Below are 70578 nucleotides of genomic sequence, written 5' to 3'. Positions count from 1 at the left end.
GTAGGAAATAGAGACAGAGCAACGGGTCGAACAAGATGAATGGTAATTTCACAAATAGCATAGTCTGTACTTACACGAAAACTCCAAAGAGCAAAACTCGTATTCCAATCTCCAACGCCAGAGCGCGCATATTTTTCCTTCGATCCGGGGGTGACATTTTCATATTTTAGGCAATCTGAATGTAGTCCAAACAACAGTTCAACTGTCAAATAAGACAGTGTAGATCTGCTCTCCCACTTTTAATCCGACTCGATAATCACTTCGATGCAAGATGCCACGGGGAACATTCCTTTTCACCGCCCGAGTATACCCAGTCTGGCTAGTGTCAGAGCAATCTCAAACATTGTTTCAATTGGTTTCACTCAGGTACTCTATCCAGCACTTAGATCTCCTCTTGCCAGCAAATATATTTCTTCGATCAAAAGTGATGCGTTGGAGGAAAGCAAACGACTGAAATATATCTGAGTGGCACTCCCAAAGCGTTCGCAGCAAGTCAAAGAGAGAGGATGCAGTCAAGCTCAAAGTAAATGTGGAGTTTTGCCTGAACGTGCCGTTTTGCTTCTTCTTCCTCTCTCTCTCGCTCTCTCTCTCTCTCTCAGGGGGAATGCAGGGAGAGAGAAAGAGGGAGACCGAGACATATGCAACAGATGTAGAAATTCGAGATATTTATCAATCTTTAAAGAATTCTTAATTATTCAAATGGTCCTAACTTTCTTCATGTAAGTAGCCTTCTTGATATCTTCACGGGACTCCGGTTGTTTGTTTTACCATCAAAAATTCTCGTTGTGATTTACAAATCACTCTCTGGCCTAGCCTACTATAGTTGATGAAGATTTAAATAAAATGTTTGATTGACACCTGTATTTTACTAAAATAATAGGCCTATATCAACAAACCAAGAATTGTTATAGTCTTGATGTCATACATTGCTCTTCTAATTCATTTCTGAACGATGAACCATAACATTCAGGCTATCACACCTGGTGAAAGCATTAGCTTATTGTTTGAGTGCTCTGTGAGAGGTATAAGCCCTCTCTCTTCATCCCCTCTCTTCCTGTGCTGTGTGTCATTAGCCTGGCAGACAGCACCTGCCCCCCAGGACTGCAATCCACTACCCGCAACCTTTTCATTACTGTAATCAAGAAGCCATTCACTGCAGTGCATATTGCATATTGGTACAGTCTTTCAACATGTAATTATCACTCACTCACATGATCAGTTTACTGCTCTGGTCTCTCTCTTGTGAGTTAGGCTACTTCTACTGTCTAGTCTGGTGGAAGTAGTTTGTCTTGCCATAAGACAGGGGAAGAGAGGAAGCTGACAGACAGATTATAGGCTATTTCCAGTTTATGGTGGACCTAGACATGGCTAATAGCACAGGTCCCTGAATAACTCTGGCTGTTGGTCATAGATGATCAGGCATGAGTGTGGCAAAGTTGTAAGGCAGCAGTTCTCCCATAAATCAGATGGCCTTCTGAATATTTCAGACCTAAAGCCCATAAAAGAACCAGCCTGCTCACTGCCTGCTCTCGCTGGATGATGGGAGGCCTGAGCAGAATATGAGAAGGGCCCTTAGGGGTTCATTTTAAGACACATGTACGCATGCACACACGCACGCACGCACACACACACACATACACGCACGCACGCACGCACGCACACACACACACACACACGGAAACGCACACGCACGCATGCATTGCGAAAGTGCAGAATTATCATGATGTTAATAATTCTGTTTGTGTCTGGAGCAGAATTGGTGCTGGGTGTTTCAGTCGTGTGTTTGTGAATCTGTATGCACATTCAGGTGTGTATTTGTGCATGTGTATACCTGAAATGCATGAACACATCTGCACACATACGCCCACATCATATTTGTACACATACAGACACGCACACACGCACAAACACAAACGCACACACACACACACACACACACACACACACACACACACACACCACACACACACACACCACACACACACACACACACACACACACACACACACACACACACACACACACACACACACACACACACACACACACACACACACCACACACACACACACACACACACACACACAAACACAGACACACACACACACTTGTCTTATCTTTTTCAGCTCACTAATGAGGACAAAACAACTGTGAATTCACATCAAATGCAGAAAAGGGAAAATTCACATCAAAGCTGAGCAACTCCAGAACTCATGGCTTCTAAACAAAGTGGAAAAAGCACGATTTGCAGAAAGACTGTCCGTCAGTGTTTCCCTTTTTCTGCAATCAGAACTCAGTGACAAAAAAAGGTTTGTTCCTGCGTAGCAACAATTTTTACCCCGTAGGCTTAGTAAAAATCTTGCCATTTTCTTGGATTGTATTTGAATTCTAATGAACAAGTTAGTTGTATGGTGAAGGGTATAACTTTTTAAAGCTTTGAACTACAGCTCAATTACTGTACAACCCTCTCTATCTTATTACGACACCTGGAGACATCCATCCATGCCTTCATCAGCTGGATGAATTGCTGTAGCTCCCTACATTTTGGTTTGACCCACTCCACAGCAAGACTACAACAAAATGCAGCTGCCAGATTACTAATTTAGCCCTTTTCACGTGATGTCAGACAAAGCGTTGCTGGGTATCCTCAGAAGCTTCTTCTTCTTCTTCTGTAGTATTCGGCGGCTGGACATGCCGGAGGATGCCCAGCAACGCTTCGTCTGACATCACGTGAAAAGGGCTAATTGGAACTCAACTGCACTGGTTACCTGTGACATACCAAAGAGACAAAAATATTATTTGTCTTTACAGTAAAGCCCTCAATGGATTAGCACCACAATATACTATCTGTGATTTCTTCAGTCCTAAATACTGCACCAGCTTTTTAACGCATGACCTCCTCCCATCATTTTATTCCCTAAATCCATCATAATTAAGTCCATCATCAATTTGTTAAGTCTTCATATCAAGTCATATTGTATTGTTATATTTGGAAAGCATTTTTGGTCAACCCTGTTGCATTAAACGTGTTATAAAAATAAACTGACTTGACATGACGGGGTAGCTAAATGAACGGTTAAGGAATCAAACTTCTACTTTAAAATGACTTCACTATACGTCTGAAGTCTAGACATTCTATCTCCTTCTACATATTCCTAAAACAACACCTACTTAGGTCTTTGTTAGGCTAAGCTCCATTAAAGCATCTCATTTATTTATGTCCAGAGCCTCTCCATATCAGACTGGTGTATCCTGATTTATTCAGCACTATCCAAACGACTGTTATGTATAATTCACTCAGCTTGTTCAAACACAGAGGAGGGAGAAAGCCTGAACGTCAACTTTCATACTGTCTATGAGATGAATGTGCCTGCCTGCCAAGAAAGGTCTAAACTGACAGGCCAGTCAACATTCTAAAAAGACAAAGAAACACCTTCTAAACCACACCTGTCAATCTGCAGACCTGGAATGATAGAAGCACTTGCACTGTTTTCATGCAAATAAAAAAAGAATAGGTGGTACTATAGTCAATTTTGCCAAGTAATAATTGGAAAAACCTTGAAGTCAACAGAAAAATGCCAGAACTGAGCTGATGTCACTTAGACAGGCACCTGAACTGATCACAACTGTCTGAATTATATTCCCCGTTATCAACTATGGGAAGACTTTCTTCCTTGTTTACATTATGAGATTACAAGTATTATGATGATAACACATGTTGCACAGTATCTGAGATATTCTGAGGGGAACTGGTATTTCAAGAGTAAGTGAGTATTCTTGTGTGATATCAGCTATGTCGGCCTATATCTTTGTGTTGAACCTGGTGTGATTATGTCCTCAAAATGTCTGGCACTAAGTATGACACTGAATTGAAATCTCAAGAAATCTGAAACCAAACACCTGGGGTTACGGGAAGTGAGCTTGTGCTTTTACACCTGTACTGATCTCTTGTTTGCAACATGTCATTTAGTGACACTGCCCCTTAATTCCATCAGCTTTACTTTGAAGCTCTTCTGACAGCCACTTGTAAGTAATATAACATTGCGTTTGAGGTATGTCAACAGAATAATCTTAAGTAGGAGGACAATCTGAAAAATCGTTAGATGAAGGATGTCTCAAGCATTTAGTAGCACAAATGCCCCCCCAAAAGAACTATAACACATACCAATCATCATGTGCTGGTATACTGTAGTCTGATTCAACAGAATGACCGGAGTTGTAAAAAGGTACCAGTGTGCCACCTGCAGAAAAGACTGTGCCACTACAAGCACCTCTAACACCACAGGTCCTTGGAGTTGTTTGACTCAGGCATACATTGCAGGACAGCCTTGGATACTGTATGTGTGAGAAAACATTTGGTCATACCACTTTGTGGAGTCTGAAATTTGTATTTTGTCCTTCATAACAGTAATCCTGAATATATTCATGGCATATTTAGAATACACCCCCCCCCCCCCCCCCCATATGAATAAATTCAAGTGACTAAAATGCCCCAGAATGTGAGCTTTTGATTTAACATAGGCCTACTGATTATGAAAGACGTTTTTTTTTTTCATTCTATTTTATATTTTAAAAAAACATTCTGTCATCATTTTGCACTGTTTAATTTCCATTTCATTTGTAGACCTGTATCTTTACATTTACTTGATTTGCATGATACCTTGTCTAAACCATGCCATTAGGAACCAACCACAATGAAAGACTGAAAAGTGGCATCACCAGACATTTGTTTTTCTAAGCAAATATTAATTGTCAAGTTTGTGTGTCTAACCTCACAGTGAACACATAGCCTATTAGAAATTTTGTTTTACCTTGACTGTAAGGCAGAAATCACTCCAGAAAAATAATCACAATTATTAAAATAAAATAATCAGTAGGCTGTAGCTTAACAATTATGCCATGACTACCTCTGATGGTTCACAAACAATCTGATTGACATTTAAACATGCCATTGGTTGTCTAGCCTAGTTCACCTTAGCCTGGAAAAATCCAATTCCAAACTTCACAAACTTGGTATTTGTCAGGGTTCCATTTTTAAAGCAAATGTTCCTGTTTGTTTTAATTTTTTATTGATAGGCTACCTTGTCAACACATTTTTTTTTTTAAGAATGATCTATGGTGTATGCCAAGAAGGCCTAATGGTTTAGTGACAAAACTGTGCTGACAGACTTTGACGAAATTTGAGAAAGATTCTTGAAAGATAGTCTTTGAACTAATGACCCTCATTCAAGCGTTACTCAAAAGACTAATCTTTCAAGAATCTTTCCCAAATCTTGTCAAAGTCTGTCAGTGTAAATAGGCTGTTAACACCCTGAAATAAGATCTAGTTGGGCGGGGCCAGGCTAGTATATGGTTTACAGGGCGTGTGTAGCCTGTGGCAGACTAATTAAAGAGGACGGAGCCAGCTATTCCATTGAATCCCTGGGTGCGGATTGATGAGGTTGGAACCAGAGCTTGAATATTTCGGCGGACCTACGAACTCAAAGTTAGGAACCTAACACATGGGAGCTGTCTGTCTACATTAGCTATAGCTAGCGATCCTTGGACCCTCACCAACAGGGTGCCTAGCCTAGGCATAGATCTCTGCCCTCACTCATTTTGCCGTCACTTTGGCGACCGTCTCTGGTTTCAGGCAAGCAGACTCGTTTCCAAACAATTGAAGTTCAGCAAGTTCAACGTGAAGGCCGCTGTGCTCTATTTTGAAACAATAAAGAAAACTCAATAACAAGGTAAGTTTGTTAGAAAGTATGTATAAAAAAAATAGACAATTAGATTAGATTCACGTTTTGGGCATAGTCTTAAAAACGTATTTCCAGGTAGTCTATGCGTATAATGCGGGTTTCAGAATATTTACATTAAAGTATATTTTTTTTCTTAAACTTTGTGGTCACAAGTAGGCTAGAGGGAGTAGGAGGCTATATTATATTACAGTAGCACCTACCACTTCTCAAATGAGATCACCGCGCAAGGCAGGATGGGAACACCCAGGCTAGTCTATATTATAGTATTCGGTTTTTTTTCTTGTTTGGTGTACTGATATCAATGAATGAAAGAAAACCTCTTCAATTATTGTCAAGAGAACATAGGCTACATAATTATGGTCATGCAGCTTATTAACAACAGTTCGCAAAGTATTCAAGTACATTTCAGTGTTTTTTGAAACCCTTGAATGGGTTAGTCATGCTGAAAGCTCTGAAAAAATACAGGAGCTTTTGAGACAGGAGACAGCTTTTGACATTTGGAAAACATAATCCATACTACATGTATGTAGGCTACAAAAAAATTGAACCCTGTAAATTTTTTAATTGTGACATCAAACCAAAATCTTATTTTGTGAGCACAGATAGGCTATATGCTTCAAACTTGGCTTTGTGTGGTCTTATGTATCAGTGTTGAAGCCTAGCCATTAAAAGCCACGGTAAGATTGCAGTGATATAATTCAGTTTATTCTGCTTATCATATAGGTTTACCAGCCTGTTACCAGTGACTGCATCAAAGGGAATTTGTGGGGCAAGCACACATCCACGTATTGGACTACAGATGGCCGACTTGGCCATCCTATCAGTGAAACATCCTCATAAAACTGAGCTTGTGGATTTTGGCCTGGGCAACAAACCATCGAAGCCTGTCATAAAAACTGAATTTGATGGGTTGAAAGTAGCATCTGCCGAGGTCAAATTAGAAGAGGACTGGTTTGGAAACGTTATCCGCTCTATGCCCTCTTTAGACACCGAAGACACATTGATGGACTTAAAGTGTGAGATTTTTAAATCAGAGACTGATGTGTTTGAAAATGATATTGATAAAATGGAAGATGTCCCACCACCAGAGAGTGGTGAAAAAGCAGATCGTGTGCCAAACACTACTCACAAAAGGAGCAAGAAAGCATGCAAAGCAAGAGAAAAGGCCAGAAAAATATTTGAGTGTGATCAATGTGGTCTTTGCTTTGGGAGAAAAGATCAGTTCATAGTGCACACGTACTTTCATACAGGTGACAAGCCATACAGCTGTCCAGTCTGTCAGAAAAGCTTCTCGCGGGAAGATGGCCTGACTGTACACATGAGGATCCACTCAGGACAAAGGCCATACAAATGTGACCAGTGTGACAAGACCTTTAGAACAAGTGGACACCAAAGAGAACATCAGTTCACTCATGCAGGGATCAAGCCATATGCCTGCAGCTACTGTGACCGGAGTTTTGCTCATGCCAATGATCTTGTCAAACACCAGAGGATGCACACAGGGGAGAGGCCGTATCCCTGTTCGAAATGCGGAATGAACTTCCGGCGTCTAGAGACCTTACAGAAGCATGTTTTCAGAAAACATGAACGTGAAACATCACTGACTTGTTCAAGTTGTGATAAGGTCTACCAGAGAAAAGGGAATTTGGAAAAGCACATTAGGTCTCATTGCAAGAAGAAACAATGCTGAAGAAAGCAGCTTGCATAAATGTGTTAAGATGAACATTCTTGTTAATTAATTCAAATAATTGAATAGCAACATTTCAGATTTCTTTGTTTAAATAGCGGTTCTATCTTCATTAGCTGATACTGTTAAGTGTGAATGTGGCAGTTGTGAAAGACATTCTGGCTGATTGAGTTATCTAAGTGAAATGAAAAGATTGTCTGGCCTGTTATCTCCAAACAATCACAGCTATTATCACCTGTAAATCTAGGCTATCTATCACTTTCCATTCAATGTATCCACTATGTGTATGGAATAAGTCTCATGCAACAGCCTTTTCTTTGAGGGGAAGAACACGTCTTAAAATAAAATCTCATGATGCAATCATGTAATGTTATGTGGTCTTTGTTTACAAACACTGCCCTTATCTTAATTTTGACATTTTCGTTGATCTTAGACATGTTGACGCATTATTATTACAATACAGGCAGCATTTGCTAACCAGAAATTATTTTTTAAAACTTTCCTAACAGAACAATCCGAGAACTCTGAGGTAGCCTAGCTTAGAGGGCCATACCAGGAATAATAATAAAAAATCATAATTCTGAGAAACTTGCAATTGCGAGAAATAAAGTCAAAATTGTGAGGGGGGGTGGGGAAGTCTGAACTGTGAGGGGAAAAGTCAGAATTGTAAGAAAGAAACGCGCAATTCTGGAAAAAAAACATTTTGAGAAATAAACTCACAATTTAGTCTAGATTTTTTATTTAGTGGTGGAAATGGGCTTCCATATATATCCCTTTTTCCCTTTAGCGTAATAAATAAACTTCTAATACCCATTAATGTTCCACACCGCTAACAGTTGGTGGCCCTAATGCACGCACCAGTATGTTAGTATGCCAACCTTCAATAAAATAAAAGGAGAGGAGCATAAAGGTGGACCATACAGGCTAGTGAAGGGAGAGTTCCACAGTGCAATGATGTGACTGACTGAAGATGTGACGGAGGAAATCATATGGAAATCAAAATATAGGCAAATGTGTAGGCTACGTAATTGGTAGTTAACGAGGCTGGAAGTGCACAAAGGCTTATATTAGCGAGAACCTTTGTGCACTTCATGTGGCCATGAAGATGTGAAATATGCATCCTTATTTACCTTTAAAAATGATAATGTATTTTATATAGGCTACTAGGCTACAAGCTGTTGCCACATGTTACAGTGTTCTATGACTGCTGCGTTTGATCTCTCTTTTAGGTAGCTTGCCTCATACCTACTAGCCTTAACTTTTTTGTCTAGTAACATATTCTGATATATACAGTGATTGATTTTTTTATTTTTTATTTTTTATTTTATCAGGGAACACTAACGCTGAATGAATCTACCTGATGACCAATCACTACCAGGCAGAATTAAAGTCGAGTTTGATGAAGTTGTTCTAGACTCATCTCCAGCGCCATGTCGGGGAAGCCCAAAGCTGAGGATAAAGTCTGAACAGGTCAAAGTTGAAGAGGATTGGACTGAAACCATGACGTGCTCTACACAGACATCTCTAAACACAGACTCTGCGCAGGACACTAATCCAACACTAAGAGATGAGGGTCAACCAAAACCAAGTAGAACATTTGAGTGTTAACAATGTGGACACATCTTTGGGCGGAAAGATAACTTCCTTGTCCACACATACATTCACACAGGTGAAAAGCCACACAGTTGTTCAGTTTGTAAGAAAAGCTTCTCACGAGCTGATGGTCTAGCTGTGCATATGAGGTTTCATACAGGAGAAAGGCCATACAAATGTGATGAGTGTGGAAAGGACTTCACCACGACTGGACATCTTAGACAACATCAGCTCAGCCATTCAGGGACTAAACCATATGATTGTAAACATTGTGATAAAAGCTTTGGGACTCCCAGAGATCTTGCCAGACACATGAAAATGCATACAGGAGAGAGGCCATACCCCTGTTTAGAATGTGGGATGGCTTTTAGGCGCCCTGACACCTTACTGAAGCATGTTTCCAGGAAACATGAACGCAAAGAATCTTTCCTTTGCTCTAACTGCACAAAGGTCTTCAAGACTGAAAGGCTTCTGGAAAGGCATGTGAGATCTCATTGTAATAAGAACAAACAAGGAAAGAAATAAGCACATCTTGAAGATGCTATTGTGAAAGGATGTGCATGTTAAGTGTAGTTACACTGGGCAAGTGAGAGCCTTGTGTTATAATAAAAACTGATCAGGCTCTAGTTTAAACAACAACAACAAAAAATGCTAAAATTTGTTATAAAACCCACTAGTTTTTTTGTATGACTGCTTTGCACCCAATTAAAATGATTTATATTGTTTTTACACGTCTAATTGTTTTTGTCAACATTGCATGAATTATTAAGCTAGATTCCCTCTTGATACAGGTTGAAACATGTAACCTCTGGCAGATTTAGTGAGTCATAACCATCTACTGAAGGAAGGAGGTTGCATTAATGTATTTAATCAAATTAAATAATTTTGTAGCAACATTTCAGATCAGTGCTCTGCTTTGGAATTTAAGTTAGACTTTGTACAAAAACAGTTTTAGAGTTCTGTGTATGATTTATTCTGAAACCTTATTTGTGACCATTCAAAGCGAAATCAGTCATTTTGCGCACAACGTTATTTTGAGAAAATCAACAATAACAAACTTCCGGGTTAAAATGTTGAATTTCACGTTTTTGCATAATTTGACTGTATACAGTCTACAGTTTCATATCGTGAACGCATTTCACGGAAATACATACGTTTTGACTGTTAAACCCGGCGAAGATTCAACACATTTGCTGTCATCCCGTTGTGCACGCGCCGCTTAAAAAGGTGATTTCTCCTCTTCTGGCATATCGTGACAGGAAAACCATGTCAACTTTGGATGCGGTTATCTTAGCGATAGTTTGTGTAATACCCTCGATATACATATCGTTGGAAAGCTTAGTTTATGGCCGTTCACGTGAGCACAATAACTTAATTTAATATAGGCTATTTTACCAAAACGACTGGTTACGCTTTACAGGGTCACATTTAGCAAAAATAGGCCAATAGGTAGGCTATGTTTTAAATAAGCACAGTATTTCTGTGAATTTAACTTAGCACTTCCATGGAGATTCACTTTCTTTCACACAATCTTGACCAAATGTGAACTTAAGTTGAACTTGCTTAGGTTTGCCTTCATTCCCCAACTGATACTGAAAAGTGTGAATGTAGCCTACAACAGTTATCAAGACATTCTGCCTGATTGAGCCTTCTTTGTGAAACGAGATTGTCTGGTCTATCATTTCCACACAATCACAGCTAACATTTGTTAACTTGGCTATCTCTTCCCACTCAATGTTCACCATCGAACAGGATATGGCCTACATAGGCCTGTGTGTGGAGTCACTTGTGGGCAACAGCATTCTCCTTGAGGGGAACAATTTTTTTTTTTTCTTTTTAAATCACAAAATGATAATAATGCAATCACAAATTGTTTATGTGGTCTTTGAAATACCCGGTTGGGAGTTTATTCAAGGGGCATTTCTGCTGCTAATGCAGTTTGGACTTATTTATGACAGGTCTTCACCACCAGCACCAAACCTGTCACGTGATGACAATCTCCTTTGGGGCCCACAAAGGGCCAGGGAGTGATTTTTAGAGGTGAATTTTTATTTTTAGAGGTTCTTTAGTGTACTTGCAATAGTACTGAGTTGCTTCAACACTTTTGACTTTGCAAGGGAACACAAAAACATTGCGAAGGAATCCAAAACTATTGCAATGGGGCTTGAAGAAATAAATTCTGACCTCAATAATACACGTCCCTTGGGGGGCTCCATACCCCACTGGAGAGTTAGGCTGCAAAAAAACTTCAGAAGTTCCGTCAGTTTTAAACAGAGGTTGCAAGCAGTGTAGGAGGGGAATATGCAATCCCTGAATTAAAACTGATAAAACGGCAAAATAATCAATGATGATTTGGCTGTGTATGAATTAACTGTTATATGGTTGGCTTTATTATGGGTAGAATAGAATCATTATGATCTGATTCCAGCTCAGCTTTAATAAGTATACAGAATATACGTTCAGAATCAGGCAAGATAGTGTGTATGATGCACTTGGCAAGTAGGTCATAAAAAAAATCAGGAACGAAAAACTTTTTTGGGTGAGTAATGTGGATTGAAGTTGCAGACGAGTAGCCTACGTAAAATATGCAATCATGTACAATATAAACCAGAAATAAATTAAAAGCATGATTAAAGCCAAGATTTTGGATGAAAATATAGGCAGACAATTTACAGTAAAAGAGTGTTGAGCAGGAGTATAGAGTGGGCATACAGGGTTGACCCATGATGAGGCATGCAAGTTAGGCTACTGTGTCAATAAACGATAGAACATGTTAAAGAACATCACCCTTATACCATCAATAAAGACAAACTAAGGACAACTAAAGGATGTAAAAAATAAGACTGAACATAAAAGGAATTCTGGGGAACAATGCTAGAAGAATATTGTAGACCTATTGATTTAAAAGGGATGTATTCAGACCCGCACTCCTATGCAGAAGGTGGCAGTAAAGCACCAAAAGCCATTGGCCATGCACGAAGAATAAGTATTGATACATCGCTTCAAAACATATCTCAGAGTTTCTACGTGTCTTCTTTTACTGTCTGTGGTCGCTGTATACGTGAACATTTATGCAGGTACAACCATTGTGCTTGCCAAAATGGTTGATGTTACCGATTTCCCGTCTATTGAGAGGAAGGCCTACAGTTAGCAGTTAATTTGTGAGAGGGCATGAAGGTGGACGTCGAGACGGCGGAAACAGCACGGGCAAGTGAAGCGAGTCGTGGAGATAGCTGGTTGATTTCGGAAGATCCACGTTTCATTGTTGTGACTGATTGAACATGCAATGGAGGACACATGTGCGTAGCCCACTGGAAGCGAGTGAACGGCAAGCGCACTGATCCGTTAGCAAAAAAATCAGTTTATCGAAAAATAAACAAGACAGTCCCAACGCTTCAGTTGCATTATGGCTCGTAGCTTATGTGACCTATGACTGAGATCAAGCTTTCACTGTGCCCAACACAGATTGAAACGTAGCCTATCTTCTGTGAGTGTCCACATTAGACCATTAAAGTGCAAATCTCAAACATTCACACAGATCAGATGATGGCCATTCATGCAGTTGCCACTTCACCAATTCTGGGCATGCACTAGCCGTTCAACAGGAGAACTCTGTTGTTGGAGAAAACGTTGAGATGGTGAAAACAAAATCTTCTTTCCTTTCTTGGACTGACGATGAAGTCAAATTGTTACTGAAAGTAACATTGGACTACAAAGTGACTATGGCGGCAAAAGGTATGGAATGGGAGTCATCCTGCAGCAAATACTGGGACATTTTGCATAGTTTCCTTGAGAATTACCCCACATGTGAGACTGGCGATTCAATGGGAAAGGAGTTCCCTCACAAAAAGCAGGAGATCACTAAAGGTAGCCTATGTCTTCTGTTCGTTATACTGTTTAATTGTTCCAGGGGATCAGTGAGCGCATGAATTTGAGTTGAAAGGAGAAAATATCTTCCTATCTTAATGACAGGTCCCCCCACCCACTCTGTGGCCATCTTGGTAACTCTCTTGGACAGTTATACGGGCAGCTATTTTCTTACTCAGAGTCAATTAGTGAGGGCCATAAAGTAAAGTTCGGCAGTAATAATGTTTGAGGAAAAGTTATACATCATATTTTGTCTTAGATTTTTAAAGTAGTCTGTATATGAGTAGGCCTACCTACACTGTATAACATTGAAATAAATGGTCTCGGTTTTTAATAATTGTTATTTAAACAATGTTTAGCCTATTCATTTAGGCACTAGCGTAACATTTTAAACTTACTAATATCACCATGAAACTTTCCCAGTGATTTATATAAACACAAGTAATTGTTGTATTGCAAGTTTTCCGAAATGTTATGTTTAGATGCAAATGATGCATTATCTATGTAAATAATACACTACGTTTGCAGGTGTTGCGCTTCTCTGTTTATCACAATAATGTCTTCCCTTATCATAGCTGATTGGGCTGACATTCTTCTTTTTTCAACCGTCTCTCTGGCTACACACAACAGTTCATTCACCTTCTCCTTCTCCTTCATTTCACAAGAATTCTACCCATGACAGAGCGTCCTCAACTGCACTCTTATTCTGAGACAGGAAATAATTAAATGCCATCCACCCAGTTTATGTATAAGACAGACCAAGGGTGTATCACAGCAAATGGCAGCATCAAAGAATGGAGTGTGAAATCCCCCCTGTGAGATTGCATGCTACAGCATCTAAATCCTTTCTACCAACCTAAAGTGCTGACCTCATGGCCCAACCCTTATGGTCCTGCAGGGGCAGCTATGGGTACACTTCATGCATAGTGGGGACTATTGGTCTGCTTCGGGGCTCAAACAAAGGGCCATGCACTGTCAAAGTAGGCTTTCACACTGACTTGTGGAGGTTATCACTTCAGCATGCAAAGTATCAGGTGTACCCCAAAAACGTAATGGTAGTGTTGCAGCATCCTGGAAGAGCATCTCTGTTGAACATATATATTGAAGCGCAAGATGGAATTTGTGCCCTTTGCCCACATTTATAACCTGCTTCGGTAGCCGGCTCTGTGCTTTCAGCTTCACGCCTGTGACTGGTGCCCAGTATGTGCGTCACGTCTGGTCTCAGTCCCTCGTGTCAAGTGTGCTCAATGTGGACAATGGGAGCCTGTCAGCTCACTCTGACCGCTCTGTGTTGTCAGCCTCATGCCAACACCTGCCTACTACCACGTTGCTGCAGTTCTGCTTCAGATGTGTCTAAGACAGCCTAGATTTGAACTGTACAACTCACCTCTGGCTTGTTTTTGTCTTGGCCTGGACTTCATAAATTGATTAAAAATGGTTTTGGGCAGCCATTTTTTCTAACTTTGTGTTTAAGTTAATGTATGGAGCAGCAACAAAAGCCAATGTGTTCTTCTTTTAGTACTAGGTTCTGGGAAAAGAGTCATGCACGTTAGTTTGTATGAGGTGCTTGACTGTGGCATGTTTTGTATTCACAGATCAACTGACATCAAAGTTAAAGAACATACGGAACAAGTATAGGCAGGCAGTCAAGACTGGTCAAAAGAGAAGCCATGGGCGAGTTATCCTGCTGTTTTTTGAGCTTTGTGAATCCATTTGGGAAGAATCACAAGGGAGGCATGACATCTCTGGGGAGACTGAGACTGTCGACACAAAGCCAGATATAAGCCTACCCGCCGCCAGCTCCGCTGCAACAGGCGAAGAGTCGCTGACCGATGAGACCATCGAGGATTGCCGTCAACAACTCAACGGTTCGTTGGGAGCCTACCGAAGGAGCAAGTTGAAGAGGCGGCCCTCCTCGGATGTTGCAATGGAGGACCTCAGAATTAAGAGGCGGCTCCTTCATCAGCTTGAGGCAACGCACGACGAGTTTGTTAGCAGCATAGGCCGGTTGTCATCCTCGGTGGACCGCCTGAACTCTAACATCGAGCTCCTGGTGCAGCACATTGTGGGTTCAAACACAGGTACAAGCACAGGTACAGGCAGTTTATTTCTCAGTTGATTTTATGTTAATTCTACAGATAATCTGCACACAGTGAATGTGATTTATCCATTCCTCAAAAACAATGAACTTTTTTTTGTCTCAATCAGGGAACAGTAACACAGAAGATTTCGGACACTCTACGGCTGGCTCAGTGAACGTACCTGTTGACCAACCGTCACTGCCATGCAGAATTAAAGATGAGTTTGTCGAGGTTGCTCTAGACTCCTCTCCAGGACCATGCCCGGGAAGCCCAAAGCTGAGGATAAAGTCTGAACAGGTTGAAGAGGATAGTACTGAAACCATGATGTGCTCTACACAAACACAGATGACATTTTGAGCCACCAGAACTGTGAGACTAAAATCTGAGACATTTGATAGATTTGTCACCAGCTATCCAGGTGTTTAATCAACATTCTCTGCAAAAGAATAGACAAAACCTAAAATCAAACATGGATTATCTTCACCACAGAAATGTTGACTCTGCAGGACACTAACCCAACACCCAAAACTAAGTAGACCATTTGAATGTAAACAATATGGACTCATCTCTGAGAGGAAAAAAATGAAGCATATCCTTGTCATCATTGTGATAAGCTTTGGACATTCCAATGATCTTGCCAGATCTCATTGTAATAAGAACAAACACTGAAAGAATGTTAAAGTTAAGATGTTGTCGAGTCCAAGGGGTGTGTGTTAAGTTTAGCTGAGCTGGACAAGGGCCTTGTGACGTAATTAAAGTGGCCTTTGCTGAAGGAGATGCCTGATCAGACTCTAGTTTCTTTTTTACATTTCTTGTCTCAGGAAAACAGTAGTTAAGCATTTTGGGTTTGAATGGGTTAGAAAACACTGCTGGGGAGTTTTTTGTATCGCTGCTTTACTTCATCAAATTAAAATATATATTTTTTTTCAGTCATAACATTGTCATTACTGTAACATAGTAAGTAAGTAAGTAAGTAACATGTAACATAAGTAACATTGTGCATACATAAGATTCCTTTAATAATGCAATATCTATGCAATAATGCAATCAAATCGTTTTTGCAGACTTCATGAGACACAGCACTGGAAGAATCCTCCATAGAAGTGTGTGGGGTTAGTTTGCAGTGCCAAAATGGCAGTTGTCTACATATATCCCACCTCTCCTGTTGTGTAACCAACTACATTGTTGGAAACATGATTCATGTCCTCTTCCAAAACAGCTGCCTGAAGCAGTTGCCAAGATGACTGCTGATTGGTGAGACTTGCCTAAGGACCTTGGTTTTAGTGATCCGATAGGGGGATTCAACTTGATGTAGCGGTCTTAAGACGACTGCAGACATGATCATTTCTGAGATTCTGATACGTTTTCAACCATGACCTATGTACAATTTCGGTTTAAAAACGTATTAGAAATAATCATGTTTGCAGTCGTCTTAAAACAGCTACATCAAGTCCAATCCCCCTATAATGATCTACTTTGGACATGTTGCTTCGCTGCACTGAGCTGTGGACCAACCAATCAGTGCATAACACATTTCATTATTAATGACCATGAATGGGGAAACAGCTATTTCACACGATTGCTTTAGATAGATAGATACATTATAGATCCGGGACATTTTGGAAATGGTGTGTATGGCATTCCCTTGGGCAATTTCTTTAGCCCAACCAATGTTATATCCTATCCATGTACAGTACAGTATAAAATACCCGATTATAAATTCTATCCCATTTGAAAAAGAAGAGGGGAAAAAAAAGTGCTGCCAAAATGTGTGCTGTTTGCATCCCTAACAATTAAAATAAGACAATCACCAATCCTTGAAGAAAGCAGTCTTTTTAATGGGACGGTAACTGATTAAGAAAGCCATTTTTCTTTTATGTTCGCAAACATACACAAAAGTGGAGGGTGATCTTAATTTCACAGGTGTATTAAATATCAGCAGACAAGGTGCAAAGTCAGTGTTTCTTATGCAATGAGAACGTCTGGCATTCCCTCTCTTCAGATCCACTGATGTCTGCCCGAGATGGACTTACAACAACCTGCTACATTTGGGAGGTAAAAAGAGTTGAACATGCAATCTATTTGCTATCAACACAAACGATACATTATTTAAATTAGGACAAATATGGCAGTGATACCCAAAAGAAGACAAACAGGTCCTCTATCAAGGAGAGCTGGCAAAAAGTCAACATTCTCATGTGTACTGCCAACCAGATCTCCAAGGTTTTACAGTGGCTGGTCAAAGCTGACATGTCGGGAGAAGGACATCCAAGTCCTTCACAAATCAATCATAACTAATTTCAGGATAGAACATCCAAATGGATGTGGGTAAAACACTCTCTGTAGAACTCGGTCTCCATTGAAAAGATCTTCTAAGACTCCACTGCTCCACTGCATATGAAGTAAGGCATTGGTCATTTCCTCATCAGTGGCCATTCAGAAACAAAGTGCAGATGTCAGTATTTTAATGGATGGAGAGGTGCTGCTTTGTTTACCTAAACTCACCCAAAAGTGGATGTGCATGCATTTACACCAGACAGCACAACTTCTACTGTACATATATATACAGAAGTCAAGAATGCTCTGAGAAGTCCATTGGTATAAAATGTGCACGATGATCAATAAAAAAGATGGATTTTTTTTCTCACAAAAAACAGACAGCCACTCTTTAAATGGTACATCTTTTTGGTTCATGAAGAAAATACAATTAAACCTAAAGTACTATACATTTTTTAAACATATGAACAGAATGACAATGTGCAATTTCTTTAGCCTTTAAATGCAAGCATGATGCGCTCAGTTACGTTGTAAGGCAGGACACATGGTAGCAAGAGAAACAAAACATGAAAAAAACAAAAACAAAGCTTACTTAAGCCTTAATATAATACCTGACCTTAAGACTGAGTCTCCCACCCAGTGGAACTAAGCACTGACCATGCTTACACTGTCGCTCACTTACTAGCACACACGCTCTCATACACACGTATGTCCACATCTTATACTCACAACAGATATCGAAGCGATCAACTCAAGTCCAATTTACTGTGGGGCACAGAAGTGAATATAAAGTCTTTTCATATGCTTGATGTTTTCACCTACCTCTGGTTTCATAATTAATCTAAGAGCAGAATTAACACGTTAAAGGTTGACAGAAGGGTTAAAATCTATTGCTCTTAAAATCACGACCCAGAGGAAGAGGGGTGCTGCTTGACACATTTTCATCAGGTCCTCCAGCAGGTAAGACACCGTCTTGTCTTGACATGCCATTTTGTCTTCAGTGCCCCACATCCCCGTGCTGGTGCCAGTGAACATGCTGGGGGGGGGGGGGGGGGGGGGGACTTAGGCGGTGGGGCTAACTAACAGGAGCCAATAGCATGTGCAAAAAAACTCACATTCAAAAAAGGGACTGGTCAGGGGTCTGACCCCTCCTGTTACTTCTCTCACACCTCGTCAAAGACGTGATGCATACAGACATTTTTTTACTAAGCTAAAGGCCTCAGCACGCTTCCCCTTTGGTGCACAGTGCCAGAATCTATGCATGGTTTTGTGTCACTGGGTTCAAGTCACTTTCAATGGCCGCGTTTCCCAGATTTACTAAGAAGCTCTTAAGTGCTAAGAACTTCTTAGGAGCGCTATCAGAACGCTCTAACAATGCTCCTAAGAAGTTCTTAGCAGTTAAGAGCTTCTTAACGAATCTGGGAAACCCAGCCCTTATCTGTTGTAATTCCACATGTTATGAACAGATGCGTGGACTCCTGAATTTTTTTAATCAGTGTGACGCAATGTCAAATGGAGCACGTCTATGATTCTAGTACTGCACTGGTGAGTTCCGTAAAATCATTCACTCCAGTCTATTGACACCTTATAAATAAACTGTGTTTGAAAACTAAAAGTTGCAATGGAGCTATACACATAGCAAGTTGAAGGCACACACACACCCATCCACACAACATAAATACGTATGCAGCAGAGTAAAAGAGTAACCATAAAATGGTTTAAAAACACTGTCTTGGACATCCAGGAAAAAAAAACGGCCGAGTCCTCTCATATGATCAGACTAAGCAGTTCTGTTGACACTGCTACAGCATTGTCTGTGTAGCAAGTGCCAGTCTAGGTAGCCTGTGCGCAGTTCGGAAAGCCTTGGGTCTGACAACACAACGGAGTCTTAAAATATGGACAACGCTGAATTGGTGTGATTACTGTACTAAAGAGAAGGCTGTTTCAGTTACTAAAGTGTCAATAAAAAGACTTCCAAAACTCTTCACCAATAATTAAAATCACAAACCCCTCTTTTTGGCCAGTTTTTCCTTTCCAATCAGCTGAATGTATTTTTTTTTCCTGATGAAAAAAATCAATTTGTTCAGTAATATATTTTTTGTATCTTAATGGATATGGTAAACAAAACCAGGAAGTGTCTTGCTTAATGCAGGGTGTCAGGAACTATGCCAGTAACTGCATAACTCTTACAACCATGCCTGTGTCAGCCACAGTCACACTGAAAACTCATTCATTAACGTCACAGATGTAGGTGCAGAGAACAGACCAGACCAGAACAGAACAGAACTTAAATAGCATACGCATAAACAACTATTGAGGAACACCATATGGTTTAGAGTGATGAATGAGCCGAGAGGGAGAGAGAGCTACAGTACTCAGGGTTCTGCACCGCTCCACGGTCCGATACGATTTACCTCCTGGTGCAGTGGACCTCAGGACAGTTCCTGCAACGGGTCGCTTCAGTAGCTCTCCTCTCCCAGCTGGGGGAGTGGAGGTGGGGTCCGGCCAGGGGTCGATGAGTGTGGACTAGTGTTGTCCAATGGGTGTCTGTGGACAGGTGGTGTCCGAGCGTTGGGAGGGGCCTGCGTTTTTTGTCCTCTGAGAGGTTTTGACTGGAGTCCAGTGTTCGTTATGTCTCCGGCGTCCTGACCCTGCGCCTGTCCGCCGCCGCCGCTCCCGGGCACAGGGTTACGGCGAGGTGGAGGCGGCCGCGTGGAACTTGACAAAAGCGATGGCGGCCAGCTCCTTGCAGAACTCCTCCAGCACGATGACCCCCTCCAGCAGAGTCACATGATCAATGCTATGGGAGACACAAAGGAGCACATGTATTCACTTGCACCGATGTTACCGTTCTTGTACCGTAATTTCCCGACTATTAGCTGAGGTCTATATACATTGATTTTGCTAAATTTCTTCAGCTATGAGGTCAATACAGGGGGGCAGTTAATATGGTGTTAATATGGTTTTGTCTCTTTTAACTTGCATAAAACACAGACCTGCGGCTTATACACAATGCGGCTTATATGCAGGAAATTACTATAGTTATATCACATCTAGTTACCACTAAATGTTTGATAGTTTTACAAGTGTAGTATAGTGAACACATGCAACTGAATGTGTAGGAGAGCGTGGATATTGTCTACATCGACACGGACTGAAACTTACGCCAACCCCTCGGGTTCCATTCCCAGCAATCTCTTCCTGACCAGTAAGAGCTTGGGCGTGAAATCTGGGATGCGCTGAATTCGCAGCATAAGGTCCCCAACCACCTGATCAAGACAAGTTATGTTAATCACTCAGGTGACATCAAATGTCAATTACCTGCATTCTAACCACTCCACATGAGCATTTCATTTTTACAGAGCATTACGTCACCCAACTGAGAAACAGCTGAGAAAAGACAAAACTCTGCCTTTCAAGGTGTCACTACAGTGTTTTCCCAGAGAACTGAATTGTATTTGTGGTGGTAGGTGAAGGGGTTTGAACAAATATTCTATGTCGGAGTCAAGAAAATGAATAGCCAATAGTTATACTTGCTTTGCACGAGAAGTCTAGCTTGACAAGTAGCTGTAACGTGTGCTAACCTTGACAACCCAACAGTATTCTAACATAAGCGCAGGGATACATATGGATTCCTATATGCTTGCACATAACGTCAATGTATGGGAAACACTGCACTACATGTTTAGCAACTCTTGTCTCACTCAAAGGCATGTGGAGCACGAGCAGACTCTAAGGACACGCTTCAATGGAGGGGTGTGCTCTGAGCACAGACGCACCCTGACGATGACGGCGAAGAGGGACCTGCAGCCGGGGGCCAGGTTGATGTACGGGTCCAGCAGGTACTCGTGCAGGTGTGGGTGGGGCAGCAGAGCCAGCTTGGACAGCACCGACGTCACCTGCAGGTTCACGTCGTACGGCTGGACAGGGCAGAGAGATAGACATTGGAGGCATCATCTAAAACTGAGCAGCAGCTGTCAGGGCTCATTTGGGAGCTTCCTGGGGCAAGAACAGATATGGATCGCAAATTCTCTACACATATTTTAAGAATGATCTGTGTTATATTGGTCACATCATAATCATGTCACCCAAATTAAATTCAGCACCTGGTCTAAGATCCGACCCATCCTGTCGAAGAGGACCTTGAGGAAGTGGCCCTCGAAGAAGGGGCTGTCCAGGTTGCACTTCTCAAAGGGCTTGGGCTGTCCTCGCCAGTCCCAGCGCTGGCACACTCCACAGTAGTCCCGGAACTGTGGACAACAGGCCAGTTAGACACAGAACCACAGGTGGGACATCCCGGGTTCAGAGAGTAAAAGTCCTGCCAAGTATTTGATCCAGCCATTTAGGAAACCAGCTAAATCCTAATTAGCAGCCAGGTAGATCAGATAATTAGTGATATCACCAGTGTTAAATGCACGGGTAGAAATAATACATGGCAGGACTTTCACTTTCTGGACCCGGGATGTCCACCTCTGCACAGAACCACCTGTATCCAATTCACCACATACAGGCAGGCAGCGAGGCAGGCAGAGAGACAGGCAGATGAAGGGGTAATAAACTGATATCGGACAAAAAAGGACTCAGCGAATCACCTGTCTGTGTGCGTCCCTCAGGTAGGTGTCATAGCCAGTGCCTTCTACCTGATTGGAGGATTTGGCCTCATCCGGGACCAAACAGAGAAAACTACAGCAGGAAGACACAAATCAATGTCAAGTGTCATGTAACAATTTCAAATAACAAGGCAGCACAAACTGAAACAGCTGGGTAAAAAAAAGATGTTCTACCTGTTTACTATCTTGTGCACCTCAGTCTTCCCATCAGGCTTTACATGGTCAGAATGTTGAGGCGGCGAGCAGCTCAGCCAATCAGGGCTGGAGAGTCTGTTATCTGGTGAGAGATCTGAGAACAGTGGGTCTTCCTCCAGATCTCTGCAGAGAAAAATTTACACATTACATCACTGATAACTGCAGCGGTGCCATTCTTACGGGTGGAAGAATGTATTTTTCACAACATTGTCTTAATTGGAATACTTGGGTCATTCTCAGCAATAATCACTGCATACCATATTACCATGTTGTATGCCAGTATTATACTTTGGAATCTATCATCAATGTATGAGACAAATTAGACAAGCCAACAACTTATTGTCCGGCGAGAGACTTCAAGCTGATCTGTTAAACTGCCAGGTGTGAAGGCAAAAGGCTAAAACTCTGGAGCTGGCCTGTCTTACACAGAGTCGTGCGGCTGTCCGTTCTCCAGCGGCTCGCGCTCCTCCTGGGGCTTGAGCTCGGCGTAGTTGCGCTCCTCCAGGCTGCGCAGCACCAGGTTCAGCAGGATGTGCTGGCTGGGCTTCTGCAGCAGCTGCTCGAACAGCCGCAGGGTCATGATGCTAATCTGCAACACACACACCGGCGACAGTATTACCCTCAACACTTGGAGACAGTAGAGGTGTGTGTGTGTGAGAGAAAAGAATGTGTGTGTGTGTGTGTGTGTGTGTGTGTGTGTGTATGATAGGACAAACCAGCCAATCATGAATCAGGTAAGTCCATGGTCACACACACAGAGAACAACTACAGGGCTGATAGACAGGAAGACAGGAAATGATCTGTGCCTGAAATGATCAAATACATTCAAAGACAATATAGAGAATAGCCTTTCTTGACATTGTACAGGGCCGAGCTCAAGCCTGAATTCAGGCACCACGCCTGAACTGTATCAGGCCTTCAACTGTGGGAGGAATAGGTGAAGGGTGGTGGGTGTGGCGGCTGGATCACAAACCTCGTCTGACAGGTGGTCGCAGTGCTCGATGAGTCTGTGCCTCAGGGGGACCTGGGAGATTCCCGCCGCCGTCTCCGGCGCTGTGTCCTCGCCCAGGATGAAGAAGGCGGTCTCCTGGAGCAGCGCCTCGGAGGTCACCTGCCGCAGGATCCTGCTGAGCAGGGCAGTGGAGGTCAGGATGCCCACCTCAGAGCTGTGGGGCACAAGGAGGGGGGTTAGAGCACAGGTCAGAGGTCAGAGGTCAGAGGTCAGAGGTCAGAGAGGACCACTGCATTGTGGGTTAGGAAGGATATTTAAGGATGGATGTTTATTATTTTTTTGTCCGGGAAAGACTAGCAGAACCCAGGCTATATAAGACCTTTGACCTGGATGACGTATTTTCAATTGGGAACGCTGATGATGGGCTAGACCCGAAACGTCTTTAGCTCATAATATATATATCGGTTTATCTTATCAATACAAGTTCTTATAATTCAGCCTTTGTGTGCGGCTTCTCTTCTTTTTCTGGATTTACTACTTTTTGGAGTTACGCACCAAGCGACACACAAGGCAAAACAAAGGCACGGACGCCACTTTTACTAACTTTACTTGAGTTAGGAAGGATTAAATGGCATCAGTGGCTATGAAAAAACAACAAACCAGCAAAACAAACAAAACAAACAAACAAACAAACAAAGTGGTGCATCCTCACACTGTTCTCATCATGGGGACTTACGTTTGCATAAGCTGTGGCTCCATTACAGACACGAAAAATCTGTCTCTCACCGCTCTGGCTAAAACAGCCGCAGCAGACTGCCAGACAGAACAAAAGGAAGCATGACTATGCATATTCTTCAAGAATATTAAGTTTGAGTTATTTTTGTTCATGAAGTGATGAATACATTACCTTCTGGGCCTCTTTGATGAGCTGGTCACAGAAGTCCAGCCAAGAGAGGAAAGAGATGAGCGCACGTTTGCCAGCAAAGATAGCAGCATCCTCCTTCAGGTTATAAACATCCAATCTAGTAGGAGAACATGTGGATCAAATCAGCCAAGCACATGCAAAATAAACGATATCATTATAAATAAATAAGTCTGCCAAACTCAAAACATCAACAGTTGAACCCTGCTCTTACCCCCAGTTGACAGCCTCAACCGTCTCAATATCCAGTGGGTCCATAGGTTGAGGCAGCGCCTGGTAGAAATTGGCCAGACGACTGGTCAGCAGCTCACAGAGCTCCGTGCTCTCGGTCAGGCTCTTGGTGGCGGCGGGCTCCGGCAAGCTGACCAGCAGCATGAGGCCCTCACAGGCCTTCACCACAATCCGACCGTCCTGTTGGAGAACCAGGCATGCAAGACATAATAAACTCACAAATTCTACCGATACAAACTGAGGGTCAAATGAGATGTCTGAAGAAATACTAGGACGGTGCATCTACAGCACTTTGTTACAGCCCACAAATAAGGACAACATGAACCATTAACTTGGATACGAGATGTGTATTATCTCTATAATGTGTCATTATGATAACATCCATCTATCAAATATCAATTAAAGCCGAGAATGATTAACCCTACAACATGATAGTTACACATGCAATAACACATACCTACGTAATTAGGCTATTTAAACTGGTAAATAAAGGGCTTGTTGAAAATGGAAAGCAGTCAAACTGACTATCCCATTAACTTAATGATCGTCTTTAGTATCAGAGCAGACAAGAGGAGCACTAACCGGACTCTTAGTCAGGTTGAGTAGGGAGCTGACCAGGTTGTAATTATTGTTATTGGGGGTAGAGTTGCTTGGTGTTGCTGCACACTGCTCCTGACTGCTGGGCGATGTTGCTCCAGGGGGGGTTTGGCCTGTATCTGGGGCTGACGGATCATCCCTCACCCCCTCTGCCACTGGCTCTTTCGTGTCTCCACGTTTGACCTTATTCTGTCAGGACAAATGCACTTTGGTAAGAACAATTTCAGCAGGAGATATCTAAGAGTTCAAAGTCCTCAAACACATCACTGCAATGCAGATATACACATTCAACGGCACAGGATGTACTGTTAAAGTACAAAACTATTCCCAAAGCTGCACTGCAAAACAATACAAACTCAAAGAGGCACTACAAACAACTATACCTCCAGGAAAAAGTTCACCAGGTAGGGGTCCTGTTTGAGTTTTGCACAGACAATACAAAGAAACTGGATCTCTTCATTTTCTGTAGGTGCAGCTAATATCTCCCCACATAGCCGTATGAGTTTCTGCGAGAGAGATTTTGAGGGGGAAAAAAGTAAGTCACTTTGAAACGAGCACTGACGTAAGAAAAAGCCAGTCATGCTGACCCATTTACAGAGTAAAGTGTGAGCATCCGTTTCACTCTCCCTACCTGCACAGGCCTGTGCACGTTAATGTGGGGCAGGAGGGGCTGGCGGATCCTGCCCAGCAGTTTGGTGTAGAAGCTCAACACCTGCTGCTTCATTCCTGGAGGGCACTAAAGGAGACAACACAAGCCCTCATCAGTCATTGGTATGCAGTACAGACAATGCAAACAATGACGACAACAATACAGAAATGTGGTTTCCACGATAGGCATACACTGACAAGGACTGCCTTAAACATAACAATACACCAAACAGGCTCTCACATCAGCCTTGCCCAGGGTGTAGAGGGTCTCAAGGATTTTGTGGTGGAGGAGATACTCCATGCAAGGCCCTGTCTCTCCAGAGTCATGCTCCCCTTCCTCCTGGATCAGAATGTCCAGCATCTGTTCCAGGTGAGAGGGGATGTTGGTGTCTGTAACTGGAGCTTTGTCATCTGAAAACAGTAAGAAACCCATTTAGATTCTTCACGGTAGTGATCTATAAAGATTTAGAGTGACGACTTGAATACAGCTGTACAGAACACAATTGAGCAGACTGACAAATTGGTAGCTTGTCTTTCCACCACATTCTTTGTCAAATTCCCAATTTAGCTCATACCCAGAACACCTCTCAAAGTTAACAGCAAACCAGCACTAACGAGCAGTGCACAAACACACTTGCATGTAAACACCACACAAGTATCTGTAAATCATGTTATTATACATGGACTACTCATTGGCCAGCAATACTTTCAACAAAATCAGTTATGTCTTATAACATAAATAATGTTTTTTAACTTTGTAACCACTCATGGTAAGAGCCCACAACTTGATGTTCCTTGTTACCTGAAGTCTCTATGTAGTAGTGAGTAATTGCCTTCCAATGATAGACAAAATCCTCCTGCAAGGGCAGTGATGGTGCAAGCTGCAAGGAAACAAATATGTTTATCAACTCCAGTACCTCACCAGCACCCCCAATCATCAACACGCAGACAAACACACTCAGACAAGATAGCAAATATCACATCACAGCCTTCTCAACTTGTTTAAATCAGTCTGACACTTTTCAGTGCTCACGTCTTAGCATTAATACGCACACCTAAGAGCAATTCTGCAGTGGCAAGCCAAGTTCGAACAATAATGAAAAGACGAAAAACAAAGCAACATCTGGAAGTGGGTTCGGGTGCTACTAGAGACCCTTACGTGACCACTGCTAAGCTAGTATTTAGCTAGGCAACCCCTGGCTAACATTCCTAAACTCAGCTAGCGCTTGCTGTCATCATTACACAGCCGTCTTTATAATATAAGGTAACAAACAATTAACGTTCGACCTCACTGACATGCGTCTAGACATACGGTGATAACACTGACTTCGTTAAGTGAGGTGTTTTGGATCACACTCTTTGTAAAAATTAAGCTAGCTCTGACTAGCTAAAACCTAGCTATGGTTTCGTGAAGGATGGATGTCAACAAATACGCTAATCTGGAAACGTAAACAGTTATAGACTCGGTTGTATGTAACTACATGATAAAGACTATGAGTTACATGATATAAAGTTACACAAAAAGTCAACTTGGGTTGGCATTCGAAATCAGTCCTTGTTTAATCATTTGTGAGTTTAACAGCTCAATCAAAACACAACAGGCTAGGTAAACACTCTCCATGACTGTAGCTTAAGCTTGAACATTGCTAGGTACATGATAAAGCAAGCAAGCTAATGTTAGCTAGTAATAGCTATATTGCGCAAGACAGTGAAGCTAACTAGCCGTCCAACAGGACACGCACATTGCCTCTAAACATAATATAGTGCTACCTTGGATAAGGCATATATGACTGCATGGGTCATTGTCAACGTGTTATACTTCAACTCATTTACGATCTATAACTGCCGCAAAGAAACACGAAATGTTGGCTGTGTTTGGGCTACCTTGCAAGCTAACTAATTAGCCACACATCACCACCAAACGTTACAGCTGTTAGCCAAGTTACATCGAGGGTGCCCTGTGCCATTATTTCCAGAGTCGGTATATTTCTTAAAAGCATACAAAAAGCTCACCGCCTCGACTGCATGTTGGAGAATAGACGTGAATTTGGAGAACATCTTGTTCTTAGACTGAATCAATTTTTCTCGAGAAGACTTAGAGAATTCCTCTATCTTCTTTCTGTTGTTGCCGCTGCGATCCAGATTGTTGATTTCATATAGTGACCTTCAGAGAAAAATAAGTGCTGTATATTTCACTTGTTTCCTCAGCGTTAAACTCGATTACTTTCCACATTCAGGGACGATAAACTGACTACCATGCTAACGAACGCCGTAAGGCCACCGTGGCACTTCCAGGGCCAATCACCATTCCTTGTGTCCACCAGAGGGAGAACGTGAGGTCTTCGCATTCTACCCACATGCATGCATCTCAAGAATTCACTCATCTGTGTGACAGTGTGTACAGTACAGTACATCTCTCTCCGCCTACATTTTTTGAAATATTTTCCCTCCTATCACGCTCACATTTCTTGCAGTATAATATTCTTAAAATGCTTTCATGATAATAGTTTAAATGCTACTTTACCGTGTCAGCCAAATTAATAAATGGTAGCATTGTCCAAAGCGACATACAAATAACAATACAATAGTTTAATGTAACAGTAAACAATTAAAAAGTTGGTAATATTAGCCTACATTAAGGAGAATAGCAATGATAAACAACAATGGCAATTCAATCAATAGCATAATGAAAATATCTAAATACTATTAGGCCTATATGCAAACCATAACGCATAAACGCTAATACACTAAGTGCATGTTATGCCTTTAGACCCCTCATGAGACCCAACACTATCACAGGAACATAGAGCGCTGGGCAACAAGGATCTTGTACATGTAAATAATGTGCATAATACTCTATAAATTCTGCTGCACTTTTTTTGTGTTTTCTTTTTATATACTTGTTGAGAGGTTGGATAGGATAAAAAACAGTAACCACATAACACACCATTAAATGGTTTTATCTTTTCAAGTTTGTATTACACAAATATTGATGGTTATCCATCTCACCATAAAACAAGACACTAAAACCACTACTATAGTATTTATTTTTACCACCGGTACAGATGCTGTTTCCATGCACAAATAGGTAACAAAAAAAAATATACCAACCAAAGGATTGAACTGAACACACAAGCACAGGGAGGCTGGTGGATGTCTTATTTAAACACTGGAATTTCATGTAAAAATGGTTTTGTTCACAAGAAAAGCAGTAAGAGCAAGACTTTATGATACGATCTGATTTGATGATGTCACAGGAGAAAGCACCCTGGGACTGTTTCCCATGTCCACCTGCCACACACAAGCTTTAAGACAGCAGATACATGCATTCCCACAAACCACAGAAACATTTCAAAACACAATAGACTTGTTCTGTATTACAAAATACAAGCAGTAATTCTCTTTGGTTTGGAATAGGGAATGCCTTGGAGGGTTTTTGACAAACAGAGGGTTAGAATTTGTGTGTTACATAAGATTGTACAGCTGTTCACGTTTTGTTTTAAGGATTCTATAACCATACTGAAATAGTGTTGAAACATCATGTTAATACAAAGGATTAATAAATTAAACTGTGGAACTTCTACAAAGTTATTTTCAGTAAGGCACCCTTTTCCCTCGATGAAAGTTTTCCCCCTGTGTAACACTGTGATAACACTAGTTTGATGACATTAGGATAAAATCCCAAATGACATATGAAACAAAACTATGGAAGAAATGAATTGTCTGAGTGTACCTCAGACACACAGGTCTGAGATCCAATTTAAGCTTAAACAGTCAAATTTCCTTTTTTTTCTCCAGCATATTGCCAAATTGTGCATCTTTGTCTTCTTTATAAATTAAAGTTCCCCTTTATAGGACTAAATTACTAAGCCCACATCCCTTCATAAATTCTGCAGGCATATGGTGAAAAGCTGATGTAACAAAAACATGTAATACTATTTCAAAATTAGCAACAAATACTTAGGTAATACAAATAAAACAAACAAACAAAAAAAACATTTTAAAACACGCAAGAAACACATTTGAACAGGGCAGATGGAACTACCCTTTACAGTTTCCGTGCAAAATCCATACAGCCAAGGAAACTATATTTAAGCATGCAAAAGCCTAGCTTTTCATGAGCAATAAATATAGGATCAACTGTAAAAATCAACCATTCCTTAATGACTTCTGACAATGTTAAAAAAGTTACACAAACAGTGCAAAATATCAGCTATCTGAGACAAGAATTTAATATGGCCATTTTTGCTATGCACTTTGAATAGTGACAGTCCAAAATGTTTGTGCCATTAAATTCTATGCCTCTCCTGTTTGCCTATAGTGACAAACGGATACATGGAGCCATGGACTGGATGAGGGTTAACATATTGTTAAAACACAATAAAAACATCTGCTCAGTATTTCTATGGGAGAAATTGTTACATGAAAATGTATATGAGGAAACACAAATCTTAATCTTAAAGTGGGGTACTTTTGACCTGTCTACAAACAGTTATTGGGCTATGCACGACTTTCTTTTTGACACACTTCAACATGCAGTTTGTACATACAAAATAAACACATGTTAACTGCAAACAACTACAGTAAGACACATGAAAAATAGTATGGAAAGACATTTTCTTAACAAACTATTTCTTCAGGTGGAGGGGTAGCAAATATTAATCTATGCCTGCACAAAGCAGAATTTGGGGGGTTTGTATCCTCTTCATCTAATTAATTCCTAAACATTCTAAATCGGTTGTGCTTCGCCTCAAACAGCTCCAGCTAGGGGAAATGTGTGACTGTGTGGCCTGGTAGCATCTGACAGATATTCTGTAGGGTATTTCGATCGGTCAGGTTATCAGAGAACTACTAGTTGCCAGACCCATCACAACCATTTTCACACAGGCTTAGATTTGATTTCATCAATGTTAACTTGATTTCATAAGCTATTGTTAGCATTATCATATTAGCAAATGTATACCAATGAGGGAGCAAGTGAAATGCCTGACAAATGTTCTATCCTACTGACCGACAAGAGGAGGGAAAAATACCAAAAGCATCTGACAATAGCCAAAATAGACGGGTAGCAAGTTCACCAAAACCTTTCTGGGAAGGTCTTTCTTTGAGGGTCATAATTCCATTTAGTTAATTACACAGATACAAGTGTAATGCCATTAAGAAGTACGCCTGTACACCAAGTGACAGGCACGGACAGGCATTTTTTTCAGCTTCCATGATATGTATGATAGGAACAATAAGAGAAGCGACACCAGACAAACTCTAGTCACAGAGACTTGCTAAGGGTACACGGCCATGAACATTTAAGGCACTGAAGTCTGGGAAACTTCAAGAGATCCTCTCCCCTATTCTTCCAACAAGGCTCTATGCGTTACGTTTTGCCTCATTAACACTGAATTCCTGGGTAGGAAAAGAGTGTCCTCCACCTTTGCTACCTTTCATCCAATCATACTCTTCCTCTTGGCAAGATCTGACCAGACAACCCTGTGTGACAGGACTATCCGGCCACTAGACCCATCCTCCTCCTCTTTGAATGACCTACAAGCACCTGTCACCATCTCAAGACACACACCTTCCATTCCCCTCTTCACACATTCATGTCGTCTTCATCAATGGCCAGTCGTCTGCTTTTTTCCCTTCTTTACAGATGCGGGTAACCCACCCCACACTACTCCGTCTCTGAGGGCACCCTTTTCAGGGGGGAAGTGCATCTCTCAGAGGCCAGCAGGAGGCCGACACTTGGGGCCACATCGGAAGTAGCATCGGGTGGGACCGCAGGGGAGGCGAACTGTCCAAGGGCAGGGCTGGAAGCAGAGTGTGTGCTTATAGCTTGATGAAAGGGCCGATTTGATGAGGTGCTCGTAGTTTGGGAGAGGAGCAGCAGTTGTTTGACGTGAGGGAGGGCGACGTGGAGAACGGAGGCGAGGTGGAGAGGGGGTCGACAGTCAGGGAGAAGACGGTGGAGATGGCCACATCCACAATTCCTTGGCAAAGCTCTGGGTACAATTTCCTGCCACAGACAGAGATGACAGTGCTTTATGAGATAATAGGCTCGGACATCGCAATGGCCTTGAGTTGCTTAAAATAGATGCATGCATTATGCAATGGCCTGGGAGAAACCTAATCCATGGCAAAAAGCACACAATACAATTTTCAATACATCTTGGTTTGGGAACTGTCATGGGTCCAGAAATAGAAGATTTAAATTAGCTCAGGAGGTTACAAAATCCTCTGCATTGAAATAGGAGCAGAGTCCTATCATTTCCTATGCAGGACTGAAGTCTATTTAAAAAATAAATAAAAAGAAAAAACAACTCAGCAGGAAGTAAATGGGTGGAACAAACAATGTACCCTTGGAGACTTCCACACACTGTGTGCTGGGCATAAAGCTCATTTTAGATAACTGGGGGAACTCAATCAAAGCTTTTTGGAGCATGTGTTCAAATTTCACAGCAGGAGGTAGCGGTTCCAGCTAGAGATCCACAGGATTATTTAGACAAATCAAATATATATATTAAATCTCTGTATAAAAAGGGCATGCAGCATTTAGATGGACTGATACACCAACATTATAACAGGAACGATGTTCAGAGGGCAATGTGAGAAAGGCCACTGGATCTGATCTTTATTAATATTCATTTATTAAGATTTATCTTCATTATTATTCTTGATTATTTTGTCAATTTGTTTGTTCATGTCTTGATGTCACGGGTATGCTGGCCACTACGCCGCTCCGTTCGGCATTCTTATGTAAAGCGCTTTGGGTTGCACTCTGCATGTTAAATGCGCTATACAAATAAAAAAGACTTGAGTTGACTTAACTTGACTTGATCTTAGGACCAACTCCAACAAATATCCAGCACACTGAACGAGCAGAACATCTCTGAAGGAAATGTGAAACAAGCTAGCGGACCTCGTGCAACTAATAAGAATCAAACAGAGACAGAGGCACTCACTGTGCGCAAGCTGGAGCACCGTTGATCTCGATGAGCCACACTTTGAAGTCCTCATCCACCATGAAGTCAAAGCCAAACAGCTGGAAGCTCTGGTAGGAAAGGTGCTTTGTGCTGATGGCTGGCTCAATGCATGTTAAGCAACTCCTGTGTGGTAAAATACATGAAATATGAGATTACATGAGAGAAAACAATCATAATCTTTTAAAAAATCTTTTAAAAGAAAAAAAATATCCGACAACCACACAGGGAAAATGATTGATACCTGATGATCTGTTTGATTTGAGGTAAAATGGATGCTTCCAGTGTGACATTGTGAGTGTTGAGAAGATACTGCCTGAACTCGTCAAAGAACATCTCATTGCCCTCCTCATAGCGGCCATAGTTCTGAGAATGCTCTTTCTGGATGCAGTGGTTGGTGAGGTGGCTGGTCATGTCCTCAAGGTCTGTACTTTTGTAAGGCTCGGAGGACGTCCTCAGCACCCCTTCTCGATACAGGTAGACATTATACTGGTGGTCCACAAGCACCCAGCTCCTGGGAACAGCAAAGCAAACCCAATCTATCAGGAGGTACTTGGCATGCTGCCCTAACATGCATTGCATACCAATATGGATTCCGCAATGGGATTATGACATTAGCTCTTAGTCACAACCCTAAGCCTTAATACTCATGTAGTGTTTACATGCGCAAGTCATATTTCAGAAATGCATGATGACCCAAGGTTTAAAAAAGAGAATCTGGGAATTCATTCCAAAAAAATCAACATACCGGATGTCAAATTTGCGATGCCCTGGTTCCAATAGCAGAGGTCTCTCCAGGTACTTCTGGATGATGTGAACTTGTCCCTGATTATCAATGTACTCCAGCAACTGGTTTGCATCATGGGATATCAAAATTCCAGCCCCTGCGTGTAAATCAATAAGTTAATATTGCCTTTGATTTCACTCCCAGCACTGCTATTTGGACAGAAATGTGCATCATGTTAGGCCATGTTTACAGGCCTTGTAAACTTTTCTTACCTTTGGCTCCAGCAGATGATTTGGCAATCCAAACGGTTCCCTCTCCGCTTTCCTTTCTACAGTGGTACGACGCCAAGAACACCTCTCGTTCATCGGTCTTGGGATTGCTCTTCATGTGACTAATGCCATTCTTGGCTGGGGCCACAGGGGTGTTGAGGTTGGTGGGGTAAATAATGTAAGATTCCGGGAACCAAGTAGTGGAATCGGACAGCTCTGGACTGGTCTTAATTAACCTACAACAAGTAAATAGAAGCACAGCATGACTCATGACAAACAACAAATTCAGACACGTAGGCTACATTGTGTAATTCCCAAGGGCCCTATACACATGCTCACCTGCACATGAATATGAACATGCATATAGGCCAACTATTTTAAGTAACACATGATGCGAGTTGTTCCCCAAAATACACATAATAAATCATAACTCAACCCATAGAAGCTAAATGAATGGAGAAACTATCACGTAATGTAGGTTTTCAGTAAGAATCCAATGAAAATATGGCAGTGTAACATTTTGATTTAATAGATTTCCCCAATTATGTACATAGCATTGCTAGCAATACATACTTGACAAGTGATGCTTTGCGACAAAGCTTGTCAGCTCCTCTGTAATAATTCACCAGCTGCGTCAGTCCTGGTTCGTGGCCTGCGGGAGGTTGAGGAGAAAGATGTGCAGCAGGTGAGCACAGCACACAAATTGAATGAGAATGCAAAAACAAAGAGGCATGATGTAGCTTGCTGTGTCTGGTGGTCAGACAAATGGCCCTGCCTGTGTCTGAAGAAAAGCATCTGGCATAAAGCCAGAGTAAATGGTCAAATAAGGTCATTATAAATTCAGCACTTGCTGGGAAATACACAATAGGCACGTGAGAGAGGGCAGGGTGGGGTAGTGCTCATAATGTAAGGGGCAGACTACTGCACCCTCAGACAGAGCTGATGTGTTCTAACTTCTAACCGCAAAATTATCAATCTGAAGTGATGAACATGTTTTGCATCACTCTCAGACTTACTAGCCTAAGTAAAGACTGCAAGGAAACGAAGTAAAAAAAAAAAAAAAAAATGTCCCATGCCAAACACGTAGTTAGCAGACACAGTGCATCACTACACACAGGGACATGTAACTCTAAAACTCCTTGATGGAATTAAAGACAGATCAAATGCAAGACTTGGTTTGCAACTGATTGCTATTAGATGGGTATTTAACAAGCTGCACGATGACCACTCGCCCGTTCATTAGATACAATAACACAGCCTTCAATATAAAAAATATTCTTTACCTAATCGTCCAAATGGAAGTCGGTTTCGTTCCCCCAGCATTAAATTGAACCGAGGATTATCCTTTTTCAGTCTCTTCCATTTTCCAGTGGCAACGAGAATTTTAGAAACTTCAGCATAGATGCTGCTGGTATCATCGCGAAGAACAAATGTATACATTGGGGCGCTCATATTACAACGCAATAACAAAGAAACTGTATTACTAGCTAAACCTTAGGTAGCAATCAAAATGGGAAATAACCCGCAAGACAACTTATACAGACAACTGTGACTGATTAAAGCCAAAACTCTAGCCGCTTGCTGTCGACAGCTAGCAATTTGGCTGGCTAACGTTATCTACCTCCTACCAAAATAGCCTGTGGCATGTCGCTAGCTGGCTAACGTTACTGTAACATACAATTACAAGTGCACACACTAGTGCTACACACCAATTTCAACATATAATTGAAAAATTAAGTCACGTCTGGTAGACAACAGTCTCTGTCCTTTCGCATTAGGTAACAGTGATGTTACCTTGGAGTCTAAAACAATTAATGGGACCCACAATACTGGGTGTGACTCTCAAACATGCTAGCTATCAGAGCTAAATAACTGGCGAGCTCATAGTGCAAATTGGCTTGCTGTCTGTCTGACAAGCTCCACGCACGTTAGCTACCTAGCAAGTAAAGATGCTCAAAGTTATTTGTATAATTGTTAATTTTCTTATCTCAGCAAAAACATATGCATGCTCCTCGTATATCCTTTCTTCGTATTATGAGACAGAGTACCGTATTCTAGGATATTCAAACACTTCCCCCGTAACACAGCCCATAGATTAGTCCTCTTTTCCTTTATTCCCATGGAGCTGTCAGGCTACGGCGTCACCAGACGAACGAGGCACCAGCATGTATTTGCCGCGTGGAACTATGGTCAGTGTAGTTTTAAAAGAACAGACATCATCATCATCATTAAAAAGAACAATTATAATGAACACGAATTTTCAGTATTGTATATTCTGTGCACCTAGAGGTCTTATTTTGGTTGTTGGTTGGGTAGTTTGTACATTTTTGTGCACATGTCTATATTATATGTTTATATCCACTCTTTTAGGGACACACAAAATATAAAGAAAAACACATTATAATATTCATAATAAGCATGTAAAAAGAAGAAACAGAAGAAAACATACTGTATCCAATTAATCTAACCTAACATGATCTCTGACTCTGATGATTCTAGACATTTACTGAGAACATGCATGTCTCTCTCATACCACACGAGGGCGCACTTACACCATTTTAAAAGACATTTCACAAAGTCAGAGAATATTGAAGTCATCTGAATCTTTCAGTCAAGACTTTTGTTGGCTTTCAAAATATGGGTGATATTTGTCATATTTAGTAGCCTAGAATCTAGACGTCAGTGGGTTAAGTGAAAAGTGGTAATGGTACAATGTAAAATCATATTCATCAGCCGGTTAAAGTGTTGCAGCAGAGCGAAGCGGGGCCGAGGACAAGCCAAGAGTCCAACACACTCTAATTTTTACACCGGATGTTTTGACATGTGGCGGGAAGTTTGGAGCCAGCCACACACGTAATGCTTCAGTTACCGATAGCTAGCCTGTAAGCTGCCGTAACACTTCAATGTTAAAACATAATATTGTGCTGTAAGGTAAGACATTGAGAGTTTAACAGTTGTTCATTTTATGGAGAATAAAATATCAGCAACTTCAAGCATTATCAACCGATTCCGCAATTTACTAGAAATGCTGCTTGGCCGCTTATGACACCGTTTTTAGCTAACTTAGCTAACGTTAGTTTATAAACGTTAACAGTTACCTGATATTAACTTTGTCTGTCTTAACCTGTGTATTGCACATTAAGTGACACGATAAAGGAGCTATGCTTGAACAGTTAACTTGATAAAACAGTCTCGTCAAAATAAAGACAAGCTTAGAAAGTTTGTGGTAGGTTAGTTAGACTCATCTAAACCTACCTGCTACACACGTTATTCTAAATACTTAATATCTGGTAACGTTAAGGTTTCCATAAACACATGCAACCTAACATGAGCTAACAAACATAGTATGCCACATTACTTTCAATATGGGCATATCCCCAGCAGGAGCCTTACAGTTGTACGACATCCCCCTCCCTATAAAAACATATTTCTCTGTTATCATCAGCAACGTGTAATATTGGAAGCTCATTATCACTTCATACTAATTACATTAATTTCATTTTTTTTTGTTTAGTTTCAATATGTGTTCAGTCCAAACGCATTCCTCTCGCCGCCTTGAACATTTAGGGGACGTATGGTGGTGCTCCGTGGCCCTGGCATGCATTTTTAATGGCTCCTGTCCCCTCTCCCTGCGCAGGCTGGAACAGTCCAGGCATGAGCACCGCACACCTGGACGAGTGGCAGAGGAGGTCCTTTGACATTTCGTCTGGCACATGCACACCTGAACAGACGGCAGATGCCTATCGGGCACACCTCCGGTCCATTCAGTATGCATGGGCGAGCCGGGAGCTTTCTCCGGCCGCTGCTGCCAGCCTGCTCAGGACCTACTCGGAGCGCTACGCCGCCGTCCTGGACTCGGACGACCCGCCCATCGGTCTCAACAACTACGCGGAGAGCGCACTCCACGTGGCGCGCAACCAGAGGAACCACAGTGACAAGTGGGAGTCGTCCCTGGACAGGGCGAGCGTGCAGAGCGTGCAGAGCCTGCCGTGCGTGCAGAGGATGATGCAGACCTGGTCAGGGGTGGCAGGGAAGTCCCTGGTGGCGCCAGCAGATGTCAACATTGTTGTCGGCGGTGAGGCCAGCGGGAGTAACAGGAGCTGGGGCCATGCTGCAGGTCCTTCCACATCTGCTGGCAGAGCAGAGCTCCCTCGTCCCAGTGGCGTGGGGCCGCAGTCCTCCAGAGGTGAGGGCGTAGCTGCCCCCTCTCACCCCACAGCGAGTGCTGTAGAGAGGCCCAAAGTCTGGGAAGGCTTCTCTTCCTCTGCGCAGACTGCTCAGCAGTTCTCTTTCCCGGCAAAGACTCAGCCTGGAGTGTCTCCTCTCTTTGGACCAAACGCTGGTAACAGCCTGGCCCCTCACCAGCCAGCCAGTTCTGCCGCTACTGGGTCTCAGAACCACCAGGCTGTGTTCTTCTCCTCCTCCTCGTCAAACCCCTCCAAGAGGAAGAACTTCTACAGCTCAGCAGGTGAAAGCAGCAGATCGGGATACTCTGGTCATGGGGCGCAGGAGCCACGCGCTGCAGGGAGGGGACGAGGGGACGAGGGCTCGGGTCGGAGCTTCAAGAGCGCTCGGGAGCAGCTTATCGTGGACCAGCAGAAGAAGAACTCGCACCAGCCACAGCGGGCTCAGCCCTCTGGATGGGGCCCAGCAACTAAGAAGTCTCTGGGTGCCAACCGCCCGAGGGGGACGTTTTCCAAGTTTGTGTCTCCCATGCCACGGCAGGAGGACGAGGGCGGGGCAGCCAGGGAGGAGCCCCAGGAGCCACAGCTGATTGACGAGCGGCTGAAGAACTTTGAGCCCAAAATCATCGAGCTGATCATGAGCGAGATCATGGACCACGGCCCGCCGGTGGCCTGGGATGACATTGCGGGCTTGGACTTTGCCAAGACCACCATCAAGGAGATTGTGGTGTGGCCTATGCTGCGGCCAGACATTTTCACCGGCCTCCGTGGACCGCCCAAGGGCATCCTGCTCTTCGGGCCCCCGGGCACGGGCAAGACGCTGATCGGGAAGTGCATCGCTTGCCAGTCGGGCGCCACCTTCTTCAGCATCAGCGCCTCCTCGCTCACCTCCAAGTGGGTGGGCGAGGGTGAGAAGATGGTGCGGGCGCTCTTCGCCATCGCCCGCTGCCACCAGCCCGCCGTCATCTTCATCGACGAGATCGACTCGCTGCTGTCGCAGCGCACGGACGGCGAGCACGACTCGTCGCGGCGCATCAAGACCGAGTTCCTGGTGCAGCTGGACGGCGCCGCCACCTCGGCGGACGACCGCATCCTGGTGGTGGGCGCCACCAACCGGCCGCAGGAAATCGACGAGGCGGCGCGCCGGCGGCTGGCCAAGCGCCTCTACATCCCGCTGCCCGAGGCCGAGGCGCGGCGGAAGATCGTGTCCAACCTCATGGGCCGCGAGAAGAGCCAACTGGGGCCGGACGAGCTGGAGGGTGTCGTGCGGGGCACCGAGGGCTTCTCGGGGGCGGACATGACGCAACTGTGCCGGGAGGCGGCGCTTGGGCCCATCCGCAGCATCCAGTTCAGCGACATGGCCACCATCACGGCTGAGCAGGTGCGGCCCATCTTACACAGCGACTTTCAGGAGGCCCTCAGAACAGTCCGCCCCAGCGTCTCCAGTAAGGACTTGGAGCTGTACGAGGAATGGAACAAGACTTTTGGCTGTGGGCGGTGAAGGGTGACAAAGGGAGTTGTTTTGTTTTGGTGTCTGTAGAATTGCAACAATTTGTTTTTAAAATGTTCATTATTTCTGCAGTTTAAGGTGTCCACAAAGCATTTTGACTATACACTAAAAAATACTTATCAGTTGTGATAAGTATGTGGTTTTGTATAAAAGTTAATAAAGTACCATTCCTCTAATATCAGTTCCAATAAAGCTGTAATCATTTCAGTTTCCTCGTGGCCAGCGCCCGCAGCAGACTGGCCAAGTAGGTTCTCAAAATAGGTTGCCTAATCTGCACCCAGCATGGAGTTGCAAGTTTTCCTTGTGACAGCGGAAATGTGCCAAGATTGATCTTTGGGGAAGGTTGCGTTGAGTGTGTCTTTGTACTTCTGCCATCTCTGCGCTTCCAAAAGGCAGCAAATGGATTTACTTAAAATGGGACTTTTTGATTCCTCCTCGGGCTCAAAAAGAAATTATATGGAGTATAGCAAAGATTGGCCACATGTCCTTCAGTGATATTATTATTATTATTATTATTATTATTGCTATTATTATTATATGCATTTTATTTGTTAGGGACCATGTAGAGTTTTTAACATAAATGTTGCCAGTTGTTGCATTGTACCAGAGTCAGTCTAATTCACATCTACAGTCCCTAAGCAGGGCACATATATTTGAACACAACAGAACAGGGACTCACCAGGCATGACAAGGGAAGTTGGGCAATCCGGAGGGTATCCTGGTGTTATGATAAGTCTTCGACCACAAACCAGCTCTTGCAATCCTTTTCCTCCTCGTGCATGTGATTTGGGATTAGTCATGGCAAAATGGAAGACACCAGTTTGAGGTGACTGTATTGAGAATGAAAGAGTTTTTACGGGAACAATGCACAATTATACTGTGTCTGAAACCTAAAAACATGCTTTGATGTTCTTGTCCCCAAGCCATTCATTTTCCCCTTCAAGCATGTTATGTGTTTTTTCTTATCATTAATGAGTCATAATAATAGCACTAACTGAAATCCTACATTGTTCAAAAACAACAGTTGTAAGTAAGTGACTATCCTCAACAGCTACAGATTTAGGGTTGTTTTTTCTTAAGTGCTGTTGAAAAGCAGCGGAATTTTTTTGTCAAATGCTGGCAATTTTCTGGAAAAACATACAAAATACTCCCAACAACATGCCTCAGAAAGTCCCAAGATATTGTACACTTGCAACTTATTTACAAAGGCTCCTGACAGGGTTAACCTTTCCCTACTAGAACTAATTTCTCATCTTTATAACATTCCCACAGGTATTTGGGAAGCAATTGTTCCGTTTCAAATGGATTTGTAGCATCTTTTTCTCCATTGTGAAGATACAAAAGATACATGTCAAGCCAGCCAGTTGAGAATCTGCACAGGGTTGTGTGCCTATAGTATACAGAAATGTGGTTTGCAGCAGATAGTGGCAGTTGGCGGGAGAACCTTTGGGTGGAGGGGCCACTGATCCCAGATCTTGGTATTCCGAAATTCCATCTCTGCATACCATAATAGACCCATTTCACTTCCATGGTCTCAGTCAGCAGCCACACATTTCTCTAAAGTGACTAATATGCAATGAGGTCACATCCTAAGTGAGTGTACTTCTTCCAAACTGGTCTTAACATTTTTAGGAGCACAATTGTAAATATGTGTGTGTTGTCTATTTATAGTCAGAGCTGCTCATGTTGGTTTTGCCCATCACAAATAGCAAGTGTGCCTGAGTAATGCTCTCTTATTTATTCACTGATTTCAATTCATCGTCTTTTAAATTGCACATTTGTTCATTTTTTTTTTTTTTTTTAAAGTCTTCTGTTTGCCTTTTTGTATACTCAAACATTTAAGCCTCGTTTCCCTTCATTCACTTCAAAACTTTTTGCCCCTTTATGCACTCCTGGAAGAAATGTAGACACACTCTAAAGCATCAAGTGTCCACAGAGAGTTTCGCTTGGTGTCCTTCAAACTTGCTCGCTATCCCCCATTGCTGTGGCATGAACACTGTCTCCTGACTCCTGCAGTGGAGGCACCGATTATAGATTGTACTCACATGAAATGAAACAGTCATTTAATTTTTTATGAAACAATCTTTGAGAAACTGGAAGCCCATGAAAAAAGGGTTTCATATATTTTTCATCTTTTTGTCAAGTCGCTAATGAATATTTCAGGGTTGTGTGTGTGGGTTGGCCGCAGTGTTGAAACTTTGTAAAACTAGCCAGCAGTGCAAGTGGCGAGCCCATCCCATAGGGGCGATGGAAGGCTGCGGCTCCGACTCCGGCAGGACTACCCACAGCTGGACCAGAGGCACCGGCACGCAGAATTCCACCGGAGCCAGCGAAAGCGTCCCTCTTGGGACCCTGCTTTCATCTCTCTCCTCCAGCACCATCTTAGGTTTGGTGGGTGATGATGCCTGAAGAAATGGGGGCTCCACTGTATCCTCACACAGGATCTGTACAGGATGCTGTGATGTTGGGTAGAATCAGAGAGGGTTAAAGCGGAGCGGGTAATGAAGGATCTTTGGTAGAATGTTTCTTAAGAGATATATATAGTTTGATATGTCTAATGCTGCAGTTATTTCCATTAACACAAACACATTCTCATCAAGTGTAATTTGTGATTTCCCCTGTTGTGTTGTTTTTTCCTATTGAATTATTATTACCATGACATTTGATGACAAACACTCCTCAGTACGTGAGGTAAACCCCAGAATTCCTGACTGAGTTGAAGTGTAAGTGATTTTTTTTTTTTTTTTTTTGCGGTGGTGGGGGGTATTTTAGTTGACTGGTTTGAGTGCTTCAGTTCAAATGGAAAGGGGAAGTGAGATCTGGGATTCAGACTGGGGGAGAGTGTGTTGGCCAGATTATCCCTCTCATGCAAATGTCCTCCCTCCCCTGTTAGGTCCCAGTGAAGCGTAGGGGGTTCAGCGCTGGCCACAGCTGCTTCCCGTTTCCGCCCAATCACACAGCAGCCATCTGGACGCCTCTGTCTCTGCACTGCGCTGAAGAGCTGTTGGGCCGGGCCACCCCCCCCCCCCCACCACCACCACCACCTCCTCTCCCCCACCCCCTCTATCTGTCTCTCCTTCTCTCTCACCCCCCCCCCCCTCTCTCTCACTCTGTCTTGGTACACCTTACCCTCAATGCCCCTTAGCCTTCTTCTCCCACACAGGAGTAAAGGTTTGATTCTGTTGCGCCTCTTGTACACTTTAGCATAATGCGTGGTCACCTTACACCCATCTCTGCACCGTCTCTTTTGCCCCCAGTGACCCAGAGTCTGCCCCCTCCGTCGCAGTACACGAGTGGGACTCCAGTGCCCACTCTGTCCGGTTCTTAACTCCCCTTAACCCCCCCCCCCCCCCCCCCCCCCGTTCACGCGGGCTCTAACGCTGCTCTTCATCTCTCCACATGCTCCAAAAGTTTTCTTTCACTAATTTCTCAAAATTCTTTTTGAGTGCTTTTCAAAAATAATTTGTGCTGAATTTAAAGAAGTATATTCTAGGTGTACACTGTCAGTCAGTGTCAACTTGATTTACTATTTGCCTTTTCGCCTTTTTCATCAAGACCATGATTTCACTATTTATATATAATAAATAGTCCAATCTTATAATAATATATTCTGCACATATCTTGTTTCCCCACTGCAGTTTTCTGTTTATTTACTTCACATGGGAATGTGGATGCCAATCATTTGCCATCCTGCAACTATTTTACCTGACAGATGATGGATACCCTGGGGGTTGACAGACATCTCAAATGATTTGCTGAGCAGTTAGTGTTGGAATTCTTAATGACAATACAACATTGAACTATTCTTTGTTTTAATACAGTTGTGCATGCTATTTTTAATATTTGGCCTTTTGAAAATATGCATCTATGTTTAGTTAGATGCTACATTCACATTAATCTATTGTTTGTGAGCGGACATAATATAACATTTTTTTTTTTTAAATATCACAACATACACATATTTTCCTGTCTTTACATGTGTAGTCTAACATACACAGCAAATACAGCAAGTCTTTGGTTTCAGGTAACTCTTTATTTCAATTGAATAGTCATTTCATTGTCCTTTGCTTTAAAAGAACAAACACAACTCGAGTTTCCACTTTAAATCGTGTAAACGGTTTTCTGTTTTTATTGTCAGAGAACACTTTATACTTCCAACATCACTCAGTAATGCCACCATCACATTTTGTACAAAAAAGAATTCAGACCACCTTGTTAAAAACATGTGAATTGGTATCACTTTACATTACACTGCCAGACTTAAACAATCCTTGACTGAGTAAATAAATTACAAAAAGAGAGTATGGTCTGTATTCTACTTAAATAATACAAAAAATAACTACTGAAAAGAGACAAAATAAAAATATATGTACTGTATAAAGTTTACTGAAAAACAAGTTTGCAGTGGGCATACATGTATATTGTGATAATACTGTATAGATCTATAATTACTTGTGCCTGGTTATCATAAGACATTATACCTCAGGAAGCACACTGAGGCGCAAGTGGCTCCTGCGTCCAGACCACTTTCAGGTCCAAGTGCCCACGGGGACCTGGGATTGAGCCTGACGTGCAGCTCATCTCCTGACCCCACTCACTTCATCTCACTCTTGTCATGTCAATGTCCTGTCTGATCAAAGGCATAAAACACTCCAAAATATACACACTCCAAAATATACTGAAAAAAAAACAAAAAAAAACAATACACCTACATATAAATAGTTTAACTATCTTTATCCTTGTGCCGACAGTCAAGTGTATGGTGTATGTTCACTTCCATTTTCAACAAACTCCTCCCAACAGGAGGCTGGCTAAAAAAAAACTGAAAAAAATTAAAACATACATGTAAAGCAACAGATACAGATACAGATACAGATACAGAGAGATTTGCTCACTTTCTGAAAATTCTTAGAAAAGAACATAGTAGTACAGAATGACGGTTCTCTTGCTTGCCAATCTTATAAAAGTAGAGGAAGTATACATTATTTCAGCTTCCATCAAAGTGTTACATATATGACATACATACATTATTCCCTACTGTTTTCCATATTTCCAAACATGCAGACAGTGGATGGATGGGATCAATATATTTGGATATTGTATTTATATTCTAATACACATTTGATTTATGTATGTATGTAAGTATTTGAGTGGTTCCTTGGATTAACTGGGCGTGTGTGTGTGTGTGTGTGTGTGTGTGTGTGTGTGTGTGTGTGTGTGTGCGCGTGTGTGTATGGTGTATGTGTGTGCGCGTGTGTACGTGTGTGTGTGTGTGTGTGTGTGTGTGTGTGTGTGTGTGTGTGTGTGTGTGTGTACGTGTACGTGTGTGTGCGTGTGTGAGTATGTGTATGTGTGTGTGTACGTGTGCGTGCGTGTGTGTGCGTGTGTGTGTGTGTGTGTGTGTGTGTGTGTGTGCATGTGTGCATGTGTGCATGTGTGCATGTGTGCATGTGTGCATGTGTGCATGTGTGCGCGTTTAGTATCGGTGCTCTCCGCGCGTCATGTGGGAGGAGAACTCGTAGCGGTCCTGGCTGTGGTAGCCGCACAGGTTGCACTCGAACGGGTCCCTGAAGCCGTGGCACCCCATGTGGATGGTGTACATGACGTGGTCCAGGAAGAGCACGCGGCAGTGGACGCAGCAGTACGTCCGCACCTCCTTGCCCTCCCCGCTGAGCACCTTGAAGCCCTCGGAGCCCACGGCCACGCTGAGGTCCACGCCGGCCACGCGCAGCGCCTCGAACCGCTGCTGCTGCTCCTCCTTGACCAGCGGCAGGGCGCCGCCGTTGCGCATCCCCGGGGCCATGTGATTGGTCAGGTAGATGAGGCCGGCGCTGGCCGCCCCGGGGCCGCCTCCTCCTCCCCCGCCGCCGACCGGCCGGTCCTCGTTGTTGCTCTCGGTGTCGGTGGAGTCCTGGCCGCTGGGGCTGGGCGAGCCGTCCTTCTCGCCGGACACCGGCTTGGACGTGGAGAGCAGCAGCAGGTTCTCGGCAGCGCTGTCCTTGGCCGACAGGCCGCCGCCGTCGGCCGCGGACTTGTGCAGCTGGTAGATGGGGCTGACCACCACGTCGGAGGAGGACCCGGGTGAGGTCTGCACCAGCGGCCGCAGCGACTCGGCCCCCAGGTAGCTGATGGCGCTGTTGATGGCCTGGTCAATCACGTGGGGCTGCATCAGCTCCCCGCCGCTGCCCTCGAATGACAAGTCTGACAACCGCTTTTCACCTGTAAGAGAGAGAGAGAGAGAGAGGGAGAGAGAGAAGAAGGGAGAGAGAGAGAGAGAGAGAGAGAGAGAGAGAGAGAGTAAGAGAGAGAGAGAGGAAGGGAGAGAGAGAGTAAGAGAGAGAAAGAGAGAGAAAGAGAGAGAGAAAGAGAGAGAGGGAGGGAGAGAGAGGAAGGGAGAGAGAGCAATTCTGTTAGTGCACCCTATCTTTGAGTTTATCTGTTATACTTCCTGTCTGACTTACTTGTTTGAGGGATTTAGAAATACCACTGAAATTCATTCCATTGAACTGCACACCATCTTATTTTAGAGTAAAACTAAAAATCCACATTTAGGTGCTGAAGAGAACATACGGTGCATGAAATGCATGAATGTCATATATCCAATGAGGACTCCAATGTGGCGGACACAAAGACAGCTCCTGCACTTTCATTATTTAAAAAAGACAGATATAAAGGTCATGTTTGTTGAAATTTGCCAGATGACTTATTGTCATTTATCATTGAATGTTTTTATTTCTGCCTTCTGAATATATACCCTGCTCATCGGAAATCTGGTTTTGAGGTTGAGCTTGGCAAATACAGAATTTCCTTATCAGGGTATAGGCACAAAAAAAAGACTCTTACCCACAAACTTCTGTGGCATAGAGCTCTTTCGTTTGGCTACATTATTAGCTAGCCTGTCTAGCACCAAGGCCCTCTCCCGTCCCGTCAGGCTTATGTCCTCCCTCTGATCACTCTGGCTGCTTTCTTCCTTTACTACTGGAAAGCAAGACATAGAAATGTTTAGGCTTCATGTCTAAGTCTGCTCAAATGCTCAGATAGCTTGTATGTGTGATAGCTTGTAAGTGTGAACAAATATATTGTTTAGTTTTATGGTTTCATTTTTTTGATTTACCAGTATGGATTTAATACTAACTCTATAAAGTCTTTCTAAAAACGAACCTAATATATTTATATTTTACATGCCAATTTAAAAACTTCATATTGTGTAGGTAATGTTATTTTGCTTTTATAATTACTACAGTGATAGAATAGTCTAAATATAATTACAGCTATAAAATTAGAGCAATGCCACTAATTGAATCTTGCCGTAAAATCTGAAGTTGAACCTGTGGGTGTAGATGTGATGATGAATATAGATCAGACACAAGCTACTACTAATCTGCATTACTGTTTTTAATTCTGATGTTCAAGCCCTCATTGTTTTAAATAGCTGATGCTTAATTCCAAGATAAACACTTATTATTTAACACTTAAATATTTAAATAATTGGTATTCAGCATACTACAATGGTTTTACAATCAAAACCATCCAATCAAAAAGAAGACATTTTAAATATTAACTGAGATGTCCATTTTGTGCAATAACTTATGTCCAATATGTCCATTTAATAAATGGCATATAAAAAACTTACAAAGGTTTTGCCTAAAGGTTAGTCCTTGGTATAAAATTGTAGAAATGCATAAACTCATTTTGAGATGTGTAAAACTGACACAAACTCCAGATGCAATGAAAAGCATTTGTGTATAACTATGTGGAAACATGTAGGATACACAAAAGGTACTGCCTTATCAAATATCAATTATATTATCTATGTCATGTGCACATACTGTATCTACAGTATACTACAAATATAATGTGTAATGCTGTCAACTGGAGGTACATGTTAAACATGAAGAAATCTCCACTGCAGCATGCAGCTTAAACCATGTCATCTCTATGAGATGGAATGAGTTACTGCATGCGTGCAGACATGTGAAAAAAGACGGCCAGACAGACAGAGAGCTTGACGCTCGGTTGAACTGACCTGTATAGATGCTGTTCTGGAGTCCCATGCATTGCAGGTAGTTGTGGCATCTCTCCTTGTGTTCCTCTAACGAGCTACGCTGTTTGTAGCTCCGCCCACAGTAAGCACACTTGTGGGGTTTTCCAACTAGGTGTAGAAGTGCAAAGATAAACACATTTACAAACAAAGGTATTGGTGTTGACCTGTAGAGAAGTGTGACTCATAAGCCCATATAGGCAATTGACAAAGAGGCCACAAATCCACTCATAAACAATTCACACAGAAGGAAAGACATACATGTATACACACAAGCACTCTTCTGTCCACATGATCTGTCCTGCAGGCCAATGATTAACTGACGACTTGTTGGGTCAACGGATCGAGGAGAGGTGGACGCTCCGAGGGCGGAGACTCACCAGAGTGTGTGCGCAGGTGGCCGGTCAGGGCATCTCGGCGGCGGCAGGCGTAGTTGCACAGGTGACACTTGAAGGGCTTCTCCCCGGAGTGGAGCTTGATGTGGCGCAGCAGGTTGCCCTTCTGAGTGAAGGAGGCCCCACACTGGTTACACTGAAAGGGCCGCTCCCCTGCACGGAACAAAGCACAGAGCAGCTCGCTCGTCAGTCCTCGCCATCATGTCCTACATATAGTCAACATCACAGTTTTTTTTTTTTTTTTTTTTTGTCAGAGGGTAGGCTATAGAATCAGCATCTGCAATTAAAATGTAAATCAGTGCTGCCTAAAACAGGCTGACTGATTGTCCAGGTATGGGTTAATTAAAAAGGTAAACACTGATATGTGATGACTGTGTGCAAAGACACGGACAATTTGTATTTCACACACAAATAGGGATATCAGTTTGTTTTCATGGGGCACTAACACCACTCAGCCCTACTGAAACCCTAATTCGAGCCATAAATGGTCTGATAGAGGACTAGTGTCTGAAGAACCGTTCAAATGTAACAAAGCCTGCCGAGCTAAAGAATCCCCATCGGTAGCGCCATTATGCGCTGAATGTGGGGTCAGTGTCCTACACAGCTCCCGCGCGCAGCAACATCCTCGATGACGGAGCGGCTCGCAGCGAGACTCAATCAAACACGCCAGCGGGATCTCCGAGCGGAGCGGAGCGGCACTCTCCCAGGCTGCGCGCGCTCCCTGCCCTGCCGTAGCGCTTGGCTCCGTGATCGAACAAGAGCCTTTCAAACTGAGCCTGCCAGTTTCGTAATGCACCACTGCCTGGGTCAATTTGATCTGAAAATCTCATTTTTTCCTCTTCTTCGGCTCTAAACTAAGAGCGGCACATCACAATGCAAATGCAGACCTCATTTAAATAAAGCGGAGGAAACACTTTGTGTTTGAGAGCCAGTCTTCCTGATCAGCGCCTCTGGAATAAACCAATATCCAGCCTCTCGGCGTGTTGTGGCATTCTGAGAGAGCGTTTTAATACAGTTCTTTCTTCAAAAGGCCCCCTATAAAATAAGAGTCACCAGTGAAGCAGCAAAACTACAGAAAAAAGAAACTCATTAAAAAGGCATTTCAGGAGCACAGTCTCACCAACGAATATTTATATTTAAAAAGGAAGCACTTCATTATATCTTTTATTATAAGTTCTTTTTGCATTTACATTAGCTCTGCGTTCCTTTCTTCCATTTTGAGTTTCATTAGCTCCTGAAGTGAGACAGCTAAGTGCCTTTTTCAAAAATGTTCTCCACCAATGGTTTGACTTCATTACAATGGAATATCAATTTTGAAAGAGAGAAACTCTTAAATGCTGTGATAATTGCTGTTTTATGGAGGTTTCATTATCCTAATTGTTGCTCACATATTGTTTTGGACTTTATTTTAAAATGTTATCTGTTTTTGTCCTATGTGTTTATATTTTCTTGTGTGATTTATATTTCAACTATTTTCAACGAATTAATGACTTGAAATTAGAAAGAAAATCAACAGAAAGACCACAAAAATGTATTCCTGGATGACTGTCGATCTGGCATTAAATGACAGTAAAAAAGAATCAGTCTCGTTTAAAAAAGCTACATATTTCATCACCACGTTCAGCCCAGACGACGCAACTTCAGTGCTGCCTGTCACTAGGGGGGAAGATGTAACATATGAAATTAAGAAATGATCAGATGCTCCATCATGACCACAACTCACTCCCTCACAGGTTCACACAATCAGGCAGCCTTCCTGTCATAACGCAGTATCTTAACCACTGGCTCATAATATTGCGCTGCTGAGCAGATGAGGCAGTCGTGGTGAGCAGAGCAGAGAGACCCTGACGCTATATAATAGCATGTGGCAGGTCTGACTGCAGCCCAGTCCTGCTGTCTCTGAGGGCAAACGCCCAGCTGAGGGGTGCAGTGCACAGTGAAGGATGAAGACAAGGGAAATGGCAAAGTGGGCTTACCAGTGTGGCTTCGCTTGTGCACCATCAGCACATTGGGGCCAATGCATACTATCCCACAGATATCGCACTTGAGCTTCCCGTTGGGGAGGCGGATGCCGCCGGCCGCCGAGTAGGCCGCTTTGCTGTCGTGCCCGGCGTGGGTGCCGTTCACTTTGGCGCCCGAGGCATCCAGCACGCGCAAGTCTTCCGCCCCTTCCTCCTCCTCCTCCTCCTCCTCCTCGCCATTCGCCTCACAGGCCATCCCATTCTCCTCGTCACTCCGAGCCTCAACTTTAATATTGCAGGCTGGAAAAAGAGAGCAGTGGGCCACTGTTTAGTACACCGGCATGCTCTGCAGTGCCTTCTCCACCTCACTCATGCAGCAGGACTGGGGAGCATGTGTCCAACATGGGAACATGCCCATAGGGGACAATAACTAACATGTACTAACATGTACTACACAAGCTTGCTTCTGTCACAAAAAGCGTATTGAGTCTTCGTTTTAAGACTAAAGCATACCTGTTTCTGATGTGTGTGTTTTGTAGGATATACAATTCATACAGGAAACAAATTCAAAATAGTAACCTGAATCTAAAAGAGTCTGTGTAAAAGCTTTCTTTGTGCCTATATTCCACAAACATAGAGAGCCGCTTGCATCATATTTGTTAGCTTATGGTTAGAATGCTCTAGTTCTTTGAACTACAAACTCTTCCTCTGTGCATCACCAGGTTTCCATTTAAGTAAAGTGACATAAGTTATTTTCATAAGCAGTAGAAAATGGTTGATAGTGTGACTACATTTAGTCAGTAATTAAAGCAGCAAAGGTCTTTGGCTCTACTTATATATCAAATATCAAATGTTACCATAAGGCAAACTCCTGGGACCAAAAGATGACGAGGTAGTGCAAGAATAATTTAGATCATCGTTCTTGGCTAAGCTACTTTCAATTTAGGCAACAGCGCTAAGACCTCCAGACATGAACTTGCAGGGCAAAAGGTCACTATACACGAAGGTAAGTAATGTATGTAAAATGTTTACATTTTCAACAAAATAATGAATTTGCCAAGCTGATCTGGTACTGTGATTAAACATTGATTCCAAACAGTACACAACTAATATCACATTTCCCTGTTTGACACTGCCTTACTAAGGGATAATGACATTCATCTCTCTCATACATCTCTCTTCTGTGAAACAAACGATAGCAAGATAAACAGGAAACAGAGACACAGGAAGCACTGTGAAACTGAGGACTGCTGCGGTGAACACCAGACCAACAAACCATGGTAAATACTCAAACACACACACACACATACACATACACACACAGATAGACAGACAAGAGTTCATAAAAAACACCAAGACAAAATGATAACAACACTCTGTCCGTGGCGTAAAGACACAATGCTGTTCCACTAGGACGACACAAAAACACCGAGGGGGTTCACAGCTGAGTCTACAGAGTTGTATCTGAGCAGTAAGAAACTTAGCAATTATCCAATTATCTGATGAGTTGAGTGCTCAACAGAAATGGGAAGCTGTGTGGTGAAAGACCAGTATGCCCAAACTACTCTGAACTTCTTATGTAAGGCTTTTATGGTCTTTGTAGAGGGGGACATTTCTCATGGGCATGGCATCCACACAAAAGGTGGTGTGGTTTGCATGTCATGGTGGTAGCCCGATTTCCCCATGCCAAAGCCACCTCTGTTTGTTCAAGCTAAGAGGAAGAAGTGGAAATAATGAAATATAGGAATCTGAAGGAAAAGGGGAAGCTTTAGCAACATAGCCTGCCCAACCGAAAAAAAGCCAAGAATTATGGAGAAGTGACAGAAAGGGAAGCACACACAGGGAATTGTGAAGCTGGGTAACTGAAACGCTGCTCTTTTGAGCCTGTGTACCACAAATAAATAATCAAATAAATAAATAAATAAATGACAACGTTTTAAACACATTTGGTAGGCTATTTATAATTTAGCCTTCACCTCTGTTGACTATAACACCATTCTCGAACCGAATGGATTTCAATGTAGTGTGGATATCTCACAAACACTTCAGATACCTTTGTAGATTGTGGTCACCGGAAAGTACCAGAACAAACGCTCAGTCCAACATGACAGCGTGATCATCATGAGTGCTAGAGAGACTCAGCTCATCCCAGCAGGATGGAGAACCCGAAACCACAGTGCCGTGAGAGACTGAAACATGTCAAGCCGTACAGTACGTGTCCTCCATCATGAAGAGAGGACGTGCCGCAAACTCAGCCATCCATATAGTCGGACATTTTGTCACGTTTGATGCCCTATATGCGCACATGACACCCACAACTGTTGAGGACGCCGGCTCTTTCTCACAGGGTCATTTCAGAGTAGGCTACACCGGCGTGTGTCACTAATGGAGGATTTACGGAAAGTTCTGGATCTTTTCAAGGAGTTTTGATGGTCTTTTCTCATACACAATAAAACACACACACACACACACACACACACACACACACACACACACACACACACACGCACACACATACACACACACACACACACACACACACACACACACACACACACACACACACACACACACACACACACACACACACATACACACACACACACACACACACACACAAATACATACACACAGAGAGCGAGAGAGAGAGAGAGAGAGTGAGAGAGAGGCCACACACATGAACCAACCCTAGTATTCCAGTATACGTGTTGCAACAGTAAGGCCTATGGGCTGTCCTAACCTGGGTCAGACAGGGGGAACTGGATCTGCTGTGCTGCAGTCTCCCAGGGATATGGGGAAGTTATGACTAAAACGGGAATGAGAAGAAGGGCTTTTACTTTACATAACGCTTGTCACACATCCTAATTTACCCATTTTGGGAAGCTAGTGTCAAAACCCACAAGGAAGGACAAACAAAGAGCACGGGCTAACAGCACTATCTGAACACACCATGTGACTTCAAGTGACTGCTTCGTGTGGATACAATGACCTGGAAACAACGGGTTCGTCACAATGAGTTTGTCACTTTGGTTAGGCTAATAAAGAGGGTCACAACACTTAGGTTGGCAGAGGGCGCGCTGACGTTTGAACTTCTGAAGTCAGCGGCGATGGTTTGGTGGGGAAGTTAAAAGAGTGTGGGGGTTTGTGTCAAAGCTCTGGTACTCTCGATGCCTCTGAAAATAGCCTGGTGAGAGAGCTGTGGAGGCGCATGCATATACACGCCAGGAAGGCGCAAAAAATGATACACGCATGCATATACATAAGTTTTGTGCGTGTGTGTGTGTGTGTGTGTGTGTGTGTGTGTGTGTGTGATGTGTGTGTGATGTGTGTGCGTGCGTGCACACATTTGTCCACACACTGATAAGGAACACCAAAAAGGACCCAGCCTTGTTTTTTCATTTCAGGAACCTCAGAGTCAAGAGAAGAGCTACTATCTGAAACAGCCCCACAGAATAGTAGCAGTAAAACTCCTATGAGTAGTAAGGCTGTCATGAGTCACCACACCAGGGACTCAAAGCCGGATGAGACTCTTTAAGGGGTCAAAGCCAAGTGAACAAACACAAGGGAAAATCCTCTTGCCCACCTCTTGAACCAGTATTGACACTGCCATGCAGCATTATTTTATGTGTTTCATACGCTAACCAATTGTCACAGATGCGGGTCAAAAATTTTTGTGTTCAGAAAAAAGTATTTTTTTTAATGATTGAATAATACATGACACGCTCTACCAAATGGTTGAGCATCACTGGGGGAGGTGAATAACAGGCCTAGCGTGTACGTAGCGTAGCGTGTTTCACGGTTGCACTGTGGAGTTGCGTAGCGCAGACACATACGTCACGCCGCCCCTCTGAGAAAGATCAAGTGCTCTCTTTTAGTTTTTGAGGTCTGTGACTCCTCAGGCTGCAGTACGCCTCCAAAAGTGCCACATGCGGATTCCTGTTAGCGCCTTGCATTTGAGGGCCACGCAGGGTGATCCTGAAAGATAACTCTCCCTCCATAGAGCTGCTGCTGCTGCTGCTGCTGTTTTTTTTTTGGTCTATCAAAAAAAAAAAAGTGCTGCAGAGATAGAACAGTCACATCCTCAAACAGTGACTGATCAGATCAAGAAGGGAAGGCTGTTAGCACACACACACACACACACAAATACACACACACACACACACACACACACACACACACACACACACACACACACACACACACACACACACACACACACACACACACAAACACACACACACTCACATGCATACACTACTAGGGTGCATGCACATTCACACAAACAGCACATAGAATCTCTTCCACAAAATGTTGGGGTTTCCACTACAAGGTTATTTGGAGAAGATGTTTTTTTTTTAGATATGCTTCGGGTTAGGCATGGGTACCTGAGCTCTATGTCTCTGCCAATATTCCATAAAAGTTTACTATGTTGTCTCCATCTTTCCACAAAACAATAATACTATGATTACATTTTTACATGAATGCCCAAATGTTCCCTTTTCGTTAGACGCATTCCTGTTGACATATCTTAGATATGCTGTTGCTGTCATTTTTGAGTGGGATAGTGTGAGTCATAATGATAGTTATGAAACCAGTAGTCCCCACTCTGGAAATGAGTAATTGTTAGACTCGACTCGTGTCACTTTTGGAGGAGTGCGATACCAGACTTAGTAAGTGGGGTCTGTCTAACAGAACGATCAAATGTTTATAGTTATTGTGACAGTTGGAGCAGAATTTAGCGGGGCACCGGATGCCAAACGTAATGCCACAGTGACAAAGGTTCCAGATCCTTATGTAAGGCTCCTGTACAGTTTTTGAAGTGTCTGTAAAAAGCACAGCAGTTGAAGTGAAAGCACAGGCACATGTGCAGGTGCACCGTGTGTGTGTGTGTGTGTGTGTGTGTGTGTGTGTGTGTGTGTGTGTGTGTGTGTGTGTGTAGTGATGCCTGACTCTGTTCCTGAGCGCATTATCTCCCTGCCTGGGTGTTGAAACTATCTGAGCTCTGGCAAGTTCTTCTTAGGAAACTCTTGCACATCCTATTTCAGTTTCCTCTGACATTTTGTTTGATTTTTTTTTTAAGGTTTTTATCTTTTCAGTCAAGAAAGCCTCCAGGACTTTGATGATGAATAGTAATACAAGAAGATCGCATATACACTGTTGTGGCCTGTCCTTATTACTGGCAAGACATGACCTTATTTGGAAGCATGCTAAGCCAACCCCAATTCTGTGGACTGTTATGCTTTATGGAAAGCAAATAGGACTCCTAATGATATGACTGGACAACAACTCAAAAACAATCAGCCCTCTACTGGAAATGATCACTGAGTGGAATGCTAATGGATGGAGAGGCTGTCAATTACAGCAATGGCACTACACAACTAAACACTTTTAATTCAGGTGAAATTCAGAAACGTTATTGCCGTTAACTAGAGAGGTGAACGTTCAGTTCAACGTACTTGTAATGGAGAGAACTTCTCTTGAGCTAGATATGGGCATGTCCTTTTTACACATACATGGCCTGTACTAGTTCAACAGCAAGCTAATATACAGTTCATTGAAATGGGATTTCTAATGTATTCAATAAAGGCATTCTAGAATGGTTAGAGGCTATTAGCGATTCTATAACAGACTGTCCATCTGACTTGACAAAACTCACCCAAGCCTTTGTTGTCGGTCCTGTTGTTCTGCTGAAGGCCAGAGGTGGCAGACAGGTCCTCTGGCACCGGCATAGCCTCGTCCATCTCCTCCGATGCCTCATTGGCTAGGGGACTGTCCTGGCCTGAGAAAGGACCGGCAGTCATACTGACATCACTCTCTGGACCAGAGAACAATTCATCAGAGTTTCACCATCTCACAAGAAACGGTGGGCATGCAGATGTGTGCCTTGCAAAAAATTGTCAGAACTACTGGAGCACATCCCCACAAACACACACACACCAAAAATACAAAAATACAAATACTTGTGTCATCTATGTCGATTCGACAAACAAAGAAAAAACTGTAGATTCATCTTTCCTTTTAACCCCTGTACAGAACTGCAGCACTTTTCCATGTAGCACACATTCTCCTCTTCCAGGAAAACTACCAGAAGTGCTTATTGCACAATGCCATGTGGAAGTTCTTGAGCCATGACTTGACAGCACAATTTCAATGTGCACTGATGGTCTAGAGATGCTGTAGGTGTCAGCTCAGCTATACGGTTTCATCTCATATTGCCTCTGTGGTCTATAACCCTTATCACTTGAGCATTCTATCTGGGTTATAACAATATTTTATATATATTTTTAAATAAAATCAAACACACATTTGTTTTGTTTGCTTCAGAGAACGTTTCTTTTTAATATGCAAACATTCTTTCTCTGGGATTTCCCTGGGAAACCTCTGGGTCAGGCTGTTGCAATATCAGATTTTCACTACATAATTATAACGCCCCGTACTAACCTCAATATGTGTACTGCTACAGTCATGATATAATCATTTCATTTTTAAATATCACAGCTATAATCAATACTGGTTCATCACAACACCCCTATCACTGAGATAAAATACCATTTAAAGAGAAAGAGTTTTTCCAACAACATCAACATGTTGTTGCATACATCGCTGCCTTTGGTTGTTCATCTCTCCCCTGTCTGTGTCTGAAAGCTATCCTCCAGTGCTACGGCCAACTACACCTCTCTGCGGGGTTAAGTGTGTCATGTGGTCATGTGACAAACCTCACCTGGCATCTGGGACATTTCCTGGGCCTCTTCAGTCTCCATTCTCTGCAAGTACTCTAAAGTTAGAGAAAGCCAGGGACAGCGAGGGGACGCAGTGACAGACAGAGCGAAAACAGTGAGAGGGGCAGAGAGAGAGAGAGAGAGAGAGAGAGAGAGAGAAAGGGAGAGAAAGAGAGAGAGAGAGACAAAGAAATGTATCAGTTTAATCAACACCTGGCTGAGAGTGGAACCATCTAAAGCAGGTATAAACAGATTAAAGGTGCTGGCCTCTCCGTGTACAAACCCCATCACGGAGCGCGAGCCTGCCCGTCCCCTGGCAGACGTGATGGTTCTGCACATTACATTACAATGAATTACAGACATTTTCATTACCGTCCCGACAGCCAGCCCGGGGTTGCCGGAGAGGGTGGAGAAGGGGCAGAGCGGCGCGGCGCTCTTGGGTGGTGGCGGGGGTTGGTGGCGGGCGGGCGGGTGGGCAGGTGGGTGGGTGGGTGTGTGTGTAGGGGCTTTGGCGGGAGCTATAGCTTTCCGACCACATTTGTTATTTATTGTTAATTTCCCACCCACATAATCATCCAAAAATGCAAACTGACTGTCGCAAAATTAAGCAGAAAATGAGATGGCCTCAGGTCACTGAGGATGCGGGGCTCCTTCGCAGCCAGCCGATCGGCGCTCGTGTTCACTCTAATTTACTGAGCATGCATGGGTGAGCCGGGCCCAGCCGGCCCTCCGCACACCCGCCCGCACACACACACACACACACACACACACACACACATACGCACACACACACGCACACACACACACACGCACGAGCCTGTGACAGGAACAAAGAACGCGCGCAGAACGGAGGGAGATGGACAGAGAACGAGAAAAGAGAGAGAAGGGGGGGGGCTTTGTGTGTGTGTGTGTGTGTGTGTGTGTGTGAGAGAGAGAGAGAGTGAAGTAGAAGAGGCCGAGTGATAGAGAGATAGGAAAGAGGAAGAAAGCGAAACGGCGAGCTGCAGAGAGGGATAGAATTTTGGGGAAGTCACGGAGACGGAGTGAGAGAGAAAGAATGGAGACCCAAGGAGGGACAACAAGGCAAAAACGGAGGGAGAGAGTGAGGGAAGCAAAACAGAAAGATGCACGGAGGGGAAAAAGAGAAGGAAATCGAGGCGACAGGGAAGAGGTCAGCGCGCGAAAGACAGAAACAGAGACGTCGCAAAAACAAAGTGGTCGGCCGAAGGGGGCAGATAGTTTGCATCTGGTGTCTGCGTGTGTGTGTGTGTGTGTGTGTGTGTGTGTGTGTGTGTGTGTGTGTGTGTGTGTGTGTGTATTTCTTTTTCTTATTCACACAAGAGGCAATATTCTGAGGAGCGCATCGTCGGGCCAGGCCTGCATATCTGAGGAGTCACCAGTGTGCGTGGCCCCATCAATAATGCATGGGCCCCCGAAGCCCGCGGCAGATGGGCACAACACCCCCGGCCACTCCAAGACGTCCCCACCGGTGGCACTCGCCCAGTGGCCAGCCAGAGGAGCGGGGCGCAGCGCGGCACAGTGCGGCACGGCACGGCACGGCGCGGCGCCGAGCAGAGCAGAGCAGAGCAGAGCAGGGCTCCCTAAAATAGTGAGGCGGGCCGGCCGGGGCGACGGGGCCCCGAGGAGGCGTGCGGCCCTTCCTGCTTCGCGCTGACAGATGGCTCCACACACTTGGAACAAATAGTGGGAAAGCGGGGCGGCCCCTCCGTCTGGTGCCACATGCAGCGACCGAGGACGGCCGCGCGGAGACGAGACACGCCAGAGCCACGCGGGAGGAGTGTGTGTGTGTGTGCGTGCGTGTGTGTGTGTAAGTGTGTGTGTGTGTGTGTGTGCAGTGGGGTGGAGGTGTGGCGAGGGTGGGGTGGGGGAGCGCGAGGAGAGCGGGCTCAGCTGGGGAGGAGGCTGGCGGTGGAAGGGGTGCGTGGGGAGCGGAGCGCCAAAGTCTCCCGTGGCCCCGTTTCTGGGCAGCGGGTGTGATGGGAAATTGTGATGGTGGGGGCTGAAAGTGAGACACCAGTATCCCACATAAAACCACAGGCATATGTGTTTACAGCCTAAGCACGGGTGGGGAAATGGCAGTATGGATATGACTGTTTGGGTGAGAGAGACACTGTTTTTCATCTGAAGAGACTAGCTTCTACGCAGGGGGAAGGGGGGGGTCTATTCATTACGAATAAGAAGTCTTCAGTTTTTCATTTTGCTATCTTGTAAGACCACCACACTTTTCCAGTTTAGAATGCTTAAGTTGATGGGCAAAATAAATGGTCACATCCAACTGATATAGCCTACGTACATACAGTACAATGAAAAATAGCTACATTAAAATATTTTTAAAAATCAGCTAAATATCGTCATAATATCAAATGATGAGGTTTCTGGCAATTTACGCCTCTACTTAAATCCCAAATAAATTCTAGGATTGACCAGACTTAACGGCAAATCTGACTTGAGTTCCTCTCAGCCACATTACTCTATCAGTCACATTACTATATCCTGGAGAGAGTCAATTTAAGACATGGCAGATAATACACACGTCTGTGATATTACGTATGATGTGATACTGCACATACAGTACGTGTTGCCACAAAACACCCATATGTCATAGGTGGAGCTTATGAAACTGTGAACTCTTCCTCTAATACTGCACATCTCAGTGGTGAACTGGAGAGTTAATAAGAGCTATTAGTGATAAATTGATTAATTGAATGATTCAATATGCTCTAAAACAGCCATCATATTTTAAGCTCATATCCATGAATGAGTGTTTTAATATGATAACTCTTTTCCACAATTTGTCAAAATACTGTATTCAATCTCACAGGATTCTACATGTATGAGTTTGACATATGAACGTGGTGGAACAGCAACTTTTTCATAATTAGTCATCAGTAATTCAGTTAACACGTGGCGAATAAATGGATTTGCTTCATCTCCATGTTGGTGCACATTTCATCTGATTCCATCGGTAGATACAGCCTTCCGCTCTGTCACTATCTGCTTCAGTGGAGCCCGTGAAGAAGCAGGAAGTGCAAAGTTGTGAAGTTGTGCATGTTCAATAAGAGGCAGGAAAAGGCTTGTGGGTAGAACACTCGAGCGCACTCAGTCCCACCTACGAAGAGTGTGTGCTCGGGTGTGTGTGTGTGTGTGTGTGTGTGTGTGTGTGTGTGTGTGTAGCAGGGGAGGGGGGGTTGGTTGCAAAGCTTGGTGTGAAAACAGAAAACATGAAACGGAGAAAAGGGTGGAGACTGTAGACACCATGAAACCGTTAAACAGACTCCATGCCAGAGTCTGGGGTCATGAAAGACCAAAGATACTGAAATAGACTTTTTTTCTCGCTATTGTCACTGCTTCTTTTCAAGTGTTAAAATAGTTAAAGTATTCAAGAGATGGAGAGGACAGCAGGATGCAAGCTGAAGTTTTTTTTTTTTTTTTTTAATATAGTAACATAAGCTTGTCAGTCAGAGTCAGATGAAATTCTGCCAAAGCATGTTTAGCTCATCCCCAAATACGCACTTGGTATAGTGGTGGAATTTTCTGTTCCTGATTTTAGCTACAGTACGTAGGCTATTCACTCTGCTAATACGGTAATTGCTTATATTTGTTTAATGAATATGTGTGCTTTAAAAAGAAAAAAAAAAGAAAAACCCTATTAGCAAATCTATTGGAAAACAGCTGTTGATAATGAGTGCATAGTGTAGTGTTCAAGCAAGATGTGAGAAAAGTTGTCCTGAGACACAACTGTATACTGTACCACCCCAACACCTTCCAGATCGACAGCTCTTACACTACATCTATCCTCTATGCATGTAAAAACATTATTTGTATTTTCTAAGAACCGTCATGATAATAAATGCTTTTCATATCAGAGATATATGTTTTACTTTTTATCATAAAAAAGTAGTTGATTTTAGGTCCAATCACTGGGTTGGCAAATGGAAAATGAATTGCATTTAGATGTAAGTTATTATTTTGCTATATCTAAAATGAAGGATTATTATATAGCATAGTGTTTGAGTGGTCTCCTCCATTCAACCTCAATTATCAGTGGTCAGTTATACCAAATGTATAAACCATGAGTTCCATCCTAATACAACAACTGAATAGTCTTTGCGTACGGTAATATCAAATGGGGCTTAAATATTTGCAACTACAAATGAATTGTAATTGAATCATTATAAGAGTGGATTTTTGCCATGATGGTTTTGGGCTGGTGGTGCTAGTGGATGAGTTGATTGCGATCAGTAAGAACTGATCCACAAGAAGTGACTGAAAAAGAAGAATCCCTTCAAAGAAGCCCACTTAAGGAGCCTAATTTATATCTGACACACTTCAGTACACTGGCATTCAGTGAAGTCATTTTAATAACTTTATCTCTCTCACTCTCTTGCTCATCTTCCACTTTTCCCTTTTTCTTTGAGCTCACTCATCCACTTCTCTCTCTCTCTAAAATTTGAAATGAGAAGCCTAGACTATAAATGTTTTTTTTATTATCATCATATTTATGGTGACTATTAAAATGCTTAGCCTTTACCTATTAAAATATTTATTTATTTTGGAATTTCAATCTAATATTAAAGTAATATTGAACGCAATGAATGACATTCATGTTTTTTTTTTTGGTTGAATGGAAATACGTGCCATGGCATGTTCCAGGAAGGGCGCTTGAAAGTGTAACTTCAGGTTTTTGTCATTAACTGTAGCCTAACTCTGAGATGGTAAACTATCTCAGGAAGTTGTCTTTGGCGACTGATGTATGTTAATGTGGTGGGAAACATTTAAAAGATAGCTGTTTTTTTTATTAAACTATATCAACATAGGAAATGTTACACCTCTCAAACTCTCTGTCGATGCAGACAGAGAAGACGCTCACTCACGATGCCGGTGAACCCACGCGGACTTGTAGCCTACCTGATTCTAGCATAATCTTGGTATTTCTGTCTGAAGTCAGCAGAGGTTGGCTATAGGCTACGTACATTGCTATCACTATTTCGTGCATGATTAGCTTTGTGTGTACGCTACATGTCCTGCCCACAATCAATCAACACAACCACACACATGCATAATCAGTTCAACGGCACCTGATGTTAGATGAGTCTGATCGAGGTGTACATGAGCTTAGAATGTAAGTTCAGAATACCTCTCAAGAAAACTGACGAGAGTAAAATAATTTGCACGGGACTACAGTAAGGAATCAGGCTATGGAGCGTTTTGGTGCGAAAAAGAAATAGCTTTTTGGAAATGCGTTGTCTGAGATGTTGAAAGTTAATGACGCAGTCTGAATTACATTTACGCATTTCACCGAGTTCGTGAAAATTACATAGGCTATAGTCTACTTTAAATAATAGCATATCCTACATTTATGAGGCAATGTTAAACTTTTAGCATTTGAAAATAGCGCAATAAAAGTTTCTTACAGTCCTAGCTCGTTTACAGTAAAATACAATTCAAAGCTTAATTTGTTTGTCTGGAAAACTTTGACAAGAGACAATTACAAAACTTTCTACCGTAAAACTTCGCAATGTCTCAGTGAAAGCAGGATGCGCGTGTTGCAACAGGTGCCATTTAGGAGAAGCGGTAGATTATCATTTTTCTAACTCACTATATTCACCCGTTTCAAATTATCAAAACTTCTCTTCAGTTTGTTTAATCACTAATGAAAGTCTCTATGTCAATCATTCAGCGTCGTCAAGTTAAAGATATTAAATTATCCGATATTCCAAACCTATCCATTTGGATATCGGGAAAATCCATGGCACATTAAAATTCATAAAAAAAAAGTTTTGGAAGTGAGACAGTACATCATAACAGAGGTCTTAACATAATTTAAAATATGTTAGAATAGTTCATTTGGTCTCCGTTAACATCTAATCCATTCCGCGCCTTTTAAGCTGTCTAGTGCTGTCGCCCCAGTGGATTTAAGTGACGCTCTCGCACCTGCTCTAGACTAAAGGACACTATTTTCCAACTCGCCTCCTTTTTTTTGTTCACTTCACGGAAACTCGTAAACCCCTCACCTGAAATGATTGTCAGAGTCACTTTGACATTTTTGAGTTTAAAAGCATCGTGAAAATTACTCTACCTGCTATTCCTTGACTTTGCAATATGAAGCTCTTCCAACTCTCCCCCGCTCCATGTGCAGAAGTTCGTAGCGCCGCGGCAGCACTATGGAACTCTGCCCTCGGTCCCTCCCCTCTCCACTGCACTTCCTCGTTCCAGCCTAACATTGCTATGTCTCTGTGCTCAAACGGAGCATTTTGCAAGCTTTTATTCCAGAGGCCGATTCTGCTCAGGGAGTCGAAGCGGCAGCCCTTGGCACATTGCTTTGTATCGTGCCAATAAAAGCTGACACCCAGTAGACCATCACTGGCAGCCATGCATGAGATAGGATGAGGCGAGCGAAGAGAGTGGACCGTTCATGTCTTATTTATTTATTTCTTTGTCAGGGACGGACAGGGAGACGCACATGCACAGAGGCAGGTCCCCCCTGGTCACCTGTTTTGACAGTTGGTAACTGATAGCACAAACAGTGTGTATGCCAGTAGGAGAAACTAAAACTTTTCCCTTTCCCCATGCAGATTCCATTCCATCCCAGAATTATCCAAGAATCATGGCCATATAGTTATGTACTTATCATAATTAACATATTGTTATGTATGATATTGTTATGTTACTATTGATCGAAAATGTCTTCACATTGGTTCAGCTACAAACAATTAGCACACTCTATTAAATGCTAAATGCTCTTTTTCTTTTCTTATAGGCCTGTGGAATTTTGATGACTAAAGTGCTGGCTGTGATGAGACTGTTAAGGTTTGGATGCAATGTGCAATCTGTACATCCAGCTGAAACATAGACCTCAGGATATTGTCATGTGTTTGAGGTAGTATGGAACACTTTACCTCTGATCACTACCCATACAGTCAAAAGAAAAGAAAGCATTGCATGGCATGGGGAACTGAATATACGGGACACTCTGGATGTAAAAAGCATCAGTGAAGCCATTTGCCAATCATTATGAGTATCCTTGGGATAATATAGCCAAAGTAGGATAATAAGTCAGCCTATCAGGAATACTTATAATGCCAATAGCAAAAGCTGTGTTATATCAACAGTCTTTTAAATGCATACATACTGTATGTATTATAGTAGTCAACAGATAATAGCATGTTGCAAGATATAGACATAATAGCATCTAGTGAATTCAGTTATGTTAATCATCTATGGGTGTTCTGTATTATAATAGTAAAACACCATGGACCGGTATTATATGTTACTCTAATACACTCCTTACTATCTAAATACTCTGTGGCCTCTACAATTGAGTAACAAACTCTGCTCTTCACTGCAATATCATTTTGAAAATCAGTTCGAGATATGACCTGTTCAACATCTGGCTTTGGCTTATCAAAAATCCTTATTTGAATATGGAGGTATGCTCCACTATGACAGCAATCATCCAAAATATAGCTATAATTTTATCATTAATATTTATAGAGATCAATAAATAATGAGTTGTGCAGCAAGTTTGATTTTGAATAAATAGCTCATTTCCCTTCCATGTTTTTTGTCATTACATTCTAAATAATGATTCTGCTATGCTTCGTCCAGTCGACTGTGTTAGAGCACCGAGCCTGACACCCAAGAAGTCTCCCCTCCCAAGTGTTCCTTGTTTTTAACCCTTCAAGGTAGCCCTATCTGTGGAGAGGTGGCTGCAGGCCGGCCCCGCGCTGCTGAGTCACTACAGCAGGAGGCTGCCCTTATCTGAGATGAGCCAGGACTTTCTCAGGCAGTTGGTCTGGGTAGAAATGAGGAACTCAGAGGACCTTGGAGAACCCTCCGTAGTGGCTGGGCATGTTGTTTCATCATGACAGTGTACGATGTTGCACAGGGAGGGCGGACACCGACACCGACACAAACGTACCCCCGTGGGTATTGGTGGGGGCAGTGGGTTGAAAACCTTTAATCAGAAGTGGGTATATGGCAGAGCTGCCATGGTGCCCATCCAGGGGCCAGGCTGAGGGAATGCCAACAGGGCGAGGTGAAGGGGGCAGGAGAGGGGGCAGTGACTCAGCACCATGCCGTTTCCCGCAAATCATAACTAGCAGGGTTGAACACGCGCTTCCCGGGCTGAGAGATACATTATCAGAGAATTCAAATGACGAAGTAGCATCTACATACAGTCTACCAGGCTTGGGACTGTACAAATATTGAGCGGATATTCTATATAGGCTACTGCACAATTTGTCTTTAAAACCTCAAAGTATAGTATTTTTCATTTTTCATCAACAACTTAAAAATTGTCATAAATAACACAAAATTAACATAATGTATTGCATACTATGTCCTATCTCATTGACTCATATAGTTGGTTTTTGGGACCCACAACTTTTTAATTTTTAATAGATGAGGAAAAATGAAATTCAATTTTTAGGAGACAAATGGTATTTTCAAATAAGTGTCTGCCATATCCTTTTAAAATCAACAGATGAACAGAATTCACTGGACCCAAGCATTTCATTTACAGCACCACAATGGATATACAGTGCAATTAAAAAGCACCAGTGGATTTGCCACATATCAGTGTTGAGCAAACTAAACCTGAGAGAATCCAGAACAAAAGACAGCCTATGTCTTATTTCATGGATCTTTAAGCAGCATTCACCGCTCCCAATTTAGGAGGTTCAAGAACATGTAGGCCATAATTGGTTTAAATACCTAAATAAGTTTGAGGTGTTCAGGATTGGTAATCATGTTAATAGTGAAATTTGCAGTTGGTGGGCTGAGAAACCTCACTTTCTTTGGGAATGAATTATGCGGCAGGATGTCAGAGTAAATTAAATTCCCCTTTGCACACTAAACCATCAATTTCCTTATGGTAATTATCTACAGGCATGGATGTGTCACTAGAGGGAGTCAGGCATGCTTGACATTTACCCTCTTTATGGAGAAATGACGAGTAAAAATTAAGACGCTGAGGGGAAATTAATCTCTTGGCCAGGCAAGAGCGACACCGAGAGCCCGATGCATTGTCAGTGAGGAAGCCATTATGTTTGTGACCCTAGTGTGAAGGCAAGGCCTGCTGATGAGATGTAAACCAGTGATGTGGAGAGAGGGATTATGCAGGAAAGAGGAAAGAGCTGGAGAGAGATATAATAGCCTGTGAATATATTTCGCCCTGTTTGGAAATATATTATATCGACCTGTGGCTATACGGTTTAAAGGTATGGACTTACAAGTTACTTTGCATCTAATGTTATTGAGTATTTCTGATGATTTTATGAGCTGTTGAGCAAATTCAGCTAACTAGGAGCCCACTGTTCACAACTGCATATCGTTTTATGATTTTTATGTTTTTAAACACCCCCCCCCCCCCCCCCACCCCCACCCTTTTTTTTTACAAAAAAATAACCAGAACCATAATTGGAACCTAATGCATTATTAGTGTTCAAAAGCTAATGTCACGTGTCATATTTTGCTGTTGTAACACTATTTTTGGATCAACTATTTAGTAATGAAATCACACCAGATACGCTTGCTGAAAACCTTTTAGATAGATAGATAGATAGATAGATAGGCTACTTTATTGATCCCCAAGGGGAAATTCACATTTTAAAGGCACCAAATGAACGCATTCCACTGGGGTTAGGTATAGCGAAGCATAAGGAAAGGCACCTTGGAACCGAAAGCCAACAGGCAGCACACACAGAGCCATGGTAGGAAAGAGTGGGGCCCCTCCCAGAGAGCACAGAGCCAGGGCAGGAAAACAGTCGCAGCCTCCAAAAGGGACGTTGGTTATCTGCTAACCACATCTCCATCACTGGGAGCTGAATAAACAGTGTCATTCCCACCAAGACCAAGGTGTCAAGGTTACAGAGACCGCAGCAGAAAAGGGTTTGTGCAAAAAAAACAGAAAAAAAAGGCAACAGGATGGATGGTAGGAAGACAGCGGCACGAGCTCCAGCAGTTGCACTTCACAAGGGCAGCGCATCAGAGCACATACAGTAGGCCTATCAAATATTTGAAAAAAGAAGAAAAATGATCAATACTGATAGATAGATTACCCGTAATTTCCCGACTATTAGACATGGTTTATACATTGATTTTGCAAAATTTCTTCCACTATGAGGTTAATACAGGGGGGCAGTTAATATGGTATTAATATGGTTTTGTTTCTTTTAACTTGCATAAAACACTGCCCTGCGGCTTATGCACAATGCGGCTTATATGCGGGAAATTACTGTAGCATGTGTCTTTTCATGCATGCTCAAGTAGCGACAGATAAGATTACTTCAACATACTTAAATACTGAAACCAGAATACAGTATAAAGAGATATGAATATAATCTAGGAAAGGATGGCCATCTAACCAAACTTCAGAAGTCATGATTTTGTTTTAGAAGTAAAAAACAAAATGGAGATATTGGTGCAATATAATGTTGCACTGCACTGAGAACATCTGGGTCAGGTACACACACTGTCAGAGAGAGCAGGTGTGTTAATGGACGTCATATGAAGACAGAAGACATGAAGTGAAACTTCAGCATGAGTTTCTTGTCAACAGGTAAAAAGATGGCATCTTTTACCAAACTAATACCAGGTTGCAACCAACCAGAGTTCAAGGTACTGTGATTGGGTTGCAGATGTGATCTTGGATGTGTGCACATGAAACTGTGATGCATTAAAGCAACATAATATAAGAACTGGTATTTACCCCTTGACGTTAAAGGGGTACAGAGAAGTGGGTTGAGAAGTGTCAAAAAGTTAGTATTTTCTGCACGGTATGACAAAGTTCCATGTGCCATACCAGGTGTTCCAACGCCACTCTCCCTTTTAAATATCAGTGTACCATAAGAATGCGTTTGAAGTTGCTTATTTTCATGTAAATAAATGATACATAAAAGGGTATCTAGGACTGCATAAAATGTTGCTGCATGTGTATTAAATGCTCATTTTAAACAGCAGACCCACACGGTGGTTATTGTCAAATTGTCAGCTTCATTCCATTTTTGCTTCCCAAGAATATAATATTTTGAAAATAACTGCTGTTGGTGTTCATATAAAAATGCACTCAACAGAAACATTTGTGGTTGAGCTGAAACTGTATTGTGCTCTACCATTAAAATTGGCAAGACAAAAAAATGAGTTTTTAAATCACTCTAACTATTCTCCAAAACAAATGAAAACCCTTTAAAAACTTTCATACACATGCACACACTCACACAAAGAGAGACAGAAAGAGAGAGAGAGAGAGAGAGAGAGAGAGAGAGTATGTGTGTGTGTGTGGGTGTGTGTGAGAGAGAGAAAGACAGAGAAAGAGAGACAGAGAGAGAGTGTGTGTGTGTGTGAGAGAGAGAGAGAGAGAGAAAGAGAGACAGAGAGAGAGAGAGAGAAAGTTTGAGAAGACAATGATAGACTATGCTCACTTCCTCCATATTCACAGAAGCACTCATCTAAATCAAGGGAAATTATGCTAATGAAGCATCTCATTATTCCGAATTCTCAGAGAATCAGTCACTGACATCACATCATTACAGATCTATTCACAAACACAGATTGGATTTCACGAAGAGACCCTTACATTTCCCACTTTTTTTTTCAAATCTTTATTACTCTGAGTAGTGTGTCTTCTGTGTGTGTTTGCGTGCCTGTGTGTGTGTGTGTGTGTGTGTGTGTGTGTGTGTGTGTGTGCGTGTGCTTGTGTGTGTGTGTGCGCGTGCTTTCTCTCTAAGTAGAGATGGGGAATACTGGAGGGCTTGGCTGGAGGAACGGGTTCTGGGGTGGAACTCTGGTCACCATCCTGGACAGTGGGCCCGAGCGGCCAAAGGCGGGGCGGCTCCGACGGCTACCCCTGTAAGAGACACGGAACCTTAAACTGGATATCACATCACTTATTATGTCTCACAATTATATCTAGAACGGCTAACTGCTGCTATATTGCTTTGCACAGGATAGATTTTTTGATCATAAAATATTTAAATGGCATCGCAGAAATGTAGGCATTGTACAAAATATGACTAAAATTGGGGTTAACAAAGCATTATTTGACCTTTGACCTCATAATTGTGAGGTCAATCTAATATGGTTCACCCATCCAAAATCTGTTACAGTTTTTTTTGCAATTGCTAAGACACAAAAACGTCTCAATTACTGAAACTAATGCATTCTTTATTGGTGTCATAAGTCACTTTAGACAATTAGCTATCAACATAAAACTACTAACACAAGTAGTCCATCTATTTACTGGGTTTGTTGAACCTTATGCACACCGTCATCTTTACACCATGTTTGAAATTATAAATCACACCTCTTGCATACAACTAAACACAGTTATATATACATTAGACATAAATCATTTGAAACTAAAAGCCTTTGTGTGTCGATTGCTAAACACTGCAACTGAAATACACACCTTTGCTATCAATGATCTAAAGCCAGAATGCACATTTCAAAACATGTGTAACCAGTCTGATAACTGAAGTGAGACTGAACTCTCTAAAGAGGGTTTAGGTTTACACACGATCAGCATTAGCAAGACAAGGAGGAGGTGAAGGAGGAGGAGGAGGAGGAGGTGAAGGAGGAGGAGGTGAAGGAGGAGGAGGAGGAGGAGGAGGAGAAGGAGCAAGAGCAGACGGGGCACAAGACATTTTTATCAAAGTAATTAACAATGGCGTAAACAAACATCACATTAACAATACAATTAACAGTTTATAGTCAAATCAAATAGCTTATAGAAATACCTATATTTTTGATACATTTACAACTACCATAAACATATACGAACCACAGCTCTATAGGGAAAAATGTATAGTAAAAAATGAAAAATGTCAGCTAGAGACAGATGATAGAAGTACATAAAATGTACATAAAATGTCCTGTGTATTCACCGCGTTGTGTATAAACCGCAGGACATATGCTAGTTAAAAAAACAAAACAAAACCATATTAATACTATATTAACTGCCCCCGTGTATTAACCTCATAGCTGAAGAAATTTTGCAAAATCAATGTATAAACCACGGCTAATAGCTGGGAAATTACTGTAAGTAAGTCTTTGGATGTTTTTTGAAGATCCCAAATCAATCACATTAATGTGGAAGTATGCCAGGGCAGGATACTCTGTTCAAGTCTAAACCTCCCCTAATATTTGACTAGAGGATAGGTCTACTATGTGGGATGTTCGCAGGCAGGATGGCAGATGTAACCGCACTTCTGTATACTATTGTTTTTGTTGTATAATATTGTACTGTAATATTCATGCAATCTATAGTTATTACCTCAGCCAAGGAGTTTATGTTTTCATCGGGGTTTGTCTGTTTGTCTGTCTGTCTGTTTGTTGGTTGGTTTGTTTTTCTGTTTGTTTGTTCGCAAAATAACTCAAAAAGATATGGATGGATTTCGATGGAATTTTGGGAGTGATCCGTATCACCGTCTGGATCCAGGAGGCTGATGTTTTCGCTTGGCGGAGGTTTGTGCTCTCTGAGTGCTTTTCTAGTATAAAGTTATTATTTGCAACATTGATGACTAAGTATTCCAATTCTAAATAAAGAAAATTCCATTGTATCGTATTATTCTTTCTATTATTTACAAACTGCTACAACTATTGATCCCAAAACTTTAAATAATGGTGATCGCTTTGACTGATATGTGTGCTTTTGCAAGAGATTTTGCTTTTGCGTTTCTTTTGTGTTGTTGTTTTTCTTTTGACAAAAAAATGTGCTTTAGCAATTGCAAACTGCAATCAGACACAAACATACAAGTACAGGTGAATTAGAAATGTGGAAATAAATAATAAAAAAGAGGTCTTTAATATAAACTCTTAACCTTCCATCATGTGTGTATAAGGGTCTTGCCATTTTCCGTTACATGGTTGAAAATATGAGGGGCTAGTTTTGTCGTCAGAGGAAACAGCTTTTCGAAGGCCATTTATTCCAGGAAAATGGAGGTGTCTGCAGTAAAACCACCATGACCACTATCAGGAGCATTTCAGCCTCTGGATGGGGCCATCTGGAGAGAGTTGCTCCAGAACTAGGTGAACCTGCTCTTTGGGGGGGCCCTGCTAGGAAACAGGCTTGACATCAAACCTGAGGCAGCCGTCAGAGAGCTACAGTATGGTGTCGCTCCTCCTCTGATGCTATACTTTTCCTTTTCCTTTCTCAGTTCAACACACAATGTGCAATGACAACGTGGGGAGAGAGAGTCGTGCCATTTTTATATCTCATTCTTTCAGAGGCTGCGCTATTAAATGTATTTCCTTTTCAAGGAAATGTCTGGCCATAATAGCTGTGAGCATACAACTTACAGTAATGCTGGTGAGTTTCCCAAGGATTTGTGCACAAACTTCTGTTCGAATCTATGGATATTTCATACATATGCATGC

General features: G+C 42.6%; 6 protein-coding genes across 13 annotated transcripts in view; 2 read left to right on the top strand and 4 right to left on the bottom strand.

Moving 5' to 3' along the window:
* The first annotated feature begins 11987 nt into the window (after positions 1 to 11987).
* LOC134063762 (uncharacterized) lies at positions 11988 to 15853 on the top strand. Of its 2 annotated transcripts, none has more exons than XM_062519462.1 (3): positions 11988 to 12756; positions 14484 to 14981; positions 15097 to 15853. In XM_062519462.1, exons 1-3 carry the CDS (start codon positions 12657 to 12659, stop codon positions 15324 to 15326), a joined length of 828 nt encoding a protein of 275 aa, XP_062375446.1. In that variant the 5' UTR covers positions 11988 to 12656; the 3' UTR covers positions 15327 to 15853. The 2 variants fall into 2 exon arrangements, with proteins under 2 accessions (XP_062375446.1, XP_062375445.1); XM_062519461.1 differs by having other exon boundaries at positions 11988 to 12888.
* A 1734-nt stretch (positions 15854 to 17587) lies between these two features.
* On the bottom strand, positions 17588 to 27739 carry fhip2a (FHF complex subunit HOOK interacting protein 2). Its single transcript, XM_062519287.1, has 17 exons — positions 27415 to 27739; positions 26204 to 26282; positions 25643 to 25812; positions 25385 to 25489; positions 25137 to 25259; positions 24739 to 24942; positions 24140 to 24336; positions 23911 to 24025; positions 23740 to 23816; positions 23025 to 23217; positions 22477 to 22640; positions 22031 to 22174; positions 21839 to 21929; positions 21353 to 21496; positions 21026 to 21166; positions 20412 to 20515; positions 17588 to 20046 (listed from the first exon to the last, which is right to left on the bottom strand). Exons 1-17 carry the CDS (start codon positions 27457 to 27459, stop codon positions 19935 to 19937), a joined length of 2208 nt encoding a protein of 735 aa, XP_062375271.1. The 5' UTR covers positions 27460 to 27739; the 3' UTR covers positions 17588 to 19934.
* A 690-nt stretch (positions 27740 to 28429) lies between these two features.
* ttl (tubulin tyrosine ligase) lies at positions 28430 to 35480 on the bottom strand. The gene is made up of 7 exons (XM_062519765.1): positions 34655 to 35480; positions 33945 to 34023; positions 33375 to 33607; positions 33124 to 33259; positions 32620 to 32889; positions 32358 to 32501; positions 28430 to 31411 (listed from the first exon to the last, which is right to left on the bottom strand). The coding sequence occupies exons 1-7, from the start codon at positions 34821 to 34823 to the stop codon at positions 31225 to 31227; spliced, it is 1218 nt and encodes a 405-aa protein (XP_062375749.1). The 5' UTR covers positions 34824 to 35480; the 3' UTR covers positions 28430 to 31224.
* A 626-nt stretch (positions 35481 to 36106) lies between these two features.
* Positions 36107 to 39241, top strand: fignl1 (fidgetin-like 1). The gene is made up of 2 exons (XM_062519981.1): positions 36107 to 36302; positions 37009 to 39241. Exon 2 carries the CDS (start codon positions 37026 to 37028, stop codon positions 39054 to 39056), a length of 2031 nt encoding a protein of 676 aa, XP_062375965.1. The 5' UTR covers positions 36107 to 36302; positions 37009 to 37025; the 3' UTR covers positions 39057 to 39241.
* A 3837-nt stretch (positions 39242 to 43078) lies between these two features.
* On the bottom strand, positions 43079 to 62576 carry ikzf1 (IKAROS family zinc finger 1 (Ikaros)). Of its 7 annotated transcripts, none has more exons than XM_062519529.1 (8): positions 62282 to 62576; positions 56184 to 56237; positions 55119 to 55241; positions 49478 to 49762; positions 47487 to 47654; positions 47092 to 47217; positions 45909 to 46040; positions 43079 to 45284 (listed from the first exon to the last, which is right to left on the bottom strand). In XM_062519529.1, the coding sequence occupies exons 1-8, from the start codon at positions 62574 to 62576 to the stop codon at positions 44542 to 44544; spliced, it is 1926 nt and encodes a 641-aa protein (XP_062375513.1). In that variant the 3' UTR covers positions 43079 to 44541. The 7 variants fall into 7 exon arrangements, with proteins under 7 accessions (XP_062375513.1, XP_062375514.1, XP_062375515.1 ...); XM_062519530.1 differs by having other exon boundaries at positions 45909 to 46043; positions 55119 to 55277; positions 62282 to 62541; XM_062519528.1 differs by having other exon boundaries at positions 43159 to 45284; positions 45909 to 46043.
* Positions 62577 to 67817: 5241 nt separating this feature from the next.
* The window catches only part of LOC134064075 (protein SPMIP7), an 11181-nt gene continuing 8420 nt past the window's right edge, over positions 67818 to 70578 (bottom strand). The window contains exon 9 of the mRNA XM_062519873.1: positions 67818 to 68050. Within this exon, the coding sequence (XP_062375857.1) occupies positions 67927 to 68050 (124 nt within the window). The 3' untranslated portion in view covers positions 67818 to 67926. The remainder of the gene's footprint in view (positions 68051 to 70578) is intronic.

The sequence above is a fragment of the Sardina pilchardus genome, chromosome 18 (genome assembly GCF_963854185.1).
Source record: "Sardina pilchardus chromosome 18, fSarPil1.1, whole genome shotgun sequence".
NCBI lineage: Eukaryota > Metazoa > Chordata > Actinopteri > Clupeiformes > Clupeidae > Sardina > Sardina pilchardus.
The sequence above is the reverse complement of the archived record's forward strand: the minus strand, read 5'-3'. Positions and strand labels throughout refer to the sequence as shown.

What these genes read in the sequence shown, in the direction of transcription:
- fhip2a (XM_062519287.1), bottom strand. Translation starts at nt 27,459, where the DNA reads ATGTTCTCCAAATTCACGTCTATTCTCCAACATGCAGTCGAGGCG. An exon ending in ACACCCTGGGCAAGGCTGAT is followed by an intron (nt 25,490 to 25,642) that starts GTGAGAGCCTGT and finishes TGTCTCCTTTAG; the next exon opens with TGCCCTCCAGGAATGAAGCA. An exon ending in TGGTGAACTTTTTCCTGGAG is followed by an intron (nt 24,943 to 25,136) that starts GTATAGTTGTTT and finishes TTGTCCTGACAG; the next exon opens with AATAAGGTCAAACGTGGAGA.
- fignl1 (XM_062519981.1), top strand. Translation starts at nt 37,026, where the DNA reads ATGAGCACCGCACACCTGGACGAGTGGCAGAGGAGGTCCTTTGACATT.
- ttl (XM_062519765.1), bottom strand. Translation starts at nt 34,823, where the DNA reads ATGAGCGCCCCAATGTATACATTTGTTCTTCGCGATGATACCAGCAGC. An exon ending in CATCGCAAATTTGACATCCG is followed by an intron (nt 32,890 to 33,123) that starts GTATGTTGATTT and finishes TGCTGTTCCCAG; the next exon opens with GAGCTGGGTGCTTGTGGACC. An exon ending in CAAATCAAACAGATCATCAG is followed by an intron (nt 32,502 to 32,619) that starts GTATCAATCATT and finishes TTTACCACACAG; the next exon opens with GAGTTGCTTAACATGCATTG.
- ikzf1 (XM_062519528.1), bottom strand. Translation starts at nt 62,576, where the DNA reads ATGGCTGCCAGTGATGGTCTACTGGGTGTCAGCTTTTATTGGCACGAT. An exon ending in GCAAAGTCAAGGAATAGCAG is followed by an intron (nt 56,238 to 62,281) that starts GTAGAGTAATTT and finishes CTCTAACTTTAG; the next exon opens with AGTACTTGCAGAGAATGGAG. An exon ending in CCAGAACAGCATCTATACAG is followed by an intron (nt 46,044 to 47,091) that starts GTCAGTTCAACC and finishes CTTGCTTTCCAG; the next exon opens with TAGTAAAGGAAGAAAGCAGC.
- LOC134063762 (XM_062519461.1), top strand. Translation starts at nt 12,657, where the DNA reads ATGGTGAAAACAAAATCTTCTTTCCTTTCTTGGACTGACGATGAAGTC. An exon ending in AAAGCAGGAGATCACTAAAG is followed by an intron (nt 12,889 to 14,483) that starts GTAGCCTATGTC and finishes TTGTATTCACAG; the next exon opens with ATCAACTGACATCAAAGTTA. An exon ending in AAACACAGGTACAAGCACAG is followed by an intron (nt 14,982 to 15,096) that starts GTACAGGCAGTT and finishes TGTCTCAATCAG; the next exon opens with GGAACAGTAACACAGAAGAT.